The sequence below is a fragment of the Hippopotamus amphibius genome, chromosome 16, assembly GCF_030028045.1.
Source record: "Hippopotamus amphibius kiboko isolate mHipAmp2 chromosome 16, mHipAmp2.hap2, whole genome shotgun sequence".
Taxonomy (NCBI): domain Eukaryota; kingdom Metazoa; phylum Chordata; class Mammalia; order Artiodactyla; family Hippopotamidae; genus Hippopotamus; species Hippopotamus amphibius.
This window is the reverse complement of record NC_080201.1, coordinates 27,847,154-27,919,242: the sequence shown is the minus strand read 5'-3', so window position 1 is coordinate 27,919,242 and position 72,089 is coordinate 27,847,154. Positions and strand designations below refer to the sequence as shown.

At 44.3% G+C, this 72,089-nt stretch overlaps 1 protein-coding gene and 1 pseudogene across 1 annotated transcript; one reads left to right on the top strand and one right to left on the bottom strand.

Moving 5' to 3' along the window:
- Positions 1–15,389: 15,389 nt before the first annotated feature.
- Positions 15,390–41,389, top strand: CCDC113 (coiled-coil domain containing 113). The gene is given in 10 exon segments (XM_057713466.1): positions 15,390–15,490; positions 18,251–18,377; positions 19,363–19,524; positions 22,202–22,357; positions 23,335–23,415; positions 25,766–25,921; positions 30,580–30,687; positions 40,111–40,266; positions 41,229–41,289; positions 41,292–41,389. Coding segments are annotated over 10 exon segments (1,128 nt in total). The 3' UTR covers positions 41,312–41,389.
- A 365-nt stretch (positions 41,390–41,754) lies between these two features.
- Positions 41,755–54,754, bottom strand: LOC130838051 (inactive serine protease 54-like; annotated as a pseudogene).
- Between the last annotated feature and the right edge of the window lie 17,335 nt (positions 54,755–72,089).

Here is a 72,089-nt window from a genome sequence, read left to right as displayed (position 1 = left end):
CCATGTAAGCCCTGTGACCGTTCTGAGACCACCGTACTGTGAGGAAGCTCAAAGTTGCCCCCAAACCCCATGAAGTGGACCTGAGACTAAGGAGAGAGAGAGGAAAAGACAGACAGACAGAGACAGAGACAGACAGAGACAGAGAGATATGCCTGGCCTGCTATTCCAGCATCAATCACCTTCTGGTTGTAACCTCGTGAGAGAGCTCAAAGGCCAGAAGCACCCTGCTGAGCCTTTCCCAAATTCTTCAGCCACAGAAGCTATGACAGAGGTTAAAATGCATGTTGTTGCTTTGATTAGTTTTGGGTGACTTTTTACTTAGCCATTGTAACTGGAATAACAACCACCTAGGGCTCCTTTCAGATCTGATCCAGGCAGGAAACTGCCCCTTCCCATCCCTGACAGAAATTTGTTCTACAGAAAAATGGAACCAGGGAGCCTCCCTACCTAAGGACACCAGGAACAGTGGAAGGTAGGGAGAGTCATTATACTACAAACAGGCATATAATAGGAAAGTCCAGGTGCTGGCTAGGAAGAACCCTGGCCCCTCCTGCCACTTGGCTCTAAGGATGCTGCTAGCTGGGCTCACATCCTCATCACAGTGGGAGACTGGAGCGTTATCTCTGGAGAAACCCAAGAAAATCAACCAATAGATATTATGGGCCAAGCTAAGTCTCTATGCAGCAGCAAGAGTGAAATTTTTTAAACAAATGTTCGATCTCACTTATAATTAATATCCTCAGAGAGACAATAAGGTATGGCGTCCGTGAAACATGAATACAATTCTATCAAATTGAAAAGGAGTGTCTTGGTTGGATCTCCCCAGAAGCAGGATCTGAGACAATGATTCCAGTGCACGTGATTTTTGGCAGGTCATCCCAAAAAATACTGGTTGAGGAGTTGGGAAGTGAGACAGAAAGGGCAAGGAAGTCAATAAAAGGCATATTATTCCAGCCTGTTACTACCATGAGCATCTTGCTGGGGACCCCTTGGAGACAGCGTAGAACATCCCTCAGACGTATCCCAACCAGTGTATAAGGATTCACTGCTTCTGAGGGAAGTGACCTTCACTACTTCTAACTTGTCCTACACTCAGACTGAGGATGCTTCTTGGAAGAAAACAGCCCTTGGACAGAGCATCATAGATATTTGCAGTTAAGAGCCTTGGGCAGCACACAGGGGTGAATGCCAAGGGCGTATAGCAGCAGTGTCTGCTAACAAGAAGCAATCAGAAAACAAGAAAGAGTTCTTGCAAATGAAAAATGTGAGAGCAGCAATAAAGCATTCGTTGGAAGGTTGAGAAGGAAAAAGTTGAAGGTAGAGCCTGACTTAATTCATCTGGAGTACAGGCTGGGCTTCGGAATTATTTAAATCTCCCTGGGTGATTTTAAAGCTCCCTGGGTACAGTTAGCATTGAGAACCACAGCTTGGCAGGAAAAAAATACTTCCACAGTCACAATAATGTAAACAGAGAATACTGATTTAACCCGAAAGTTGTCATGTAACTATATAGGAAGGACAGAGAGAGGGGAGGCAAGCATAAAGCAAGGAATCTGCATCTCCCACAATAGGAAGGCAGCAGATCATGTCTCAGGTTGATACATCAAGAAATAGCACTTAAGCATCTTATTCAGAAATATGGAGGTAAATACCAGAAGGAACAGCTGAAAGAGTAGTAAGTCATTTTCTCAGAGGAGCAGGACTTCGGAGGGATGGATGTGTGTTTACATGTGTGTGGGGAAGTGGGGTGGGGGAAAGCATTACTGACTTCTGCTGTAAACGTTGTAATGTTATTTAATTTTTAATATCATTAACATGCATGAATTTAATCACAATTAAAAAACAATTTTTATGAAGGGACAAAAGAAAAAATTGGGAGCAACCCAAGTATCCATCACCAAGAAGAGGCTAAATGGGGACTTCTCTGGTGGTCCAGTGGCTAAGACTCTGCCCTACCAATGCAGGGGGCCTTGGTTGGATCCCTGGTTGGGGAGCTAGATCCCACGTGCCACAACTAAAGATCCTGCATGCCACAACTAAGACCCGGAGCAGCCATATAAATAAGTAATATTAAAAAAAGAGAAGAGGCAAAATGAATTGTGATATATCATTTAATGGAGTACAGTGCTATGCTTAGAACGAGATAGCTGTGTAGGTCCTAACATGACTGGATCTTCAAGACTCAGTATGACTGTGACTAGCAAAGAATAAGTATGATATGCCAGCATTTATGTAAAACACATGCACACAAAACAGAGCTGTATATTTCCCATAGGAATAGAAATATGAACAAATAAAAGCACAAAGAGAAAAGTGGGGAAGAATATACTTGGGAGAGGTAACGCATGGGCCATGGCAAGAATGGACTCAGATAGAGGGTAAAAGTCAAGGCAGATTTTGTTCTGTTTTTTTTTTTTTCCTTAAATTAAATTTTAAAAGTTGAATATACATCAGGAGAATGAGAAGACAAGCCACAGATTGGGAGAAAATCTTTACAAAAGACACATCTGACAAAGCATTGTTATCCAAAATCTACAAAAAACTCTTAAAACTCAACAATAAGAAAACAAACAATGCAATTGAAAAATGGGCCAAAGACCTTAACAGGCATCTCACCAAAGAAGACATACAGGTGACAAGCAAACATATGAAAAGATGCTCCACATCACGTCAGCAGGCAAATGCAAAGTAAAACAACCCTGAGATTCCATTACACATCTATTGGAATGGCCCACATCTAGAACACGGACAACACCGAATGCTGGAGACAATATGGGACAATGGGAAACGCTCATTCATTGCTGATGGGCTTGCAAAATGGTTCAGCCACTTTGGATTACAGCTTTGTGGTTTCTTACAAAACTAAACATACTCTTGCCGTATAATCCAGCAATCATACATTAAAACAAATCACACACAGATGTTTCTAGCAGTTTTATTCATAATTGCCAAAACTTGGAAGCAACCAAGATGTCCTTCAATGGGTGAATGGAGAAATAAACTACTGTGGTACATCTAGACAATGGAGTATTATTCAGCGTTAAAAAAGACATGAGTGATCAAAGAATGGCCATCATCACAAAATCTGGAAACAACAAATATTGAAGAGGGTGTGGAGAAAAGGGAACTCTCCTGCACTGTTGGTGGGAATGTAAGTTGGTACAGCCACTATGGAAAACAATTTGGAGGTTCCTTAAAAAACTACAAATAGAACTACCATATGATCCAGTCATCCCACTCCTGGGCATATACCCAAAGAAAACCATAATCCCAAAAGAAACATGTTCCATAATGTTTATTGCAGCACTATTTACAATAGCCAGGACATGGAAGCAACCTGAATGCCCACCAACAGATGAATGGATAAAGAAGATGTGACATGTATATACAATGGAATATTACTCAGCTATAAAAAGGGATGAGATGGAGCTATATGTAATGAGGTGGATAGACCTAGAGTCTGTCATACAGAGTGAAGTAAGTCAGAAAGAGAAAGACAAATATTGTATGCTAACTCACATATACGGAATCTAAAAATGGTACTGATGAACTCAGTGACAAGAACAAGGACGCAGATGCAGAGAATGGACTGGAGAACTCGAGGTTTGGGGGGGGGCGGGGGGTGAAGGGGAAGCTGAGACAAAGCGAGAGAGTAGCACAGACATATATATACTACCAACTGTTTAATAGATATCCAGTGGGAAGTTGTTGCATAACAAAGGGAGTCCAACTCGAGGATGGAAGATGCCTTAGAGGACTGGGACGGGGAGGGTGGGGGGGACTTGAGGGAGGGTGGGGGGGAGTCGAGGGAGGGAATATGGGGATATGTGTATAAAAACAGATGATTGAACTTGGTGTACCCCCAAAAATAATAAATTAATTTAAAAAAAAAAGAAAAGAAAACTAATAAAAAGACATGAGTGATCAAGCCATGAAAAGTTATGGAGGAACTTTAAATGCATATTACTAAGTGAAAGAAATCAATCTGAAAAAGCTCCATACTATAGGATTCCACCTATAAGACATTCTGGAAGGTGCAACACTATGGATACAGTAAAAGGGGTGGTTGCCAAGGGTTGGAGATGGAGGGAGGGGTGAATAGGCAGAGCACAGAGGCTTTTCAGGGTTGTGGAAACACTCTGTATGATACTATCATGATGGATACTTGTATATTTTGTTCAAATTCATAGGATACACAACACCAAAAGTAAACTATAATATAAACTACAGACTTATGTAGCTTCATCCATTGTAACAAATGCACCATCAGGTGGGGGACGTGGGTAGTGAGGGAGGCTGTGCAGGTGTAAGGGCAGGAAGTATATTGGAAATCTCTGTACTTTCCCCTCAGTTTTGCTGCAAACTAAAACTGCTCCAAAAAATAAATTCTTAATGACATAAAATAAACAACAAGGTCCTACTATAGAGCATAAGGAAGAATATTCAATATCTTGTCATAAACTATAACAGAAAAAATGTGAAAAAGAATATACATATGTATATGCACAACAGAATCACTTTGCTGGACATCAGTTACTAACAGGACATTGTAAATTAAAAAAAAAGTCCTAATGAATAAACTTGAATATGCATTATACAGCGTCTTGGATGTTCCACACCAAGCTGTTAATAGTGGTTTCCTTTGGGGCGTGGATTGAGATGGAGGGCAGGGGGGCAGAGAAAACGTTCTCTTTTTCCTCCATGTCATTCAGTAAGAATAGTTTGACTGTGATAGTCTGAAAGATTTTAGAGTAGAATGGGGTTCTGGGGTCTTGGTGGTTCTGGCTGGCATGCATCTCTGGCTGGCATGCGTCTCTGGCTTTTGACCCAGGAGGAGAGTGAGGGTTCTGGGTTGGCACAGGCGGGGCCCAGCTCCAGGGGCATCTGGTAGAACCAGCTATGACATCAGATGGGCATGCTGACAGAGTGACTCACTTTTCAGGAGGGGTGGAGATCGCTCCCTCCTCTTCTTCCCTGTGAGCTGCCCCTGGGGCTGGAGCCTACAGAGAGCCCTGTTTCAGCCGTCCTAAAGGAGGAATCCTTTCCAAATCAATAGAAACAAGGGACCATTTCAATCCGGGCCTTTGCACAGGGCGCTCTTAGAGCCAGCCTGGGGTTGGGGGGTGGGTAGGGGTTGTGCAAGGTTCATTGATTAGAGCAAAGGATGAAGAGGAGGGGATAGAGGGGAACTGAGAAAGAGCCTTAAAATGGAGGTCTGGGGACCCATTGGGCCTGTGGGGTGTGAGTTTGTGATAGTGAAAAGTTTTTGTCATCCACTGTGCTTCATTAGTGACTTTTCATTTAAAAGAGCTTTTAGGTATAGTCACTTTCTTATTTGGCCTTCGGGACCACTTGTGAGATAGAAGGAACTGGTGTAAATATGCGCATTTTCCAGATGAGGAGACTGAGGCCTGGAGAGATTAGACCACTTATCTGAGGGGCATGTTGGTAGCTGGGTGCAATGTCCTCTCAGCCTGGCCCATAGCCTCTCTTTGCCCCTTTATCTGCCACAGTGTCCCTCCTTGAGAAGGAAACAGAAAGACATCTCTGTCCCCAAGACAATGGTCCACCTCTTGAAATCCAATAATGCCAGGCTGGCAGGAACAGAAGGACCATCAGACAACGCTAATCTCTGAGCTTATGAATCCACCCAGCGTTGAGGGGGCATGTGCTCCTGGCCGCGCCCTGAGCCGAGTGCTTCATGTTCATGATCTCATGTCAGTCTCACAACAAGCCTGTAAAGTAGGAAATGTTATTCTCACCAGGCTGACCAAGTGGGCAATTTCGGTAAACTTGTGTTACAATTTTTTGTTTTGTTTTTTAACACATACAAGTAAAACAACGGCTGGTCTTCCTCAATTCCCGTTTGTTGAGCACTTGGTCTGTGCTGGTCTCTCGTAGACACGAGCGTACAACAGTGGACCAAACAGATGGTATCCCTGCCCTCAAGAAGCTATGGTCTTCTGTGGTGGGAGTGGCACAGAGAGACCATAAACAGATGTTATCACTTTGATCCTTATAGCATCCTGGCTATGGGATAGGGGAGGAGATGAGTGGTACAGGAGGTTACCTCTGAGGTTATGCAGAGAGTGGCTGGCAGAGGACTGAGATCCTCTGTGGCCAAAATGGAAACAAATAGAACCACAAGTGAGAAGGAAGGAGGTAGCTGTGGGTACCCCAGAAGTCCTGAGACCCCACAACACACAGAGTGGAGAACTCCAGACGTCAGCAATCCCTCCCACAGCCATCAGTTCTGTTAGCAACTGTTGGGGAAGGCGGGCAATGTCTCCTTACCTCAAGGGAGGCTCAGAGACACTGAGTAACTTGTTCAGGTCACACAGCTAGTGGGAGATTTAAGAGGAATGGGGGGCGGCTCGCTTTGGACTCCAAATCCAGTTCCCCTCCTCATCCCGTGGCTCAGTGGAAGTCAGAAGATGGAGGTTGAAAGCAAGACTAAGAGCATCCTTACTTACAGACTGACACCCCCAATGTGGTCTGAGGCTTTGAGGTTTACAAAGCTTTTTGACACCCACATCTTTGGCACACCATCTGTCCCTTTTGTGGTTGATTAGGACAGACCTCACGTGTGCATCAGCAGGGCACAGGTGACACATTCAGCTGGGTCACTGAGGAGAGTGTAAACAAAGTTCTTTTTATAAAGGTGAAGGCAGGATGTAGGGAAACCAGCAAGAACTGGTGCCGGACCTGTCTCAGCAGGGAACTGTCATCTCCCCTAGCGTGAGGGGCAAGGAGAGGGAGTGATTACTGGGCCCAGGACCAATGGTGCTGTATGAAGCAGACACCCTGGCAGAAGCTGGGACCTTCAGTGTAGACAGATAGATAGCCCATGCTGACCTGGAAGGGAGGGAGCTTGAAAATACACGCCCTGACTCTACCCTCTCCATGCCCTCCAGTCTCCTGCCTGTGCCTTCGATGTGTTGAACCCAACCCAAACCCAGAAGGCAGGAGAGCCTGATTTTATAGGCTACATGGGTCAGCCCCCCAAGGCACAGAAGGGGATGGAAAGGGTGGGGAGGGGCTATGGAGGGGCAAATAGAAAAGATCTAGCACAGCATGTGATGCAAGCAGATCAATAGTCATCAGCCCTGGAGCTTAGATGGAGCTACTGGGGAAAGGCTCTCTCTGCTGGGATTGCTCAGCTGGTAGGCTGTGAACTTGGTGCCATTGATCATCTTGCTGCCACAGAAGATGAGCGAAACTTCAGAACAAAGCCAACAAAGAGGAAAAGGGAGGCCAGAAGAGATGGAGGGGATTGGTATCCTGATGGCATAATTGTGTCCTTGGATCCAGCCATGCCTGAAAGTTCAGGAAGCACCCTTGCAGCGAATGCATTTTGTTTTGTGTAACCTGGTAGGAGTTGGGATTCTGTCACTTGCACTGGAAAGGGTCCTGACTGATGCACAACTGCCTGCAGGTACCCAGGGATGAAGAGAGATCAGAGTGGAGATCTTCCAGTCCTGGGCCATGAGGGATAGTTTGTGAGCACCAATCCTTGAGGGCAGAGAATATAAAAATGGGAAGGTGTCTCTAAAGGCAGCAGCCTCTGTGTGAAGTCATGGCAACCACCAGCATCATGTGTAATAATATTCTCCTTTGCCAGCTGCTGTTCCTCGTGCTTGACATACCTTCAATGGTGCCACCCTCTCCAAAATCCTCTGAGGGTGGTACATGCCCATTTTACAGATGAGGAAACGGAGGCATAGATAGTGTCACTTGCAGAGCCAGGATTTGAAATCAGGTAGTCTAACTCTTCTTCTTCTTCTTTTTTTTTCTGGCCGTGCCACGGGGCATGCCAGATCCTAGTTCCCTGATCAGGAACCCGTGCCCCCTGCAGTGGGAGGGCAGAGTCCTAACCATTGGACCAGTCTGGCTCTTCTTAACCACCTTCCCCACCCCACTGTCCTAAAACTTCCCCAAATAAAACCGAGTAAAACCCCAATATATCAAGATATAAAACGGATATTAACAAAGCTACTCTGAGGAGGGAGAGAGTCAAGGTCAGGGTTCAAAGAAGCCAGAGGTGAGCTCTCTGAGATTCACCATCACACTGTGGAATTCCCTCTTCCTCCTCACTTGAGCACCATAGTAGAGGGCTATTAGGGAGTGCACTGGGGAGGCAGAGAGGTAATTTGGACCCATATTCAGGAAGAACCACAAGTGTAGACTTTTGGTGTAACCGTCTTAAGTGAAGTACAATTATATTTGCAAGCTATTTTTTTTGAAACTATTGATCTGTTAAATGTAAACACAAACACAGACTACAATATGTGCAACCCCTCATCCCCTGCTTCTTGGACATTTCCCCTCCTCTTCCTTTTCCTTGTTCCTCTCCTTCCTCCTTTTAAAAATTGAAGTATCAATTCTCTTCTAAAGGCTGTTTGGAGAAATGGCTGATCCTAGATTTGGGTAAAGGCAATGTAGACGAACATCTAGTTTGCCAGAAACTAAGCAAGCACACACAAAAAATGGTGGGGACACATCAAAAGGGTGAAGGAACCAGCTTGAAGGGGCTCCCACTGGCCAAATTTGGGATAATTTGAGCATTAAATTAAATACTGATAGTAAGGGGTTACAAATCATGGAATAAAATAAGAATTCATGAGTCCACACAGATACAAATAAATAAAGCAGAATCTCGACTAATAAGTGTAAAAGGAATCCTGAAATTAGAAATATCACCATTTGGCAGCTGTCATTGTAATAATTTATTCAGGCAAGAATCACCAATGATGGTGGGTGAGAGTATGATGAGAAACAGAATATCTACAGACTAAAAGTATCTCTTCACAAGACACTTATAAAGGACAAAGAGAAAACCTTACAGTAACCTTACAGCAGAGAAACCTAACAGGCACCACCTTAGACAAGTGATCAAAGTTAAAATCACATGATACCAAATGCCTCCTGACACGTTGCACTGAGAATGACATATCATTTCAGTGATTTTCCTGCCCAATATCTAGAACCTAAATCTAATCATGGGGAAACACCAGACAAGCCCATATCGAGGAGCGCAGTTCAGAATAACTGGCCTTGACTCTTTACAAATGTCAAGGTCACAAAAGACAAAGATGAAGGAACTGTTCCAGATTAAAGGAAACTGAAAACACATGACCACTAAATGCAGTTCTGGACCAGAAGAATTCATGTTTTTATTTTACTAAAAAAGACATTAGTGGACTTCCCAGGTGGCGTAGTGGTTAAGAATTCACCTGCCAATGAAGGGGACATGGGTTCAAGCCCTGGTCCAGGAAGACTCCACATGCCGAGGAACAACTAAGTCTGTGTACCACAACTACTGAAGCCCACGTGCCTAGAGCCCGAGCTCTACCACAAGAGAAGCCACTGCCCTGAGAAGCCCGCACATCACAATGAAGAGTAGCCCCTGCTCTCCACAACTAGAAAAAACCCGCGCACAGCAATGAAGACCCAATGCAGCCAAAAATAAAAATAAATATAGATAAACATATACATAAATAAGCTAATTAATTTCTAAAAAGACGTTAGTGAGAAAACTGACAAAATTTAAATAAGATCTCTATATTAGATAGCAATATGAAATCAATGTTAATGTCTTAACATTATCTTATAAGATAATGACCCAGCTTTTAGGAAACACACACTGAAATATATAGGGATGAAGAGGGCATGAGTGCAGAGAATTAGATACACATGTGGTGGAAGAGTAACGAGGCACTGAGAGTTGGAAGTTACTGCCACCCCTCAGCTGGAGGGGCAAGGGGAGCAGGTGCTATCACTGGAGCCCGGGGCCAGGGTCACTTGCAGAAGCTGTAACCATGACTGGCCTGTCCTCTGGGAGCTGTGGAAGAGATGCGGTGGCCACAACCAGAGGGGTTGCCCTAGGCAGAGAGAGAGGAGAATCCCATCCTCCCACACCCATCCCCTCACCCCATACCCCAAGCTTCTTCCTTTCACCTGCCCACTGGGCTCCAGCCAGTGCCCTCCAGCTGACCCAGGAGCCTGGGAAATGCAGCCCAAAGGGCTCATTTCACCCCCCCACCCCCCCACACACACAGAAGAAGAAGGGGAAGGAATAGACCTCAGGGCACAGGGGCCAAGACTAGCCCATGGCCTTTCCACCCTGGCATTCCAATAGCTCATCCAGTGTCCGGCACAGACCCAGGCTTCATAACTGTGTGTGAACAAACGACTGACCACTGGGGCAGGAAGGCGCAGTGCCCTATGTCACTGATTGTTTTAAAAAGTGAACACCTGGTACAATCACTCTGGAAAACTGGCAATATTTACTAATGCTGAACACACTATGACCCAGCAGTTGCACTCCTGAGTGCGTACTTAACATAAATGCGTGCATATATTCTCCAGAAGACATTTACTAGAATGTTCTAGGGGTGCATATTACAACAGCCTCGTACTGGAACCTCCCCAAAAGCTCATCCACAGTGAAATGGATAAACACAATGGAATACTGCAGAGCCACAGTAATGAGTGATCTATAACTGCTCCCTTCAGTGTAGATGACTCTCGTCAACAGGATGGTGAGGGAAGGAAGCCAGACACAAAGGAGTATGGGCTGCCTGATTCCATTTGTGTAAATAGAAGAGCAGGCAATGCTGATGTCTGCTTCAGAAGTCAGAGTCATGGTTGCTCTTGGAGGTGATGGTGACAGAAGGGGAGTATTTGGCGGGGCTGGGGGTGCTTCTGGGTAATGTTCTGTTTCTTCAGCCATGTGCTGGTTACACGAGTATGCTCAGTCTTCGAAATTTTGTCAAGTTATATATTTATGATTTGTGCACATTTTCCTGTCATTCTTTAATTATGTTTGCTTAAAAAAAAAAAAAAGAATATCCTAAGAGAGGGCCTGTTTTCTTTTCCCGCTTCCTGCATCCCTCATCTCATCTCAGCCCAGAGAGCTTCTCTGGAAACTGGATGCAGGAGGAGGCTGGGCCTGGGTTCACAGCCAAATACGAGAAAGAAGCAGGCCCGGAGGCCTGGGGTCTTCTTGTGTGTCAAGCTGTGCGGTAAGCTCTTACGGGAGTGGTCTCATGGCCCCCTCAGTTGCACACGTGCACATGTGCACATGTACACACACACACACACACACACACACACACACACACACACACACACCCCTCAAGGGGGAAGCACTGTGGTTATGAGGAATGACGCTCAGTGAGGTGGCTTGCTCCAAGTCACACAACTCATAGGTGGTTGGGGTGGTTGGGATTTGAACTCAGGCTGTGTTGGTCCCACAGCCCAGGATCTTAACCCCTTTGCTCCTCTGTGATCCAGAGGAAGCAGGAGACACAAGTGATGTTGACTATGGCTCCTGGCCTTTAGCCCCACTCCTCTGATTCTGATTTTCTGGAGGAAAACCAGAGGGTTCATATTAGTAATGACCTTCCCTGCTTTCGTCTAAAGGGGTGAAATATAGATGACCATCCTTCAATTCCCCAAATGTGTTCGCCCTCCTCTTTGGGCCTTTGCATAAGCTCTCTCTTCTCCCAAACTACTCTTCTTCTGATCTTCACTTGGGGGGCTAATGTTGTACTTGAGTTTGGACTAATGAGTCTGACTCACCTGGATTTGAGTCCTACTCAGTCTTCAAGTCTCAGGTTAGGCCTCACTTGCTCCAGGAAGCCTTCCAGGACCCCTTGAAATTTGGGTACCTTGTACTTCCCTGTGATAGCACTCCTCCACTGGACTGTAATTGTTTACGTTAGACTGGCAGCTCCATCTGAGCAGACACACCAGCCTTACTGCTTGCTGCTGCATCCCCAGGGCCAAGCACATAGTAGGGCTCAGCAAATATTTGTTGAAAGAATGGAGGAAAGTGCTCTGGCAGCCATCAGACAGATGATGGTCTACCTTGAAGGGCTAGTCCCTTTCCCATAACATACAAATATCACTTGCCCATGAGCCCAAGTTCCTTTGTTTGATTTTTGAGCATCTTTCTTTTGGGGGAAGAAGAGGCCGACACTTCTCATTTATGGTTGAAGCTTAATACCTTGGGTGGATCTGATCATGCGATTCTAAAGTCATAGTGCAGAGTGCTACAAAAATGCCAGGCAGGGGGCAGCATCCACATGGAGATACTGGAGGCTATGGGAAGCAGCGGTCCCAGAAAAATGGAGGGCGAGGGTGGCCTCTGGACTTCAAGCCACTCTGAGACCCTTTTTGTTTGTAGCTGTCTGGATGAGCAGAGACACATCTTTCTTGCTTCCCAGAGAAGAAATGCCTCTCTCTGAAGCAGGGTTCCCCAACCTCAGCACTACTGATATTTTGATATACATATTTGTTGTGGGAGATTGTCCTGTGCCTTGAAGGTGTTTAACAGTGCAGTGGGTTGAAAAGCATCCCTGAAGATTCATGTCCATCTTGAACCTCAGAATGTGACCTTGTTTGAAATAAGGATCTTTGCAGATGGAAATAGTTAAGGGTTTTGAGATGAAATCACCTTGGTTTTAGGGTTGACCCTGAATCTAATGACTGGTATCCTTATGGAAAGAGGAGAGGCCACACCAGACCTAGGGAAGAAGGCCATGTAGAGATGGAGAAGGAGACTGGAGTGATAGAGCTACAGGGCAAGGAACGCCAAGGATTGCTGGGAGCCATCAGAGGCCAGGAAGGATTCTTCCCTAGAGCCTTCGGAGGGAGTATGGCCTTGACAACACCTTGATTTTGGACTTCTAGCCTCCAGAATTGTGAGACAACAAATTTCTGCTGTCTTAAGCCATTTGTTTGTGGAGATTTGTTATGGCAGCCTTGGGAAACTAATACAAGCACTGTCTCTGACTTCTACCTTCCAGAAGTCAAGAGTATCCTTCTCAGTTAGACAAAAATGTCTCCAGAAATTGCAGAATGTCGTCTGGTGGACGGTGGGGGGGTGGTGTGTGTGCAAAATAGATCCCTCTCCACTCCTTGTTGAGAACTGCTGCTCCAATGAGGCAAAAATGATGAGAGAACCGAGCAGAGGGGGATGAACCTGGGTTTAAATCTCAGCCCCACCCAGAAAAGCTACATGACCTTGGGCAAGTTGCTAAACATCTCTGAACCTCAGTCTCCACATCAGTAAAATGGGGGTTAAAAAGGTACTTGGGGGACTTCCCTGGCGGTCCAGTGGCAAGTTTTCACTCTGGTCATTTTTTAAAGCATTCTCTTCTTGCTTTATAATTGTGATATCTTCTTTATTACTGTTCAACAAACAGTAACTGAAACAGTAATTGTGTTTTTATTAAGCAATACTAATATGACCTAATTGGTAATAAACATATTAAGAAATAACAATGGCAATGATCATTATCATTATTATTTATAATTTGCAAGCAGAGTCAGTTTTTCTCATAGAAATCTACTATGGATTGCTTGCAAACCCAGGCAGTGGCTCTTAAAGACGGAGGAGGTGCGGGGTTCCCATCTTGGCATCTTGCTTTGCAAACTCCTGCTTTCTCTTCCTCCATCCCATTCGAACCCAAGAGGAAGCTTGTAAGATGTATAGGGTAGTCACTTAAAATGCGTCATCCTCATTTCACAGAGGTAGAAATTGAGGGACAAGAGCATTGAGTGAATGATCCCAGTCAAGTGGCCAGTTGCCAAGTCAGAGCTGGAACCCTGAGCCACTAAAACACTCTGCTCCTCACTCCCCCACCTCTAAGGAACCCCTTCCCCACGTCTTTTAGAGCCCTGGCACTACCTCCCCGGGCCTGTCGAACTTTATGGCTTGGTGGTTCCAACAGAACCCGGCTCAAGATGGGCAGGACTGGATGCATAGTCAAGTATTCTGTCCCTACCGGGGTCTAGTAACAGGCCAGGAGCTGTTTCTCAGAAGGCATGAAAATTCCTGCTGTAGATTGCCTGGTCAGTCTTGTTCCAAAAGCCCAGGTCCTGTAATTCCCCCACTGAATCTTGCTTTAAGCTTCATGCTTTCCCCACGACTAATACCTCCAATACCATAGGGCCTGCTGTTTCACATAGCCCAATTGACAGGGCTGTTTGCACCATAGCCTGACCTGCTGCAGAGCTCTCTCTTGCTTTGGGCCCCCTTAGGGCTGGCACCTGTTTGTCTCACGTGATATATGAGCGTATTAAGCATTGCTCCCAGAGCCCATCCCAAGAGGCCTGCCTGCAGAGAGAAGGTGGTGGCAGGGCTCAGTTCCTCTGCTATCATCTCTAGTAAGTCTCCTCTGGCCCTAAACTCCTGCATCCTAAGCAGCAAAACAAAAGTTCTTCTTTGGATTTCAGTGACTATGTGCTGATGCCAATACATGTCTCTTGGGGGGTGGGGGGGGTGGTGGGCAGGGAATGGCTGACGCTCATTCTAAGCAGTTTATCACAGTTTGCTTGCTGACTACGTCCAGGCCCACCCTCCCTCCAAGAAGTCTGCCCTCCCTGCTCGCTGTCCTCTTCCATCCTGATGGGAGCAGACAGACAGCAACCCTGCTGCCTCACCGATCATCCTACATTGGCGCAGAATTCGGCAGCACGGATTTGAGTTTAGCTGGAGCACGACTCCATTGCTGGGTGGCCGTGGGCAACTCATCTAAGCTACCATATTCCTCAGTCTCCTGATCTGTAAGAGGAAGACAATAATACCAATGTCATAAAACTGTTTTGAGGATTAAATGAGTTGATGACTGTAAAACGGGGTGAGGCACAACGCTGCCACCACCGTCACTCCAGGTTGCAACAGCTGGTTTAGGGGCTATCTCTTCATTTACCTAGAAGCTCCTTGAGGGCTGGAATGGTCTGCTCCATACATTCCCCCACGATACTCAGGGCATAATGCACGATCAATACCTATTTAGAAATGTTTCGAATTTATACCCATTTAATAGTCAGCCAAGTTTTTTCCTTCCAGGAATGCAGGTTATTAGTATTTGAGAGAAACTGCAGTGAGTATGTATGAAGTGCCAGGTGGTGAACAGAACAGAGGCCTCAGAGTGAGGTGGAAGAAGGAAGACACTCAGACAAATCGAATGAACTTCCTGGGTCTCAGTTTCCCAGCTTGGAAAAAGAGAATAGATACTATTACAAGGTTGTTGCAAGGATTTTCATAAACTATGCTTAACACGGTGCCAAGGGCATACTAAGTGCTGAGCAAACAGTAGCTGTTATTATCATCATTTTAAGAATTATTGTTGAGAAAGTAAACAGCGAACGCGCTTAGGTGTCTCATCAAGCCCAGTGACCTCGCTCCGGTCAGCGCGGGGCTGGGCGGGAGCGCTGGGCGGGGCCTCAGGAAGCCCCGCCCCTCCACGCAGGCGTCGGGTCGCCCTGGCAACGCACTGCTAGGCCGCAGCCCGAGGGACGCGTGGCCGCTAGCACCCGGCGCTCTTGGCCACACTCGGCACTGACAAGGGGCGTTGACCAGGGTAGCTTGGGCAGTGATGACGGACGAGGACTCTGAGACCTCTGCCTCCGAGGTGCAAGCCCAGGATGAGAGCGAGCTGCCTGTTATCCAGCTGTGCGGGCTGGTGGAAGAGCTCAGGTACCAGCCCGCCGCCTTCTGGGGGCGGTCCCTCCTCAGCGTGTGGGCTCCGATCTTGGTCCAGCACCGAGATGCTCCAGGTCCGCATGGAACACAGGAAACTGACACCCTCAAAGTGGGGAAGGCGCTTACCTTTGCTCTTTATTCCCGTGTTTCCACCGCCATGGCGCTAACAAGCCATTGATAGCGCCAAAGCAGAAGGTGGTGCGAAGCCCAGAGGATAATTGGTGAAGTCAGAGCTTCAGCCTGGTGGGTCTGTCTGGTGCCCCACTGTGTGCTTAGCCGCCGTTCCTCTACAGTGTGGCGGCAGCTTGGACCCGGTGACTTCTAAGCCCCTTTCCATTGCTAAGATTCTGTGATAAAATTAATGTGGCAGCAAATAGAGAGGAAGCTATTGGGATGTTTTTAGTATAAGGCAACTTATACCTGAACCAGAGCATGAGCATGGAGGTGGACGGCAAAGAAGGACTAGCTCAATATTCTGTATTTTTAGCAGTCTATTTTAATATCTACTATAGCAAGTAAATTGGATATCAAGATTCCATGTTATAGTTGAGGTTAATTGTACAATTTACTGGTCTCACACAGAATATCCTGGCCTGGCAGCTGAATGGGTGTTACTTCAATATATTTATAAATAGTTTAGGTCAGAACTGAGGTATTATTACTAAAAGAGCTACAGTCTTTTGCGTGCTTATTATGTGCCGAGTATTTTGCCTATATGACGTTATATAAAGGCACAATAATCATAGAACGTTGGTGAGGAAACAGACACAGAAATTAAGTCACTTTCCTATGGTCACACAGCTAGTCAGTGGTAGTGCCAAGATTAAGACTCAGGTGTAACTCCCCAGCCTGCACTGGGAACATGACATATACTGAAAAAGAAAGATGCTTTGCTATATTGTGCTTTTCTGGTGAGCCTTTTCCACTAATCTTAAAATTCAGCCAAACAGGATTTTCAGCTCAATAAACAGATATTCAACTCAATAATACATGAAAATATCAAAGCTGCTCTCTCTCATATATACATTTACATACGTATGTGTATTATACACACATATACAACATACATGTATGTTATATAAATTAAAAGGGTCATAATCTTGGCATATACAGGATAAACTAGGTTTATCATCGCTCGTTGTTTAAAAAACATCTATTCAAAGCTTGTCCACCATTTATAATAGAATTCTAGTGGATACTTCATCCATTGCATGCTGGAAATAAAAGAGCTAAGAAATATAAACCAAAGAAAACCTCTGAAGACTGTGGATGTGTGTAATTTCAAGAATTCAGTAGTAATTCAGAAGGAAACTCACAAATGGGTTAGAAGATACTTGAAGCAGAAACTTGTAGCAATTTAAAATATATAGGCATATCTCATTGTATTGCATTTTGCTTTATTGCACTTTGCAGATATTGTGTTTTTTACAGAATGAAGGTTTGTGGCATCCCTACATTGAGCAAGTCTCTTGGTGCCATTTTTTCCAAAAGCATTTGTTCACATCGTGTCTCTGTTGTATTTGGTAATTCTTGCAATATTTCAAACTTTTTCATTATTATTATGTTTGTTATGGTGATTTGTGATCAGTGATTTTTGATGTTACCATTGCAAAAATTAGGACTCGCTGAAGGCTCAGATGATGGTTAGCTTTTTAGCAATAAAGTATTTTTAAATTAAGGTATGAACTTTTTTTTTAGACATAATGCTATTGCACACTTAGACTGCACTATAATACAAACATAACTTTATATGCACTGGAAAACAAAACAGTTTATATGACTCACTTTATTGCAATATTTGTTGTGGTGGTCTGGAACTGAACCCGGAATATCCCCAAGGTATGCCTGTAATCCCAGTGCTCTGAATTTTGTGGCTCATTAGATGTATTTTAAAAATATATAGAATACTTAGCAGCACTCTTTACAATAGCCAGGACATGGAGGCAACCTAAATGCCCATCAACAAATGAATGGATACAGAAGATGTGGCATATATATACAATGGAATATTACTCAGCTCTAAAAAGGGATGAGATGGAGCTATATGTAATGAGGTGGATAGAATTACAATCTGTCATACAGAGTGAAGTAAGTCAGAAAGAGAAGGACAAATATTGTATGCTAACTCACATATACGGAATCTAAAAATGGTACTGATGAACTCAGTGACAAGAACAAGGAAGCAGATACAGAGAATGGACTGGAGAACTCGAGGTATGGGAGGGGGCGGGGGGTGAAGGGGAAACTGAGAAGAAGCGAGAGAGTAGCACAGACATATATATACTACCAACTGTAAAACAGTCAGTGGGAAGTTGTTGTATAACAAAGGGAGTCCAACTCGAGGATGGAAGATGCCTTAGAGGACTGGGGCAGGGAGGGTGGGGGGGACTCAAGGGGGGGGGCGTCAAGGAAGGGAGGGAATATGGGGATATGTGTATAAAAACAGTTGATTGAACCTGGTGTACCCCCAAAAAAATAAAATAAAATAAAATAAATAAAATAAAAAAAAATATATAGAATACTTAAATAGTATTTACTGTGGGCCAGGCACTTTCCCAAAGTCTTTGCATTTCTCATCACAACCCTCAAAGATAGGTGCTGTTATTATTTCCATTTTACAGATGAGGAAAGTGAGGCACCAAGAGGTTAAGTATCTTGCAGAAGGTTGTACAAAGCTAGTAAGTGTTAAATACTCGTTATTTGGGGTTTAAACTCCTACTGGTGGAACTAACTCAGGCATCCTCTGTCTTGCAGCTATGGGAACTCTGCTCTCAAAACTGAGACAGAGATGTTTGAAAAATATTACAATAAATTGGAGCCCAGGGACCAGCGACCTCCACGATTATCCGAAATTAAAATATCAGGAGCAGAAATTGCACAGGTACGCAAGGGAGATCTAAGAATTCTTTTATTCTGCTTGTCCCTTTAGATGCACATGGTGTTTGTTCTCTGTCTTTGGTGTTCCATCTTGGCCAAGTGGCATGTGACTTTCTCCCTGTTCTTCTTTTGATTCTTCCTTCCCCTCCAAGGTTTCTCTTTCCAATGAGTGTGAAGGGAATCAGGTCCAACTCCCAGTGGATTGACTCTCACAGAATATCTTAGTTTATTTGAAATAACTCCCTTCAATTGGGGGACCCAAATGTGTACAAGGCCTGGCCAGCCACATAAAGGAGTGAAGATGGGCCTGGTGTGGGTGCTGGAGAGTTCCTCCCTCATTTAAAAGGGCTAGCCAGATGACCTGGTGTTGCCAGAGCAGCTGATTTTTTTCAAGAGAAGCTGGAAATCTGGATTATTTTGGTGGAAGCCTTTGATTTTCAAATGTGGGTAATTAATTTTTTTTTTAATTTTAAACTGTGTACAGGTCTATTTTTTTGAGGACCAAACAATGTCATCTTCAGGTCCACACATTCCCTGGGCCACCTGCTTTTGACCTTTGGTTTCAATGCCTAGGAAATCCAAAATTCTTGTCTATTTGTTTTTTGCTGAACACCGTGGCCCCTGATGCAATTTCTCTTCTGTGTTCAGTTTGGGAAGCCCTGAGCACTGGGCTTTCCCTGACACGGACTTGAATGCTAGTCTATAGGAGGTTCACGGTTTTCCCACCGTCAAGACACTTTCCCTTATTTATTTTCAGTTCCCTGTCAAGCATAGGCCTTTGAAGTATTTGGCACAGTGCCTTAGGTTGACTTGCGAAATGAACATCACCTCAGGCCCAATATCCAGAATTCTTTCACATTGACTTGGTTCTCTCTGGCTGTCATTCAGAATGATTTCTAGCAGGTCTGAGTGGTCATTTTGATGACCACCTTAGGCTGCTTTATTACCAATTCCTCCTTGACAATGGCTTTGTTTTTCTTGTGTTATAGTTACGAGGCAGGCGTAAATCCAAATCCCGTGTAGGTCTGGAACGTGTGCCAGGCCTCAGCGTGGACCAAAAATGCGAGCTTGTGCAAAAAGAGCTGGAAGACACAAAGGATGAAATAAGACACATGAGGGCAAATGCTGAGAGAGACCTGCAGCATCACGAGGTATACCTTCCTGCAGGCCTCCTCCCTGGGCTCCCCGCCTCTGCCTCAGTGAGAAGTACCTGTAGTATGTTCATGTAATGGTTGGTGCTTTGAGAGAAACACAAGTAGGAAAAGATAAATTGAGGACCTGCCTTTAAGGAACTTACCATCCGCTTGAGGAGATATCAAATTTTAAACTCTTTAAGATGAAAAATTTCAAAATACACAAATGTGGGGAAGCTAGCACCGTGAACCCTCATGTATTCAACACCCACACGTAACAGTCGTCAACGCATGGCCACTCTTGTTCCCTGCGTATCCCTACCATCTTCCCCCCCGAACTACGCCACTGGGCTATTATGAAGTGAGTCTTAAACATATTGTTTATCTGTAAATATTTCAATCTATGTCTCTAAGATATGGATTCTTTTTAAAAAAACCCTATAACCATAATAACCATAAATGCCCTTTAAAATTTATAGTAATTCCTGGGCTTCCCTGGTAGCACAATGGTTAAGAATCTGCCTGCCAATGCAAGGGACAAGGGTTCAAACACTGGTCCGGGAAGATCCCACGTACTGTGGAGCAGCTAAGCCCGTGTGCCACAACTACTGAGCCTGCGCTCTAGAGCCCGCGAGCCACAACTAATGAGCCCACACTCCGCAACTACTGAAGCCCACCTGCCTAGAACCCATGCTCTGCAACAAGAGAAGCCACTGCAGTGAGAAGCCCATGCACCACAATGAAGAATAGCCCCTGCTCTCTGCAACTACAGAAGCCTGCGCCCAGCAATGAAGACCCAACACAGCCATAAATAAAAAGAAAGAAAGAAAAAGAAAGAAAGAAAGGAAGGAAGGAAGGAAGGAAGGAAGGAAGGAAGGAAGGAAGGAAGGAAGGAAGAAAGAAAGAAAAAGAAAGAAAAAGAGAAAGGAAGGAAAGAAAGAGAAATTTTAAAAAGTCCTTCTAAAAATTTGGAATAATTCCCTAATAATACAAGGGGCTTGAGGTTTAAGTCAGTGAGTTGGGTGAAAAATCCCTTGTCACCGTCCATGTGCAACATCCATGACTGTGCTTCATGTCTTGTTGGAGACCAGTGCAGTCAATTTTCCTCCAGAGAAGAAGCATAACTGTTGATTTGCCCATGGGAGGAAGTTGGTGGCTTGCATTTGGTAGCCATGTTGTATGAAAAATAGATGCTTCTGTTCTATTTCTAAATTTTTCCATTTCTAAATGGAGGCACACACAGAAGCACACTCATTTCCTCAAAAGAGACAGATCAGTGGACTCCCGTCTCCATTGACAGAACCATCTGTACTGTATAAACCTATCCCTCTCTTCCTCTCTCCCTCCCTCCCTCCCTCCTGCCCTTTCCCCCTCTCCTTCTTTCTCTTTCTAAACATGCATTGTTGAATTCTAACATGTTAAAGGAGCTCAGGATGTGGTAGACCTTGTGATTAAACATCACGGTGTGGGCTAGAGTGGTCAAAGAAGACAGTGTTGAGGAGATGGGGCTGGATGTAGGACTTGGCGTGGCCTTGAAGACTGATGGCATTTTTTTCAGATATAGGAACACAAGGGCACCCTAGCTAGGTAAGGTGAATGGCATGAACAAGGAAGTGGAGGTGGGAATGAACATGGCAAGTTCATGACCTTGAGGAGGCTGGTGTGATTAGAGAAGAGGGTGCTTTGGGGGATGTGGTAGGAAATTAGGTTGAGTAGGGCTGTGAGACCTTGAAAGCCAAGCATAGGGGCTTCTCTTTGGTGTCTTAGAAATCAGGACCCCAGTGAGGATAACTGAGCAGGAGAGTGATGAATAGAAAGTAGCATTTAAGGGGGGTGGATATTCTGGCCTGTGAAGATGATGTGGAGGGAGGAGGCTGGGGCCAGATGCTGGCTGATGAAGGAAGGTGCTTTTGCTCCTTGGTGCCCAGTGAAAAAGCCTGAACAAAGATGCTTTGCTCTGCAGCTACTCATTTTATTCTTTAAAATAATATGTGTGTTTGCATTTTCTTATTTAAAGACAATCTCTGTTGTAGCAAAATTTAAACATACAGGGAAGCTAAAAGAGGAACATTTGAAGACATCCACAGTCTTACCACAGTCTTACCACAGACTTGTATTTGGCTCTTGTATTTATCTCCTAGATTCATATTATTTTCTATGTGTGTATGAATTTCTTTATGAAAAGGTATCATATTATTTTGTAAACTATACTTTTCACTTAATAATGTCTTTCCATATCAGTACATAGATTCATTTATAACATCTTTTTTTACATTACAGAAGTATATAGTAAAAGTGCTTCTTTGCCTCCCTACTAATCCATCTTTCCAGATGTGACTGTGGTTAATGTTTTGGCATGTAGCCTTCCAGATATTTTTCATATATATGATATGATATGGATGTTATAATTTTTAATGATAATGTTTCAGATATGGAAATGCATATTTCTGGAGATACTCAAGGCCCTGTTCTTGTTTGTTCTTTGCCTTTATGTAGATACTATAACTTTTGTGAGGCATGGTTTTAAATAACAACATTCATATTGTCTAATTTGTATCTTAAGGATATCTTTCTGAGACTAAGAAGAAACGTTATGTATTGAGACACAAATAGGTCACCCAATACGTGTTTCCTTAGACAGCTGTATCCTTGAGAATTTTTGGCAACTGCTCTCTCTTTGTGCTGACTCCCCCAGGCTATCATTGAGGAAGCTGAAATTCGATGGACCGAAGTTCAGAGAGAAGTGCATGAGTTTGAAAAAGATATTCTAAAGACCATATCCAAGAAGAAAGGGAGTATTTTGGCCACTCAGAAAGTGATGAAATTCATTGAGGATATGAACCGCCGGAGGGTAAGTTGGCAGGCGGTTAGAGCTTAGAAGGAAAGATAGATTCATAGAGCAATGACCCAGAAGTGGTCCATGTGAAGCAGCCCCACTCCCTTTGATGCATCATAAATGTTACCCACATATGCAGATTTTTTGTGTCCCTCACAGTGTGTGTGTCTTAAAATGCGCGTTTATCGAGTCTAAAATCAACCAGGCAGGATGAATATTCATACTATCTCAGACTGTATATAAGTCCCCTACATACGAACCTTCAAGTTGCGAACTTTCAAAGATGCAAATGTGCATTATAAACCTATTACAGTACAGTGCTGCATAGTCGATTGTGTTAGTTGGGTACCCAGGCTAATTTTGTTGGACTTACGAACAAATTGGACTTACGAATGTGCTCTCAGAGTGGAACTCGTTCGTATGTAGGGAACTTACTGTATTTTGCAGTTTGTTTCAAGATCTGATGCTATCTTGAGAAAGGTGTGAGTCTATCTAGGGAGGTGACTATGTGGCGTGGGACAAGTAAATCTTAATTTCTTTGAGTTCCATTATTGTAAGAATGAAATATAAAATGCTCCTTCACTTCCAGAGATTTTGTAGCATATCAAACTTCGCTTCCTGGAGATAGGTAGAGTTACTAACCGCAACATGTTATAGGTAGTAAAAATTATATAAATTACCAAGAGAATAATAGACCAAGGAATTGTAAGATCATCTTATCAGGAAAGGCCTCTATAACCAAAGATATACCCAAGTTATCTTGAATTTAAAATCAATAGAAAAATTGTATGGAGCAGACCCAGTTTCCTCTGCTTCTGGGTCATGAGTAAAATACCATAGCAACACCAGCTTGAGTAGCCATAAAAGACTTAAAAATAGGCGACTGCATGGTAGCGCTCAAGGTTTAGTTCTGCAGCCCTAGACTTGCCAACTTTTCAAACCAAAAGGGAAGAAGAAAAACAATGGATTAAAATTTGGTTTTATTTTTTTAGGATAATATGAAGGATAAATTACGTTTGAAAAATGTTTCTCTCAAAGTCCAGAGGAAAAAGATGCTTTTACAGTTAAGGCAGGTATGTGGCTTTGTCTTTCTTTTTCTTAAGGTTACTGTGGTGGATAGAACAACGTCTTCCCAAAGATGTCCATGTCCTAATTCCTGGAGTCTGTGACTATGTTACCTTATGTGGCATAAAGATTGTGCAGATGTGATTAAGTCAAGGATCTTGAGATGGGAGATTATCTTGGATTATCTGAGTGGGTCCAGTGTAATCATAAGGGTCCTTATGAGAGGGAGGCAGGAGAGTGAGACTCAGAGAAGCTGTGGTAAAAGAAGCAGAGATCAGAGTGATGCTCTTTGACGTTAGAGGAAGGGATCATGAACAAAGGATGCAGGCCACCTGCAGAAGCTGGAAAGGGCAAAGAAACAGATTCTCCTCTAGAGCCTCCAGAAGGAATGCAGCCCTGCCGACACTTTGATTTTAATCCAAAGAACCATTTCAGACTTCTGACCTCATGAGCTATAAGATTATACATTTATGTTGTTTTAAAGCCTTGAATTTGTGGTCATTTGTCACAGCAGCAATAGGAAACGAACACAGTGGCTGTGCTAGTAGATGAAATTGGCTTGAATTTAAAAGACCCTCATGACATACTTATTGACCCTCTTGGGGAATGTGGCCTGGGTGGCACAGTTAGGAGTATGCCTTGGTAAGTCTTTGAACAGCTGACCTTAAAGGCTCCCGACTAAAGGCGGTAAGGCAGACATGGCACGGGGCTGCTAGAATGTGGTTACATAGCTCCATCCTCTTTTAGCTCAATATCTTTGTTATTAACTCATTAAATGGGCAGCGGTGGCGTGCGCATCAGAAGTGGCCACTGACAGTGACACCGAGTTGGGGAGGAGAATTAACATGTCGGGGGACCATTGCTTGATTGACTTGGGATCCCAAAGGCTCAACAGGCCGGGACAACTTTAACACACAAAGTGACTAAGGACAGATGTTAAGATCCTCCACTTTGATCGCCCCAAATATCTGCACAGGTCATGGGTGGCTCAGTCACGGAGCAGCTGGTAAAGTCCGCTCAGCTGGGGGTGGTGCTGTGGCCTAGGCTGCACTCCACAGGGCCCCCCAAAAGAGGTGCTCTTGCTGCACTCTGTTCTGAGGAGCCCACCTGGAGCACTGTGTCTTGGGGAGAGCTCCATGCTTGAAAGAATCGGTAAACTAGAGTCCACACAGTAGAGGAAACGGAGAGCAAGAGGGGAGAAAGCACGTGACTGATGCGGCCCACGAGAAGGGGTCCACAAGGGCCATGGATGCTGTCCCCAAGTGCTCTGGCCGCTGTGCGGAAGAGAACACATCCCTTGGGAGGTCCCCCAGGGTGGAGTTGGGCCGGGGGGTGGAGGTGTCAGCCAAGGAGGGTTGAGTTCAGTGTAAGAAAAAAGGTGGCCTCAGCAGAGCTGCCTCCTGATACCGAGTTCCTGGTTCTCTGGGCTTCATGCAAGCCCAGGCATCCTGAAGCGTGAGAGGGGAAGCAGATGGATGACCTTTAACCTAAAAGCCATTGCTACAGAGAGATGACACTGATGTGGTCATGCCCCCGCGGGCTCACAGGCTATCGGGGAGTGGTGATGGGAAGGAAGGGCGTGGGTGTGTAACTGTCGTGCAGAGGCAACAGCGACAGGGACCGGGTGTCACAGCCTCCAGAGGCTGCGTGGAGGGAGGAATGACCCTCTCGGGTGGAAGATGGGCTGGGAACCTTTGAGCTGGATTGTGGGTCAGTTGGGGCTTAAGGAAATTGCTGTGTTTTTCGGGGAAAGGGAAGAAGATGCCTTCTAGGAGGGAGTACGGCATGAGTAGCACGTGGGGGTAGGGAACAGTCCCGAGTCTGGCTCTTGTGTACCGCACATGTAAGATGGCATAGACCTGGTGGGGCAGGTAAGGTGGGGCCGGGGCCAGGGAGGGAACCCAATGCACTAATACATCCCCCATGCAGAAATGTCACGCGATCAAAGGAAGGGCATTTATGGGCTGCTCGTCCTGGGTTTTCCAGGTTCAAAACAGCGTTTAAATAGCCTTTCTTCCTTCACAGCCCTGTTTAGGCACCACGTCCTTGGGGAAGCCTCCCCTGACCCAGCCTTTCTCTCCTGGCCTGGCTGAGGGGCTTCTGTTGCCCTCTGTCCCTGTGTGTCCCACTATACCACGCTGTGACCTGTGAACTGTCATTGAGTGTGGAAGTATCATATTTACTCAGATCTCTATCCCTGGTGCCTAACACCATGCCTGGCACCAAGCAGATCCCCAGTCCAAGTGTGTTGAATGACTGAATGATGACTGACTTCCGAAACCTCCCCTGAAATTGCAAGGTGCGAGCCATACGTTCAGAAGTCGCAACCTCACATCGTTTCTTCTTTCTGAGCTGTAGAAGGAAGAGGTGGGCGAGGCCCTCCACGATGTTGACTTTCAGCAGCTGAAGATCGAGAATGCTCAGTTTTTAGAGATGATTGAAGCAAGGAATCGAGAACTGATCCAGCTGAAGCTGGCATCCGGAAACACCCTGCAGATCCTCAACGCGTACAAAGTAAGGTCCGCGCCGGTGCCCAGGTCCCCAGGGCTTTCTGTGCCCACCTTTCCGGCCACAGCGAGGTTCCAGGGCACCCCTGTGGTTTTGCTGAGAGCCTAGGCCTCCTTCACTCTTCTGCTGCTCTATGATTTTTCCCGACAAAGCCATGTCTCCTAAAATACTGCAGATGTCCCCACAATCCTGGCTGCGCAGTAGAACCATCCAAGGAGACTTTTGTGTTTTTAAAGATACACAGACACTCTAATCCACCCCTGACCAATTGAGTTAGGGGGTGAAGGCCGTGCATCTTTTTTTTTTTAACTCCCAAATGATTTTTATGTGCAGTGAGTTTTGAGAACCAGCCACATTCAGGGCCCTGTTTAATTTAATGTGTAATAAGTACTTCTCTGCTTAAAACCCTGCAAAGGAAATCATCTTAGCTATAAATCAGAAAACTACTAAATAATCCCTCATCCACACAGAATGTTTTTTGTAGAGAAAGAGACACTACTGATAATTAACCAGGGACTGTGGGCATGAACTTGGCCTGTCCCTGGTAGACCAGGCTGTCTGGTCACCCTGCTGGCAACTGTCTGAGGCAACCGTCAGCTAATTGTGGGCCTGTGTCTCCTGCCCACTGGTCTGGGAGCTAAGGATGGTTTTTACAGAATATTTGCACCTGATTTGATAGAGAACACTCCCTTTGAAACCCAATTAAGCAAAATTGATTTCTCCCCCAGAAATTCCATTCTTCTCATTAGTACACTTGTATTCCAAAATATACTTAATATTTTTTATTTTGAATTTTATCAATAAAACCTTTGTGGAATGTTGGGTTTTTTTCTTATTAATATAATTACACAATGTCCTCAATTTTGCCCCTTGGCCTGCAAAGCCTAAAATATTTACTACCTGGCCTTTTACAGAGCAAGGTTGCTGATCCCTGGCCTAGTGCCTAGGCGGCAACAGTGTCCACGGGCTTAGGTAGCTCACGGGTAAGCTTCATTTGGCCCACAAAGTGTCATTTCAAAATGTGAATTCCAATGTATTTAGACTAGGTTTATGTTTGTCCAACATTTTCCTTTTATAAATGAAAAACCTCCATGCCATATGTACTCAGTACATTAGGTAATAGAGGAAAATTATTCTGTATATTTTTCATGAGGTCTCACACGTGCGTGTTTGACATTTATATGAAAGTGATCCCTCCCTCCGCCCTTCCATCCCCTACACATACACCTGAATTTTCAGCAGTTTTAGACGATACTGGCTGAGCACCTGCTTTGGCCAGGCACTGTCCTCAGGGATGGGGACACATCACAGACCAGCTGGAGCTCTGTCCTGGTGGCGCGTCACAGAAACTGCTTCTGAGAGGTAAGGCGTCCGTCCATGGTCCCCAGTGGAGTCTGAAAGAGGCAGAGTCATGACCATATTCAAGCAACATGTGTGCGACAGAGCTGGGACTCCTAGTGCAGTGCGTGTCCCACCTCACCCAACGGCCTCCCCCTGGCGTACCGTGTGTAGACAAGGCTGTGCTCACATGCTGAAATTCTTGTGTTCGACTGAAGAGCCACGAGATAGGTGGTTACATCACATCGAACCTTGATCCTACCCTGAGGAATCAACTGGGCGGCACAGGGCCAGTTTGGTCCTGTGGGGAAAAGGCAGGGCTTTCGAGCGGAGCTACTGGTTTATAAAATGCAACCGCCAGGTCCAGGGCTCGAGCTCCTTAGGACATCTAAAGGCACCGTGCCTGTAGGTTGTGATCCCCAAACAGGGCAACACAGGCCATGGTGGGTGGAATGGGAGCCATTCTGGTCAGAATCCCAGGGGCCGGGGGGCCTGTAGGCCTGTTTAGAATAGCAGCAGGCAGGTGGTGGAGCTGGGAGGAGACACCTGCTGGAGTCCTAAGGGGACACAGTGAGGGACTGAGAGAGAGACAGGCTCACTTTTCCGTGTGTCAGTTCTCAGGTCTCCTGGGGAAACAAGGCCCAACAACTGTGGGTTGTCGCGTCAGGCCTCTCCTGGGGACCTGGATGGGGACTCCACGGGGGACCATGGGCGATGCGTCACCTCTCAGAAGCAGGTTTCTGTGACGCGCCACCAGGACAGAGCTCCAGCTGGTCTGGGACAGTGTCTGGCCGAAGCACGTGCTCAGCCAGTATCGTCTCAAACTGCTGAAAATTCAGGTGTATGTGTAGGGGATGGAGGGGCGGCGGGAGGGATCACTTTCATATAAATGTCAAACACGCACGTGTGAGACCTCATGAAAAATATATAGAATAATTTTCCTCTATTACCTAATGTACTGAGTACCTACAGCAACGCCAGGGACAGGGCTGAGTGTTGAGGGTACCGCTGTGAAGGAGACAGACACGGTCTCTTCTCTTCAGTGAGTTTTATGAGTGGGTCTCCGTCAAGGGGGCCCCTTTTTCTCTGCTGTGCCCTCAAGCCCTGCCTGATGGAAGCTGGTAGAATATAGGCATGTGACTACAGCTTTGAGGTGTCACTCTTAACTGACTGTAAACTAGTGATCCGTGTATAAACTAGAGGTGCCTGTGGCAGATAGAATTCCGGGATGTCCCCCAAGACTCCCCACCCCCTGGTTTATTCACCCTGCACGTTGCCCAGGGCTCTGACTGTGACGGGTTCTGTTAGTAGGCTCCGTTCTGTTCTATGATTAGGTTAGATTAGATGGCACAGTTGACCCTGAGATGAAGAGATTATTCCAGTGGGTCTGACCTAATCACATGAGCCCTTTGAAAGTGGAGTTTTCTCTGGATGAGAAGTTCTCCATGGCCACCTTGAAGATAGAGGGACCACATGCAAGGGGTCTGAGGGCGGCCTCCAGGAGCCGAGGACCACCCCCTGCTGACAGCCAGAAAGGACATGGAGAGCTCAGTCTTACAACTTCAAGGAAACGTTTTCCGCCAACAACCTGTGAGCTTGGCAAGGACCCTAAGTCCAGAGGAAAGCCCTGGCCGACACCGTGGGTCCCTCCCTGGGCAGAGAATCCAGCCACACTGTGCTTGGACTCCTGACCTATAGACACTGTGAGATAATAAATGTGTGTTGCTTTAAGACACAAATTTGTGACCGTTTGTTACAAAGCAGCAGGAAGCTAACATGCCTTTTTAGAAATAGCCGCCTCTGGTGACCGTCATCCTGCTCAGGGTCGCAGATTCTCTCATCACACCTCCTTGAAGGCCCCGCCCCGGCAGAGCCAAGGGCTGCCTCGCGGTTCTGTTCTTTCCTGCCCAGTCTCTCTGTCTCTCTTAGTTGTCGGATGAATGCCTGTCTTCCCTCTGCTTTCCTTTTCTCCCGCCCGACTGGCTGGTGTGCAACGAAGTCCTGTCTGCCTCCCCTTCCCCACAGCTGACCCCCTCAGTCTGGCCTCTTATCCACTTCTGCTTTCCTCAGCAGAGCAACTTCATGCAAGATGTGGACCAGGAAATGAGCCTTAAAGAAGGGATTGGAGACAAGAAGAACGGGGAGGGAGGTTGCCCCAGGTGCTCTAAGTTCCCCCAGGCAGGTGGCTCCAGGCTTTTCTGCCAGGTTGAAGATTTGATACCCTTGGGCATCGCGCCAGTACCTTCCTCTCCCCAGCCCCTTTTAGACTCTCCTCTCTCAAAGCTCTTTCCTTAGCTTGAAATGTTCCTCCCATCCCTCTTACCTAGACATACTTGACTTCACCTTTCAGCTCTTTTTCCAGCATCCCCTCCCCCAGGGAAACCTTCTGGATCACTGTCCGTGCATTCTTGGTGCTTGGCACAGTTACAGTTTGGCATTTCTTCTTGCACCTCCGTCAGGGCTGTGAGCAGGCCCCTTGGTGGCAGCCGTAGGTTGTTTCGCTGACCAGTGCCTGGGTGGGCTCTCAGGGTTTGTCGAGCCAGCCCACTGGAGTCACGGGCTTCTGTCCCTTGGCCCCTTCCTCCTCAGCCAAGCAGAGCACATCCCAGCCCCTCCAGGTTGACTCTTCCCCACTAGGAGATGGAGGTCCAAAGGGGGCAAATCTAAGAAGCAGGAGCTAGGGAGGAGCTGGTGAGGGGTGGCAGCAAATGATGCAGTGGGAGGCTGTGGGGCAGCTCCTGCAGGATTCCTCCAGCACCAGCAGGCTTTGGAGACAGTGGTGGCGTCCATGGCTGTGAGATCGTGCTGCCTAGGGTCAGCTCCTGGCTTCCCCTGGTCTCTGTGACCCTGGGGGAGTTGCTTCACCTCCCCAAGAGTCAGCTCCCTCACCTGTACTGTGGGCTCACAGTAGCATCCATCTCTTCATCCAGGTGAGGTAGGGATGGCAGCCTTGTGCCATGGGCTCTCCACGTGTCAGGCACCGTGCTCAACACTTTACCAGGTTTGTCTCCCTTAAGCCCTCACACAACCCTACAAGGCCACCAGCCCAAGTTTAGAGAGGTTCTCTTAGTAGGTGGTGGGGTGGGATTTGGATCCAGGTGTGTCTGACGACTTTGCCGGTGAGGACAAGCCTCCCGAGGTCCTCTCCTCCCCTGTCACGTAGACACTGGGATTCTGAAAATCTGGGCAACTGTGAGAAGGTCAGGCCCAAGTTCTTGGATGGTCCTGCTATTGTCCTGCTTACAGAGAGCTGTTTGTCTGTCTATCCTTCCTATAGTTCTGAGCAATCATCTTTGCTCAAGACTTGCTGTGCTATTATATTTCAGAGCAAGCTACACCGAGCCATGGAAACGTCCCTCAATCTGGACAAGGAGCTCTTGCTGAGAAAAGAGTTACTTGAAAAAATCGAAAAAGAAACCCTACAAGTAGAGGAGGTAGGAGAGGGTAAAACATGCTGTTTCTGGTGTTCTTCTCCTTCTGTCTACAAGGGCTTGAGTCAGCATTCACCAAGATCTAGGCCACCTTGGTTTTTGTCTAGAAAAACCTAGATCGTAAAAATCAAAATAGCTCTGGGCCCTCAAATGAGAAGGTGGGCCCTGGAGGCTCCCAGTCCATGGTGTTGCATTAGAATCTGGAGTCAGAAATCTCAAAGTCATCTAGAAATTACAGAGTCCAAATGATTCTCAAGAATTCCTTAAGTGACTCATAAGTTACCAAATTCAAAGTGTCGTGTGTTCAGTCTGGCAAAAAGTGTATGATGCATGTGAGAATGTAACTGGTATGAGAAAAAGAACACATGGCAAATATAATGTTCTATGTAAAGGAGAGAAAGCTCTTTAAACATGGCGTTCTCACTCAGTACAGCAGATGCTCGAATGGCAGACCTGTGACGTCTGTACCGGACACACTCCAGGGTGTGCGGTCACCCTGTGAAAATGTGTGGAGTCATCTGAGCTCCCTACATCTGCACTGGGATTGAGTGCTCTCATTATTTTGCTGAGCATGTAGAGTTGATTTCCACCAGTTAAATGCACCTAGGGTATGACTCAAAGGGGACTTTGGGGGGACGGTGGGGGAAAATGAGTCCTGGACTTGTATTCAGAAGGCCTGGCATCAGGTTTGCTGTTGCCAGTCTCTAGCCTTGAACAAGGCTTTGAATTAGAACTCAGTTTCCACATCTGTGAAAAAGATGTCACAGCCCTTGTTGTGGTAATCAGATAAGATGACGCTTTGTCAACCTCTTAAAGCCATTAGTTCAGTTATTACTGTCATTCTCTGGAATAAACCTGACGTGTCCCCAGCAGTGTGTATGACCCCAAACCCACCTACAATGGCCAAAAAGCCACAGGGTTACTACCTCCAACTCAGTTTTGCCATTGCATCCGTACCATATCCTTGAAGGAGAACCAGTACCCTTTGCAAAAAAGTTGGTCTCACTAGAGTGGCCTGTAACAAAGGTGAAGCAAAAGTCTGTGTGCTCTCTCTACGCAGGGTTCCTGTGGTCTTTCTCTGTTTGAGTTGATATCTATTAGATTACAAGTAAAACATGAAATCAATTTTTAAAAGCCTAGCATTCACGCCTTAGTATATTTTCATTTTTTTAACTTCTTAAAAAACAGCTCTATTGGGATATGATTCATATATTAAATAAATTACCAATTTAAAGTGTATATTTGAATGGTTTATGGTAGATTCACAGAATTGTGTAACCATCAACATAATGATTTTACAACATTTTCGTCACCTCAGAAAGAAAGCTCGGACCCATTAGAAATCCTCCATTTCACCTGACCGCATTCCTACCCTCCAGCCATGACTACTAATCAACCTTCTGTCTCTGTGAATTTGCCTTTCCTCAACCTTTCACATAAAAGGGACCATACAGTGTAATCCTTTAGCTTTAATAATATTTTCAAGATTCACGTAGTAGCACGTAGCAGTACTTATTTCTTTTCGTGGCTGAATAATACTCCCTTGTAGGTACCACATTCTGTTTATCCACTCATCAGTTTGATGGCTATTTGCATTGTCCTCATTTGGGGGCTATTATGAATAATGCTGCTGTGAACATTTATGTACAAGTTTTGGTGTGAATAGATGTTTTCTTTTCTCTTGGACATATAGCTGAAAGTGGAATTGTGGGTTATATATATGGTACCTCTAGGTTTAACATTTACAGAAACTGCCAAACTGTTTCACAAAGTGGCACCATTCTACATTCCCATCAGAAATGGGGATTTCTGTACATCTTCACCAACGCTTGTTATTTTCAGGTGTTTTTTTAATGCTGTCCTAGTGGATGGGAAGTGGTATCTCCTTGTGGTTTTGATTTGAATTTTCTTAATGACTAATGACAATGAGCACCTTTTCATATGCTTTTTGGCCACATGTCTATCTTTTTTTGGAGAAATGTCTATTCAAGGCCTTTGCCCAGTTTTAATTGAGTATTTTTTTTTATATCACTGAGTTATAAGAATTCTTTACATATTCTGGATTCAAATCCCTTATCAGGTATATGACTTGCAAATATTCTCTCTCAGTCTGTGGGTTTTCTTTTCACTTTCTTTTTTTTTTTTTTTTTTTGGCACATGGGCTTAGTTGCTCCGCGGCACATGGGATCTTCCTGGAGCTGGGATCAAACCCGTGACCTCTGCATTGGTAGGCGGATTCTTAACCACTGCGCCACCTAGGAAGCCCTCTTTTCACTTTCTTGATGGTATTGCTTGCAGCACAAAAGTTTTTCTCATTTTTAAAAAAATTGTGGCTTTTTTTTTTTTTGGCTGTGCTGCTTGCAGGATCTTAGTTTCCCAAGCAGGGATTGAACCCCTACCCTCAGCAGTGAAAGTTCGGAGTCCTAACCACTGGACCACAGGGAATTCCCACAAATTTTTTCATTTTGATGGACTCCAATTTATCTATTTTTTCTTTTGCACCTGTACTGTTGGTGTTGTAGCTAAGAAATCATTTTCTAACCCAATAGCATGAAAATTTACTCCTGCATCTTCTTTTAAGAGTCTTATATGTCTTAAATTTAGGTTATGATCCATTGTGAGTTACTTTGTAAATGGTGTGAGAAAGGGTTCCCAAAGCTAAAAGAAGAAAGGAGATGCAGTGTGTTCATAGAATTTATGTTAACCTTCCTATTTACCACTTGTGTGGTTCTCTTCCCTTCTTCCTGTAGCTTTGAGTTACCATCTGGTGTTATTTTCCTACTCAAATACAGCTTCATTTCAGCCTGCCTCCTTTGTGCTATAATTGTCAAATATATTACATTTTATATGTTATAGGTCCAATATAAAATTATATACATTATTTTATGAAAATGCTTTTTAAATCAATTAAGAGCAGGAAAATATGCAATTATACTGTTTTTTTATAATTACCTACATAATTACCTTTGCTTGTGCTATTTGTTTTCTTGGATGTAGTCTTCTTCTACAGAAGTAAAGTGCCATTTTCATCACATCATATCAAGGGAGCATCCTGTCAACATGTCTTTTCATTGCCGATGTTAAGCTTGATCACCTGGCTGAGATGGTGTTTCACAGCTTTTTCCACTGCAGAGGTACTCTTTCCCACTTTTCAGACTTTACTCTTTGGGAGGAAGGTCCTGTGTACAGCCCATGCTTAAGAAGTAGGGAGTTATAAATTTTTTTGGAAATCTTCCCCATTTGTTTCTTTTAAAAATTATTTATAGCAGCATTGGGGACTTCCTAGGTGGCACAGTGGTTAAGAATCCGCCTGCAAGTGCAGGGGACACAGGTTCAAGCCCTGCTCTGGGAAGATTCCCACATGCCACGGAGCAACGAAAGCCCGTGAGCACAACTGTTGAGCCTGAGTGCTAGAGCCCGTGAGCCACAACTACTGAGCCCATGTGCCACAACTGCTGAAGCCCACATGCCTAGAGCCCATGCTCCGCAACAAGAGAAGCCATTGCAATGAGAAGCCCGCACGCTGCAAGGAAAAGTAGCCTCTGCTTGCCGCAACTAGAGAAAAGCCCGTGTGCAGCAACAAAGACCCAACGCAGCCAATAAACAAATTAAATAAATAAACTTATTTTAAAAATTATTTATAGCAGCAACTCATGAATATTAATTTTATATATTGGGCTATAATCTGACATTATTTATTTTGTTGCTCCCGTTGTTCCAGTTTGGCCATTGGGAGCTCTTTCAGTCAGCTCCTGTGTCCCGTTAGCATATCCCTATTTTTGTCAGTTGTTGTCATCATATGTGTGTCTGTTTTGTTTTGAGCACCTCTTTCCTTTATGGAAATAGAAGATGCTCCAGGCTCTTCTTGTATATTTCCTACCCCAGTCCTAGAATTAGCCATTTCCCCAGGGAGTCCTGGGTCCTTTTATTTGGTTAATATTGGAAACCAAGATCTGGGTGTGCTCACTGCTTTCTTTCATTTTTGAAAGACAGTTTTGCTGGATGTAAGATTCTTGGTTGACGGTTTTTTGTTTTTTGTTTTTCCTTTCAGCACTTAGAATATATCATCCCACCACGTTTTTGGCCCCCATTTGGTTTCTGATGAAAAGTCAGTTATTAATCTTATTGGGCTTCCCTTGTATGTGATGAATTGTTTTCGCTTGCTGCTTTCAATATATTCTCTTTGCCTTGTCGGTCAACATTTTGAGTATGAAGTATCCGGGTATGGATTTCTTTGCACTAATCCTACTTGGAGTTTGTTGAAGTTCATGGATGTATAGCTTAATGTTTTTCATCAAATGTGGGAAGTTTTCACGTGTGTTGATGTACTTAGGGGTGTTCCACATTTCTCCAAGATTTTTCTTTCTTCTTTTTTCTCTGTATCCTTCATATTGCATAATCTCTATCAATTTACCTTAATTGATTATTTCTTCTGTTGGCTTAAATGTACTGTTGATCCCCTCTAGTGAATTTTTCATTCCGCTTGGAAAGACTTCAGATTTTCTATTTGGTTCTTCTTTTTTATTTTTTAAATAATTTCTACCTCTTTATTGGTATTCTCTGAGAAGACATTATCATCATATATTAATTCTTTAAACATGGTTTCCTTTCATTTTTTGAACATCTTTATAACAGCTGCTTTGAAGACTTCACTAAGTCCATCATCTGGACTCTCTGAAAGGCAGTTTATGTTGCCTGCTTTTTTCCCTGTGTGGGTCACACTTCCTTGTTTCTTTCCTATTTCATAATTTTTGTTGAAAACTGGACGTTTTAGATAGTACACTTTAGCATCACTGGATACTGATCTCGGTCTTGTCATTGGTTTTGCTTGTTGTTTAGTGATTTGGCTGGACTAGTTCAGTAAAGTCTATTTCTCCTGCTGTTAGTAGCCTCTGATGTGGCTCCCCAGAGGGTTCAGCCTTGATCATGGGTGCAATCTCCCTGACAACCAGGGTGATTTCAGCTTAGTTCTCTTTGACGCCTCCATCTTCCAGCTAAACTTCTGGCCAGTCTACCTCTATTGGTATCACACCCAGCTATCAGCCTCCATTAATTACTAGCTGATCACTCTATTGCTTTAACGCCCTGAGACGTTAATTGTTCTACATTCCGATCTAAAGTCAGGCCCCGTCACAGGGGCAAAGTGTTGCCAGTCATTGAGGCTCGCTCTAACCCCGTGAGGCTCTTCTTAATTGTCTCTTTCTCTGGTTAAGTTAAACATCTAGCTGACCTACTTCTTGCTTGTTGCTACTAATATGGAGCTATCAGATTGATCTTAATCGCTCACCCCAAAGATCTCCAATCTTTTCCACAAAGTCCTTAGGCATGAACTCCCCACACTCCGTTCCAAATAAAGCTCATCTTCTTAGGCAGCATTCCAGAGCTTTCTGTTTTACAGCCTCTCCCCTTGGGCAAAATTTCTACACTGTTGCCCTGGAGCTGGATGTGGGAACAGTGGCCTGCCTTTCCTGTAGTTTCACCCCTGTTCTACGAGTGGGGTGCTGGGTAGGGACTGCAGTCCCTGGTCTTCTCAGCATATCCCTCGTAGCTAGTACTTATTTTTTAATGCTTTAATTCTTGCTACTTCGTTATATTTTATCTTAGGTGTTCTCTAATCACCATTCTCACAAGAGTGTCCACTGATGGTTCTGGGTACTTTTTTAGGTCTCCCCACAGTTGTATGTCATGCTAGACAGCAGACATGCACTGAACGCTTCCTGACAAATTTTTGTTGCATTCTGAAAACAAGTTAATAAAAAAATAAATGTATAGGGTTGCTTCAAACTGAATTAAAGCAGCACTTCTCAAACCAGAAGGTGACAACCAGTCACCTGGGGATCTTCTTAAAAGCAGATTTTGATTGGATAGGTCTCAGGTGGCCTGAGACTCTACATTTTCACCCAGTTCCCAGGTGATGCCAGTGTCACAGATTGTACTTTGTGAATCAAGGAATCAAAATACAGTACTAGGGTAGGAAGATTCAACATCATAAAAATGTTAGCTCTGTTCAAGTTCATCTGTGAAATACTAGTATTCCAATTACAATAACAAGGAGATTTTTTTTAAAGGCTTAAATAAGCTGACTGAAAAATTCTTTTGGAAAAATAAATAAGAATATCCACAAAGTTCTTAATAAGGAAGAGACTAGCCCTACTAGATACTGAAACATGTCATGAAGTTACAGTATTTAAAACAAGTCCATGGGGACTTCCCTGGTGGTACAGTGGTTAAGAATCCATCTGCCATTTCAGGGGACATGGGTTTAATCCCTGATCCAGGAAGATCCCACGTGCTGTGGAGCAACTAAGCCCATGCACCACAACTACTGAAGCCCATGCACCTAGAGCTCGTGCTTCGTAACAAGAGAAGCCACCACACTGAGAAGCCTGCACACCGCAACAAAGAGTAGCCCTCTCAAGAGGAAGGGGATGTGGGGATATATGTATAAATACAGCTGATTCACTTTGTTGTACAGTGGAAACTAGCACAACAGTGTAAAGCAATTATACTCCAATAAACATGTGGGGAGAAAAAAAAGAATAGCCCCCACTTGCCACAACTAAAGAAAAGCCCATATGCAGCAACGAAGACCCAACACAGCCAAAAACAACAACAACAACAACAACAACAACAACAAAACAAGTCCATGAATAGACTGGAAGATCAAAGAAAAAAGTATAAGCCGTATGATGAACTCCAATACAGATCATATATGATATGTATATGATCAAGTATCTGATAGTTTTGATATTGATCCATTTAGTTTATGATAAAGATGGCATTGCAGTGAGAGACAGCAGATTATTCAGTAAGTGATTTGCAATGACTGGGTAGCCATTTAGGAAAAAATTAATTTGGAACTATATGTAATGGTGAAATTAATCCAGGCATATCAGAGATTTAAATGTTAACAATAAAAGCACTGAAGTCCTAAACTTATATAGTGGGAACGGTTTTACTGTAATCTTGGAATGCGGAAGACTTTTAAAATATAAAACCTATAAACCATGAAATCAATAAAGTCAGCTATATAAAAATAAAAAATTTGCTGCACGGCAAAAGCCATCATAAGCAAGCCAAAAGATAAGTAACTGGAAAAATATTGTATCTGATATCACAAGGAGCTAATTTTCTTAAAACATAAATGTCATAAATTTAACAAGAAAAGTCTAACAAAAAATAGGAAAAAAAACTGGGCCAAAGAATTAAAGTTACACACTGAAACACAGTACATTAAAATTTTAATTTATGCATTAAAAAAAATAAAGTTACAGAAAAGCTAAACAATCTCAAACATATGAAAAATATTCCTCTTCACCCATAAGGAGCAGAAAATAAAGCTATATAATGAGTTACCATTTTCCCTCTGTTAGATTGACAAAGATGGAAAAGTAAGATTGTGTCTAGAGAACTGGGGAAAACACAGTCTCAGACACTGCTGCAGAAGCATAACTGGCTTTATCATTATAATAGAGGGCAAGTTAACACAATTTACCCTACAAACACCTATGCTTAGGGCAGGGTTTCTCAACCAAGACCCTACTGACAGTTTAGATCAGATAATTCTTTGCTGTGAGGGCTGTCCTGTGCACTGTAGGGTGTTCAGTAGCATCCCTGGCCTCAACCTACGAGTCGCCAGAAGCACTCCCCTAATTGTGACAAACAAAAATGTCTCCAGACATTGCCAAATGTCTCCTGGGGGCAAAATAGCTTCTGATTGAGAACCACTGCCTTAGAATAAGCAATTTCACATTCAGTACCTTATCCTACTGATACACTTGCATTTTTACAAAATGTTATATACCCAGAAGATTTATAATCACAGAACTCTCTGTTGTAATTGCAAGAGATGGAGAAGCTAAGTGACTGCTGGGGACTTGTTAAAGTGTGGTACATCCATACAATGGGAAATTATGCAGCTGTTTAAAAGAATGAGTACATTCTTTATGTGTTGATACAGAAGAACCTTCAAGATTTATCGAGTGGAAAACAAAAGTTGGATGAATGAAAGTGAATAGAATTAGCTACTCTTTGGGTCAAAAAAGGTAAACACATGTGTTTGTATGGATATCGATTTCTAGAAGGATGCACAAAACCTAAAAATAGTGTATGCTTCTTGGAAGGGGGACCTGCGTGCCTGGGGACAAGGGTGGGTTGAGAGTTTGTCACTGTGTACTTTTATACCATTTGAATTGAATGTGTTGCCTATGCAAAACAATTGTTAAAAGGACAATGTTTCTTCGAAAAGCCACTTTTCAAAAGAAAAAGACTAGTTAATTTTACTGTATAATAGTTCTAAAAATAAAATTTAGAAAGACAGTTTCCTTAAAAAATTAAATAACCGGGCTTCCTAGGTGGCGCAGTGGTTAAGAATCCTCCTGCCAATGCAGAGAACACGGGTTCGATCCCCGCTCTAGGAAGATCCCACATGCCGCGGAGCAACTAAGCCCGTGTGCCCAAAAAAAAACAACAACAACAACAACAACAACAAAAAAAACAAAATTAAATAATCACATGATCCAACAAGTTGTCTTCCAGGCATATACCCAAGATAATGGAAAGCGTGAACTTGAACAACAGGTATTTGTACACCCATGTTTGTAGCAGCATTATTTACAGTAGCCAAAATGTAGAAGCAACTCAAGTGTCCATCAACAGATGAATGACTAACCAAAATGAGCTGTGTGGATATATAACAGAACATTATTCATCCTTAAAAAGGAAAGAAGTTTTGCCATGAAGACATTTATGCTAAGTGAAGTTAGCCAGTCACAAAAGGACAAATATTGTATGATTCTGCATATATGAGGTACCTAGAGTAGTCAAATTCACAGAGACAGAAAATAGAAGGGAGCTGCCAGGGCCTATGGGGAGGGGGTTTGGGGAGTTAGTGTTTAATGGGTATGGAGGTTCAGTTGGGGAGAATGAAAAAATTCTGGACATGGCTGGTGATGAAGGTTGCGAAACAGTGTGAGTGTACTGAACACCACAGAACTGTACACTTAAAAATGGTTAAAATGGGAAATTTTGTTATGTATATTTTGCCAAAAAAAAAAAAGACAGGAAAATGAATTGAAATTGATCTAGTCAAAGTATACTTAAATACATAATTTTTCCAAAGCAAAAAAAAAGCCCCTAAGCAATCAAAAGGAGAGCATATTGCTTAATAAAGGAAGGAAGGGAAGAAGGAAGAAAGGAAGGAAGGGAGAGAAAAAAGCCTGTTTTAGACTGTACTTAGTGCTTCTACACTGGATGAAAATGTCGCGATCTGCAAAGAATCAGAATCTCGTGACTTCACTCACTCCTTTGCAAATGTAGACGTTTTTAGAACTACATGGAAACTGGGGAGAGATGCCAGGGTCAGTAAGTCCCGGGAGGCTAGAACTGCCAGGGAGCCCCATGTGTACTTGGTCCTTCCCAACCCAGGACCGAGCCAAGGCCATGGCTCTGAACAAGCAGCTCCGGAAGCAGCTGTCTGAGTTCCGAGCGCCACAGGTGATGCTGTACGTCCAGGAGAAGATCCGAAACGGGGACCTGGAGAAGACCATCAGGATGTGGGAGAGGAAAGTGGAGATCGCAGAGGTGAGTCACAGGGCGTCGCGAGACCTGCAGTGTCTTATGCCCCTCACATTTGTGTTTAGGATTTTGTTTTCTGAGCTAAGAATACTGGCGTTTAGACTTGTAATATGTGTGAGAAATCCCAGCCATTGCTTCGACTCTTACAGCAAAATAAAGGATGGCTTTTTTTTTTTTCCTTAAAGCTCCTTGTTAGGGACAGGGTCTTTTCAGGTTATTGAATTCTGGGAGCCTCTGAATTCCTCCCCCCGCCATTGATAATTGATTGATGGCTATTTTATACATGGAGAAACCAAGTTTTTAAAAACTGAGATAATAATGGATTTTAATATCACTCAGAACCTGATTGCATGCATGTACATAGTTGCCATGGTCTTTGCAATGTTGACTCACCCACAGCCTTTTCATATGGTACAGAGTGTGCAGAAGCACCCTTGCCCCTCGTAAGCCGTGGAGGAGAAAAAAGCAAAGTGCAAACCATATGCTGGCATAAAAAGAAAAAAAAAAAAGGAAAGCACTGAGACTGCCACAGGCCAGCTTGCACACTGAGGGCACTTAAGACGTACTTAGAGTAGCTTAAAACCCCGGTCAGGTCAGTTGGGAAGCTTGGTGTTCTCACATCTAGACCCCAGCTCCATTTCCCACGGTCCTTTTTCCTGCCCTTCCGGGGGTCACTTGGCAGCAGGAAGGTAAGTTAGGATCCATACTCAGGCCCGACACATCTTGGGCTAGGAAGTAGTAGAGAATCACAGCAGAAACCTGCAACTCCTCCCTTCGTGGAACAGAAACAAGCTCTTTAGAAGATTCTTTCAGACGCCCCAAGGTGGCCCGTGTCTGCCGCATGCACGCAGACACTGCCCCACATACAAGGTCATCCACACCATCACAGGGCTGGATGCGGGTAGAATAGGCATAATCCGTTTGTCCCAAATGACCTTCTCCCTCCTCCCCCTTTCTCCTTTTTGCAGATGTCCTTAAAAGGCTACCGCAAGGCTTGGAATAAAATGAAAACCACCAATGAGCAGTTGCAATTTGCCCCCCTGGGAAATAGCCAGAGGGAGGCTACGGCTGCCGACCCAAAAGTGACCCATTAAAGTAACTGGCTCCTCTCCAGTCATGGGGTCCTCTCCCTGCTCCCTGTGATGGCTGGTGTCCCCAGTTCTCCAGCCAGGCTGCCGGTCACCTCCCAGGCCACCTCGGACCCTGGGGACTGTTTTCACAGCCTGGCTCTGGGAACCGTTAACACTGAAAGAACCACAGGGCACTCTCATGGTTTGACCCTTGTTAGCCCACCTTTAGTTCACAAGCACACATGACAGTGACCTTCCCGCATGTGGGAGTGGGACGGAAGAGGGAGAGCTGGCCCAGTGTGTACTGTGGGCCTTGTCCGCGGCAGCCCAGCTGTGCAACTCTCAGAAAGAGACACCAAAGCAGCGTGGTGAATGCCTGGCACTCAGCGTTCTGAGCTTACTCTTCAGTTTGGAGGGTTAGCTCCTAGACTAAGATACCGTTACCAAAGAAAACAAGCACAAAGAAAAAGAAGGTAATTGCTTGGGGCTGATGTAACCTGTTCTGGCCTGATAGAGACACACTGTCCCCAGCCTCCCTACCGTAGTAGTCATAGTACATGGGCTGGATGGCCATCTCAGACCGGTCTGACTCCGTCAGACCCTTTTCCCTAAAGTCTAGACTCACTTGAGCGCCATTTGCTGGCCGTGAATGCATGGTGGCCCTTTTCTGTCCTTGGAAGTGTGGTTGGGACCGTCCAACCTGGCTCAGCCTGGCATGTTTTTTCTGTGTCACAACATCACGTGATGAGTGGCTGGGGGAGGGAATCGGGTTCTCCCAGTGGTGGAAGGAAGACAGGGGCGGGCTGGTCTTCTTGGTCTTGGACGTGATCCAGTTGCTGTAGTCTTCCACCCTGATGTACAGGAAGACCCCGGGGCATTTCTCACCGCCGTGGGACAGGATTCCTCTCAGCACCCACAGATTCAGCTCCTGCAGCTGACACATCATTGGGTTCCCTGGGTCCCCCTGTGACAAAGGACAGAAGGCTTCAGGTCTTAGAACAAGTTTTCTTTTTTAATATGTCCCTGTGCAATTTACTATCTGTTCTAGAAAAGCTTTACACTGGTTCTCACTGGAAACGGGGTAAATTATAGGATAATATTTCCAATCCAGGCCACCGCACCACAAATTCCAACAAGATGACTTTTCCTTCTATTATACAAATTGTGTGTAGGCTCCTGCAGTTTGCCTGTCGCTTCCTGGATCCCGTTACATTTTCTTGCCCCTTTCCAGTACTTTGCATAAAGGCTCCCCCTCTTTTGGTTTCTCACTCCTCAAATGTTACTTTATTCCTTTCTGGCCTGGGATGCTCCCGTTTTCCGTTCTCTTCTCTCTTTTGTTTCCATCCTTCGTTTAAGCTGAGCACACCTGCTCACAGTCCTGCTTGGGTCAGAGTCAGACTTCTGGGGAACACACGCCCCTGGGCTGGGTTCCCAGCCTTTCCAGACGGGCAGCTGTCGGCCAGTGCACCCTGCGCCCCCGTCCCCTGGCCACGCTCTCGGGAGCCGTCCTCTGGGCCACGGGAGTTCTGCCACTCGGACCTTACCTCCCTGCAGGTGGGTGGGCAGAAGCCCAGCACACTTGGCTGGACACGTGACCCTGGCAGGTTACCTAATTCTCTGAGCTAACGTGGGGACAAGTGTAGTGCCTGTAACACCGGCAGAGCTCCTGGTACAGGGCCTGACATACTGCATGCACTCAGGAAACAGCTGCTATTACCCTGGTGTTGAGAAAAGGCCATCATTTTTATGTGAAAAACTGAGGAATGTGGGAAAAGCAACAAGACAGCTACTAGGTGTAATATAGCTCACCTGTCTCCCCCCACCCCCAGCACACCAAGGCCTCCTCTTAAAGGAATACCTGCACCCCAGCCCCACCTGTAGTCCATCTTGGTCCAAGAGGGGGTTTATCATCAAAGGCTGGCTAGCCACTTTGACCTCTGTGACCTGCCAGGCGAGAAGGGCTGGACGGTCACACGTTGCTCTTGTTGTTTGAACTGAGGCCTGGAGGGAGGGGCTTGCAGTTGACAATGGGAAACAATCTGAACAGACTCAACAATGAGAATTAGAGAGAGCAAAACAGTGCCTCTAGTGGTCACCTCAGCCCCTGCCCATTCCCAGGCTTGGGTGTCTGAGCGTTCTTGGGTTTCTACACACATGCAGCCTCTTTCACTAAACCCTCCTTTTTCTGGCGAAGTAAAACCAGAACAGAAATGCAGGTGAATGGGAGAGGAAAAGAGCAACTCTGCAAGCAGGGCCATGGCAGGCATGCTCTGCAAGGCTGCCCTAATTCCCCAGTTATCCCATGGCCACACACACACCAGGATGACATTCCAGACTTCACTCTGTGCTTCTCATTAGATGGAAGAAGGTGCTTGAGTGTGGAACTCTTCATCTTTCAGTTTTTCACATTCTACTGTTTGCATCCCATGCTGCCAAATGGCAGAGGGTCGAGATTTCATCCCTGAGCTCTGGCTGGTCCTCCTAGGACTGGTGAACAGGCTCTCATCTGCACCCCATTGTGTCCGCCTGGGGCACAGAGGCTCTCTGGCCAAGAATGGAGTGGCCTCCCCTCTGTTCACCAGTCCCACGCCCAGTTTGTTTTAACTGTGCTTTTACAGCTTGAGGAAGAAAAAGAATGCAATTCAGGACAAATAGTTTGACAAATGATTGTGGGGTCAACATCCCTGGCTATCGTGTGGTTTTGTAAGTTGCCGTTCCACTCGGGTGTAGAACATGCTACTTTTTCTCTTCCCCATAACGTGTAAGGCTGAGGCTTCTGAAGCTCAAGCAATGGAGGCCAAAAGTACCAGGTGCTCCTCTGGAGCAGTCCCACCTCATCTCTCAGGGGAGCAACCCCGGCATAGAGGGGCCCTTTCATTGCATGAACCTCAACCTTGACATTCAGCAAAAGCCCTAACAGTTGTGGGAAAAAAGGAGGGGTGAGTTCAAAGTGATTCTACTTTTGTTGGGTTTCTGAGCACCCATTAGGGCAGACACTGAACCTGGGTGGCTTATTTTACATGTTAGAAGTGTGGCTTTGAGAACCTCTGTACACTAGAACACATTTCCTAGGAAGGATCCGAGGTAGACAAGTCACCTTTTTTTTTTTTTTTTTTTTGGTCTGAGACAGTTTGCAAGCATAATTCTCTTAAAAAACAGGCTGTCTGCAGGTGTGCTACAGTTAAAAACCAATCTGAACTTTGTGGGTGGTTTAAAGAGGTGATCATTTAGCGTGTAAGCAGCGTACCATATTCCAGTGAATCTAAGATGCTCTTAAAAATTAACATCTTTGAAATGGGATGTGTCTTTTAATCAGCTGCTTCCAGAGTTTCAGTGGCAGCATTTTTTTTTTCTCAGTGTTACATAAAATAATAGTGCGTTCTACAACCGACAGCATCTTGGATTTGATGAAGTGTGGCACTAGATTGATGGAGTGACTGATGGCAGGATTTTGTTAAGTAGCTACATCTTCTACTGTATTTTAACACATTCTCTAATTTAAGAAGCTGCTACAATCCTCCACCTGGCAAAGAGCCCAGGACAACATAGGCACTCAATAAATGTTGAACCAGCTTTGGAAGGGCAAACTTATTGCCTGATGAAAGACAGTCCTTCATGCTTTTGCAATAAAATGACTTTAAGAAAGAACCGTCCACGTACACGTATTTTTCCCCTTTCTCTAAAAAGCTTTCTCTAGATCATCTGGAAAAAAAAATTCCCCATCAGGGAATCTTGAAGGTTCCTTCGAGAAAAGTGGATGATCAGTGTTTTGGACAATTTTAGAGGCGAGGAGGGAAACTGTCCGGAAATCTGGCAGACCTGGGTTCTCGTCTTTAACGGTTAGTAACCGTGTGGCCCGGATAAGCCACACTTTTTCCAGATGTGGATACGAGGGGCCCTGGACAGGTGTTTGTGAATTCTACGCATTTCCTGTGGCAGTAGGACAGCCACATCTGGACAGCCCACATCCAGGCAGAGGGCCGGGCTTCTTACGGAAAAAAGAAATCCCGTAACTGATGAGCAACGGCATCAGTCTAGGTTCCAAAGAAGCTGAACACAGCGAGCCCACGCTGTAGGCGTGCTCCACGTGCATCTGCATGTGTGGTTTGGACTCACTCTTGCAAACTTTTAGCGAATGAGAAAACACGTGACTTAGCCGCGCTTCGTCATATCCCAGTGAAATCGGTGACTGGTTAGTACATTCAGCAGGTTGTTATGCAGCACCTGCTACCTGCCAAGCGCTGTTCGCCCACGAGACGCCCGTGAATCCCAGGCGACGGTCCCTGCCCTCACGGAGCTCACAACACAACGAGGGCGAGTCCCCAGGCTCCCCGTGAAGCGACCACTGCTTACCCTCAGCATGTGGCTTCTACTCCACTGCGGTCTTACCAAGCAGACGGCATCGGTTTCCATCTCTATGTGATGGCCACATCCTGTTTTCTCAATTTTGTTTAAGGGACACAAGTCGATGTCTTTCACGGAGATTTTCCTCAGGATACTCATCGTCATGTGATTTCCCGTCTGGACAACAGAGAGCCCAAGAATTATTAACAAGAAGACATCCCCCAGGTCAACGCAACTACAACCCACATATCCAGATGGGAGTGAGTAGGAAATGTTCTGATAAATCCCCTTTTCCTCATAGAAATCAGAACCTGTGTCTGAGTTTTTATTGAAAACTACCTTTGCTTTGAACTTAAATGTGAAAATAGGCAGAGAACATGTTCACCCCTCCTTCACATCTACAGAGCATGAATGCATTTCCTTGTTTACTTCCCAAGAATAAAAGAAAACAAGGATGGCCCAGACAAGAGGGCTGTTAGCTCTGGTTCCAGGAATAATGTCCCTTGCCCCCTCGGTAACCTTGCACACATTTCAGGCTGTTTGCTTCCAATGTACTTCCAGTGTACTTCCAATATTGGTGTAGGAATAGAAGAAAAAGGACCAAATGTAAGAATGGTCTCAAAGAGGGCAAGCGCTGGGAATCTTGGCTGGTTAAGTAAAGGTTCCAGCCCAACTCTAGAACCTTGGGCCCCCTGAATTATTGAGCTAAGCCCTAGAAGAGTTCATCTCAGTCACCCCCACTGCTAGCACACACACAGCCTCCTCTAGGAGAAGAAGGGATTAACTGCAGTTGTGGGATTCCATCCTGCCACCCAGCAGTTCTGCAAGGCTGGTGGCAAGTGCAGCTTTCTGCCGAGGAAGCAGATAGGCCGGACCAGGTTGTTGAACCGCATCGCTGTGTCTGTCTTCAGGAGGGCTATGTTATTTTTCATTGTTTTATTATCGAAGTCCTCATGGATGATGATGGTGTTGACTGGATACTCTTCGTGAGCAATCAGTTTTGCATCCATCTCCGCTATACCAACTATAGCGACAGCATCCTTCCTGGGGAGAGAGCAAGGGAATCTTCAGAAGCCCAAACAGCGAGGAAGCCTCACACTTCCCTGTTTACACATTTATTATTGTTTCAGCCTGGAACACTCATCCAATTCATCTTCCTAGAGCTACTTTTTACTCACCCTTTTGAACCCAGTCCCCAGGAAATCTTTTTTTTTTCCCATTTTATTGAAGTATAGTTGATTCACAAATGGTATTAGTTTCTGGTGTACAGCAAAGTGATTCAAAGAATGTTAACATTCTTTTCCATTATGGTTTATTACAGGGTATTGAATATAGTTCCCTGTGCCATACAGTAAGACCTTGTCTTTTTATCTATTTTATATGTAGTCGTTTGTCAGGAAATCTTTTCTGAACCCCTAGACTTGTGTCCTCCTTTGTGAGCCCATAGGATCTTGAGGATTCTTCTGTCTTAATGGCATATGCCCTACCACCCAAAGATAATCTGTCATATTATGGCTGATAATCTTATATATACATATATATTTACATAGTTGTAGTCACAACCAAGATGTAATCTTGATTCTTGACTTTCACACTTGACATTTTAATTCAAGCATCTTTTCATATTATATACTCATATTATAGACACTTCAGAGAAATTTCGATTTTCATAGTGATCGAGTTCAATTGGATGTTTCCCATTCTCCTCTTTGGAATCACCCGAGGAATTACGATAATGAGAAACAATTGAAAACACCATAAAACTAAGAGACGCTAGAGCATCCAAACCCTGGAATCAGGGAAAGGGCTGACAGGAGAGTAGAAGGACTACACAAGGACAGGGAGTTACAGATGCTACTTACTGCCGCAGAGTCAGATAAAGCTGGTTGAACACACTTCTCAGCAAAGAAATGGAAAGTAGAGAAATGAAACCATGACCAGAATGAAAGCCAAGTTGGAAGCAGCATAAAGGAGAGTAGAGACCACAGAAAACACAATGAGGGACACAGAAGGTAGGACCAAGAAAGGACCAAAATGAAATGGTCATTAACAGAGATTTTTAAAAGGCTGGAGAGAAAATAACAGATATGGCGGTCCATGGAGAGTCAGCAGACTGCAGAGAAGGTAACCAAAATAATGAAACAGAAAAAAATATTTCAAGATCTAATTTAGGAAAGGTTTCCAGAAATAAGAATTGTGTCTACAGTGTGGAAGGGTACCCCATATCCTAGGGGAAAATCTATACAGAATGATTAACACTGAGACATACCCTTGTCAGCTCCCAGCAGGAAACAGATGACACACTCAAATAAGGTAAATTGAGGGAAGTTTAGTAAAGGGACTCTTTACAAAGGTCTTGCAGGATGTAGGGAAATCACAGAGAACAGTACAGTGTGCTGGGTTCCAGGTGGCATATACAGCTATCTGCTGAGGTAACAACAGTGTGCTGATGGGAGGACGTGGTCAGACAGAGCTGTGGGAGTGGGTCCCCCGGCTGGAGGAGGCAGCCAGTCTGCAGCATCTGTCAGGGGAATAAGGACCCTGACCTCACTTCCTCCCTCCCTCTGATCTCTTACCAGTGCTCCCTTTGGCCAAACCCAACTGGAACCCAGGAGGCAAGAACGCCCATTGGTGTAACCCACACAGGTCAGCCTCCTGGGACCCAGCAGAGTGGAAAAGAGTTGAGAGTGGGTCTGGAGGGGCAGGTGGGAGAGACTCAGCAAAGCTCGTAAAGTTGCTGGACTTCAGTGACAAAGAAGGAATCCTTGGGCAACCACACAAAACAGATTAAGTCATCCTAAGTTTGGCCTCTCATTTATGGTCTAACCGGGGAACTTGTGAGAGTGAAAGGGGTGCTAAGATAGGATAACAAGTGTAAAGCAGGCCCCCGCCCGGGGGAGTACTAGGATGTGTGGGCTCCCGCCTGCAGAGGAAGACATCAGAATGGCTTCAGACTCCTCCACAGCAAGATTTAATACCCGAAGCTAAGGGATAGTGGCAGGTGGGAGTGCCTATGAAGTCCTCAAATGGAAGCAGGCGTGATCTGTGAATTCTACACATACGTGGTCATTCAGGGCAGCACCACACTTCTGAATATGTAAAACCCGAGGAAACATGGTTCTTGGGAGCCCTTTAAGAAACTACTTGGAGGGACTTCCCCAGTGGTCCAGTAGTCAGGACTCTTATACTTCCACTGCAGCGGGCACAGGTTCCATCCCTGGTCAGGGGACTAAGATCCCATATGCTGTGCTGAGTGCCCCCCCCCCCCCAAAAAAAAGAAGAAAAAAAGAAACTACTTGATGACAAATTTTAGACAGTTCTAGTGTTGAATGGAAAAAATCCAGCAAAGGGACTATCAGTAAGTGCAGAATTCATTACAATATGGGTCTAAAATTAAAATGAAAGAAAAACTTTTAAAGTTATAGATTGGAGTAATGATGTAAACCCTGGCAATAATCAAATGGTGTAACTAAAGCTAAAATAAAAGCAGAGGAAGGTGTATACACCAATTTTCTCATCTTTTATGGGAGTCGAAACTATTATGTATTTACAGCTAATATATGAAATAACAAGGGTGTGCAAATATGTACATGAATCAAGGTAAAGATTAAAGTACATAAATAACCTACTAAAATCGGGAGATCAAGAAGAAGGAGGGAAGAAGCGAAAAGACAAGAATTCTGGCATCGGCCACAGAAGAGTCTAGAGAGGACCATCCAGAGAGAAACAGAAGATTTGGGTGTCTTCCGTGAAATTATAACTGTAAGATGAACACCAGAACAAATTCAAACTTTCCATATTTGTCAGAAGAGACATACAAAACAAAGCCATAGAATGAAAAGAAAAACAGGAAGCAATAAAAACAGAACAATCTAAAATAAAAAGCAGGAGTTTCATTCTGAACATCAGAGCAGAAGAGCATGCAATAAGACAAAGAAAGGCTTTTCATGACGGTAAGGAGTTCGGTCTACAGTGAAGACTTCAGTTATAAATATCTGCAGTGACACAATGTTCACAAATTAAATTCCAGAAAATAGGAGAAAAAGCCAGAAGCTTGTAATTCACCTTGGTCAGCCTAGCACAGATCAAGTGGACTCCCTGCCCCAATTTCATGTATTCAATTGTACTCCAAAGACAGAGAATGAGCTTTTTAATTTACCTGGGAAATTATTCATATGGACCACATAGTAGACTGCAAAGACAACATCAACAAAATACTGAGTAGATCATCATGCAGTCTAACTCAAAATTAAATTATGTTAGAAAACAAAACAAAATACCCTCTCACCTGGATATTTTTAAGTGATCTTTAATAAAACCTAGAGTCAAAGAGGAAATCAAAACCAAAACAGCAGACCAGATAGAAAACAGCAGTAAGGAAAACACTACATAGAAAACAGAACCTCTCTGGAGGCCTGGTTGGCAACAGCTATCAAAATTTCATCCAGTTGTTCCACTCCTATGTTATTCGTGCTGCAATATGCTTCCACATATATGAAATAATGTGTATACAAGTATATCTGCTGCAGCATTTTTTGCTACTAGTGAAAGACTGGAAACAACCCAAATTTCCATTATTAGAGGACTATGTAATTATGAAACATCCATGTGGGACACTGATGAAAATAATGAGGTAGCTTTCTATGTATTGATAAGAAAAGATCACCCAACATTCACGGCAGCGTGAAAAAAGCTGAGTGGAAAAACGTGTATGGTGTGCTACCAGTTGTATTGGCAGGTGTTATGGACTGAATTGTGTCCCCCTAGATTCATAGGTGAAGCCCTAACCCTCAAAGTGAATGTGTTTGGAGATAGGGTCCTTAAGGAGGTAATTAAGATTAAACGAGTCCGTTGGGTGGGGCCCTAATCCAATAGGACTAGTGTCCTTATAAGAAGAAGAGACAGCAAGAGTGTGTGCCCACAGAGGAAAGGAAAGTCCATGGGAGAACACAGAGAGAAGGTGGCAGTCTGTGAGCCAAGGAGTGAGTCCTTGGGAGAAACCAACCCTGCTGACACCTTGATCTTGGACTTCCAGCCTCTGGAACAGTGAGAAGTAAATGTTTATTGTCTAAGCCACCCTGTCTGTAGTATTTGCCCCAGCAAATTAATACAGAGGGGGAAAGAAAATTCTCTCTCTGTCAATAGATATAAAAGTCAATATAGATAGACCTATAGGTATATAGCTATCTATGAGTGCATGGAGTTTTTCAGGAAGAACGCCCAAGAAACTGGTGACAGAAATGGTTCAAGAGAGGGAAGCAGTGACTGAAGGGGGGGGAAGGGAGGAGCTGCTTTTCATTATATGCCCTTTGATTCCTCATGAACATCATAGTATCACATGTATTTTCAAATAAAAAATACAAATCACATGTTAAAAAATTCAGCAGCTGCACAATATTCCATCAAGGGTTTACACTTTAATGTATTTAGCCAGCTGCAGTAATTATACTCTCCCCCCATACTGTGTGTGTGTATATAATATATAATGTATAAATAGTATATAATATATAGTATGTATACTATACTATAATATAGAGTATACATCACATGTATCTAATATAGATAGATCTATATGTAATTGCATATAGTATTTATATACTACAATGTGTGTTATATATAACATATATTATAAACTATATATGAACGAGTAACTATATCATTATTTATGCATGATAATCAGACATTACATTTCCAGTGTTTTGTGTGTAAGTAACCATCCTAGGAAGAACTTTGTGCATAAAATTTTTCTAATAGTTAAAATTATTTCCTTAATTTTGATACCCAAAAGTGAACTCTAGGTCAGAAAGTGAGTTGTTTTACAAAAAAAAAGTTTTTCTTTTAATAGCACAGATAGGTTTTTTTTTTTGTATGGTTTAAAAGAATGCCCATTCGTTGTAAAAAATTTGGAGCATACAGATAAGTTCAAAGAAGAAAACAGAAACCGTGTGCGTTCTGAGCACCCAGAGATGGGCGCTCCTCAAGTGTTGGCGCATTTCCTTCAAGTCTTTCCTCTACGTGCGTGTGTTTGTGGCAGTCACATTGTGAAGGCCCCAGGTAAGTGTTTTAAGGTAAGGGGCTCCTGTCAACTCTCTTAACACGGTACGCGGTAGGGACTTCTAGTATCTGGAGTTTGTGCCTTTGTGACTGTAGTAGGATGGGAATGAATAGCCTTCCTGCGGTGGATGAAGAAGCCATCGTTTCACTTTGCAGTTGAGCAGCTGGCAGTCCTCCCAGCAGAAAGACACAGACTGCACCAACCTCGGCAACGGGTGATTTTAGGACCCCCCCAACTCACAGCAAGCGCTGAACTGGTAAAAAGCTCTGTTGTCCTGTGACCAGGAATCCACCTTCCAGGCCTCCCCACGCTGAGCAGGAAACAGAGCCCGCCCCCGCCCCGCCTCACTGGGCTGTGTGGGCTCCAGAGCAGGGGTACTGGCCTGTTCTGAAAGGGGGATGCAATGCTGAGGATCCAGAAGTCACTGAGGATGCTGCCGAAAGCCAGGTGGCTGTACTGGGAATCCTGCAGCGACACCACCCACGGGAACTCCTCGTCTTCCACCAGGCCCTCCTCGGAAGTTTCCACAATGTTGACTTTCTGGATGCTGCAACCTGCAGGGGGTGTGCGGGGGCCTCACTGCTGGGGCGAGGAGTCCAGGCCTGTGGCCGCCGCCACCGCACCAGAGCCCAGGGCCCGCTCGCTCTCCTGCTGGTCCCCCACTCTGGCTCTCTGTCTTGGTCACCACTAACTCTGCCACCCACGTTTATTTTCCTAGTGGGTCTCCTTCCGCATAAAAGACCCTTGGTGGGTCTCCCCTGCTCGTCCACGTGCCGCGTCCCGATGAGTCCCCATCCTCGGCCTCCTTAGCGGACTCAGGGGTGCCCATCTCATCCTCGCCTACGCAGAGTGGGGCACAGGGATTCTCAACCCGACGGAACACCTCCTCCGCCTGGTGCCCACCTCCTGCCAGACCCCTGGGGACAAGGCCTGGGCACTGGCATTTTTTAAAAAGCTCCCCTGGTAGATTCTAATGTGTGTTCAGAATTGAGAACCACTAGTGTTTTAGGAAGGCTCTGGGCACAGGGTCCCAAGTCTAGCTGGCCTTGGGGCAACTATGTGTTGAGCCTTGGGGCGAGCCACTCCCCTCTCTGGGCCTCAGTGTCCTTTTGTGAGAGCTGGGGTAGCACACGCCTCTCACAAGAGGAGAGGTGTGTCCCCGTGACTGGTAATGCCAAGCCCAACGGACAATCCCATTTTCCCCGCATGTAAACCACTGCTCTGGGTGCCACCGCATGAGTCCCCAGTGCTGGTTTCTAGATCGCTGGCCCTGGGTCCTGTGTGTCACATGGTGGGGTCGCACCAGCTGACGAAGTCAGGTCATGGGTGGCTTCTCTTTCAGCCATTCATCCAACCACACACACAGCCCTACTGAGTTAGAGGCTGGGCTGGCAGGGAAGGATGTCAGGATCCTGTCCCCACCCCAGGGGAGGTCGCAGTGCACAGGGGAGACAGACAGGCTGGAGAGTGACGGCATACAGAGAGACTTGTGACACAAGGGACTGTGCCCGGAGGATACACAGGAGGGGGATTCTGGATTCTGCCCAGAACATGAAGTCTGGGACGGCTTCCCCCAGGAGGTGACCTTTGAGGTGAGCACCAATGACAGAGAGTTGCCAAACCAAGATGCTGACGTTGACTGAACATTCAGTATAGTCATAAAGGACCACAGCAGACCTCTCCATGCTAGGGCATCATGTGATCAAACATCTCTACATCTCTATGAATGGACACTTGGAGACGTTGCTGGAACAGCGAGAGCTGGTTGTTAGCAAGATGATGTCTGTAAGGCCACCACGTACTTCAGGGTCACCAAAGACAAGAATTCTGTTTTTTCCCACAGGACATGGGCCATCTGTGGTGAACACGGTGCTAGCCAACCCTTCCTAACACAGCAAGAACCTACAGGTGTGTGATGAGTTTTGCTTTTTCAAAGCTCTAGCTGGCTGATTCATTTGACCTTATAAAGCCCTTGAAAGGCCAGGATATAATGAGGAAATCTGACCCAGAGATGAAATGTTTGCCCCGGGTCACTCGCATGAGGCTTTTTAAGAGGGAGGAGACGCCCTTTCTGTGTTTTGTCTCCTTGGGCTGGAAGGAAGTGGAGGAAGCTGGGAAAGTGGGGTGCTCCTCCTGAGCGCGCGCGCACACACACACGTGCGTGCGTGAGAGCTCGGGGAGCTCGCTCATCTCTCCCATCTAACTCCAGGAAACCAGGAGAGAGCAGCTGGGGTGGCAGAAGCTGAGGCAGAGACCGCTTTCATCAAGTGCCCCTCCTCCATCTGCCCCTTTCCAGGCTGGAATTTTAGTCCTGGACAAGCTGGGAGTCGGAGAGGACTGCAGCTGACACATCTGCCGACAGAGACCAGGGAGCCTCTAAGGCACCTCCCTGCTCCTGGGCCCAGTCCTGCAGCTGGGCGTCAGTTTAGAGGTAACGATCAAGGTCTAGGGATAAAGAGCTTCATCGGAACAGTGATGCTGAAATAGAACACAGGGAAGGCCTGGTTCCCAAGTGCATAAGACACATCTCAGGTCCCCACACAGGCTCAGGAAGGATGTCCCCCACCTGACAGAGGGAGATGTGCCCCAGGAAGAGTAGGGCAGGGCTGTGAGTGGGGAGGCAGGCCTCATGCCAACCCCCTCTACCCAGAGGGCCTCTCCGTATTCTGAGGCTTGTTTTCCTAACCATACTCTCACTGAGGACTAGGCCTGACATCAGGCTGCTGAGGCCATAGTTTCCTACATCCACGCCCCACGTCCCGCTTCTTTGCCTGGTTCCCACCACACACACGTGCTGCCCAGAGCAAAGCGCCGTGAGTCACCCACCCCCTGAGTCCCTCTCTGCACATTAAGGACCATTTCATTTTCCGAGACGATTCCCCCTGCCATGTCACACGATCGGCTAAAGTCATGAAGGAAGAGAGAAACACACTCACTGGCAGAAGTGCGGGAGATGTAGAACAGCACCAAGAGCATCCCTCTCATCGCTGCCATTCCCAAGGAGAGCCGCAGCAGGCACCATGGGCAGCTGTGAACACAGAACAGCCAGACGCACGGGCTTTTCCCCTCCTCCCCAAGGTGGTGGTTTCCCTCCCCCATCAGAGTTTCTGCCTCTTTCCTTTCCACTGACAAAACTCCCAAGACATGGGAAACAGACCTGTCACGTCTCTATTTTTTGGCTGCGTGCAGAGATGAGGCAGGGACCAGCTGCCTAGCCCCAATACTCAGCCGGCAGCTCGTAAGACGGCCCAGCAAGAGGAGGCAGCCACGCCGGCCAGTTTTCTCCACAATCCAGCCAGGGTCCCCGGGTTTTCCACAGAGCTGAGTCTCAGAAAAGGGTCAATTTTTTTTTTTTTTTTTTTGGCACACGTGCGTAGTCACTCCGTGGCATGTGGGATCCTCCTGGAGCAGGGATCGAACCCATGTCCTCTGCATTGGCAGGCGGATTCTTAACCACTGCGCCACCTAGGAAGCCCAAGGGGTCATTTTTTGACTCGTGGAATTCAACCCTTGCCTTAAGTCTGTAGCCGTAAAATGCTGCTGAAAGCAAAAAGCAGGGATTCCGTGAAAGGCCACCCTGGTTTTGTCCCTCCTATTAAACTCTATTGGAATTTCTCTTAACTGGTGACAGCTCTTACTTTTACATAGTAACTCCCCCGGTATGTCTCTCAGTTCATTCACACAGTAACCCTGTGACGTGGACACCAGCATCGTCCCCATCTTACGGATTCAGAAACTGACACTCAGAGATGTTGAGAATCCCACCCAAGGTCACACAGCTGCCAAGTGGTGGAGCTGGAATTCAAAGCCCAGGCGTGCTTCGCCATCCGCCGCACCCCCAGGCCTACCCTCGCCTCAAGCAATGCACAAGAACCCAAGGAAGCCCTGCCTGCCGTTTCCAGTCACCACGTTCCGCTCATGACACCAGAATGTTTCTTGTCATCAGGATGATTCTCAGAGTTCTTCCGTGAACTGCTCCTGCTAAAGGAGACGTGAACTCACTCTGACCTTACACTGCACAGCTCAACAGAGGGATTCCTTCTACCACCTCGGGAAGAATGTTCCATTGTGGCATCATGGTTACCATGGTGCCACCAAGCAAACGTCTGGACATGGGGATGCAGGAGGAGTCAGGATGAAAAGCCTGCCTGTTTTCTAAACTTGGCAGGGCTATTCTGGAAGCCTGGCTCTCCCGGAGTCTGGCTGAGACGATATCCCTTTCACTAGATCACAGACTCCTGTCCAGTCGTGGCCATGGTCTGTCTGCCTCCTCAGCACCCGCCCTGTGTCTACATGAGCCTGTCTGACTGGACGGAGGAAGCCCACGACTTGGGTGGGTTTGGTTTTTCCATCCCTGATGACATCCTTACACTCCCACTGTGGTTTCCTGGAAGCTCAGCCCAGTTTTCTTTAGCCCCCTGGCTTGTGTGTCCATGTGGAGCTACCAGAAGGGCCCTGCCAGACCACAGGGCCAGATGGATCTGCACTCTGGCCGCTACGAACTGCTCTGGCTTCAGCACAAGTGCCAGAAAAGTGTTGACAATGTTGGTGGTAAGATGTAACTCCACGGAACCAGAGGGCTCGCAGGCTACTGGCGCAGGCACGTAAATGGCATTTTATTGGACACACAGATGAATGGCTGATGGGGGGAAGGATGGCTGGCTAGAAAGCAAAGCCTGACTAGAGAGAAGCCGCTATCTGCTTCCACTCATGGTTTTCCTGATGCCCATCCCATGTGCCTCGCGAGCCTCTGTCACCTGGCAGGGCTTGGCTTCTGCTGGGAGAATAGAATGGGAAAGACTTCAGGCCGTGGGAGACATGGGAGCTGTTGATCCTTCACTCTGCCGCATGGCAGGTCTCAGCGCTTTCACATTTGCTGTCAGGATTCACAGCCTCCCTACCAGGATGAGGGAATTACCCACGCTTTCCAGATGGAAACACAGTGCCTCGGGGTGGGAAAGTCACTTCCCTAAAGCCGAACACCTGGAAAACGTGGCAGGACTCCAACCCAGATCCTTCCGGCTCCAGGGTGGTCAACGATCTCCAAGTCTGCCTGTCTCAGCCTGGACCACATGCTGCCTTTAGAGGGGATGGAAGTAGAAACAGTGACTGGCACGACGTCAGGGGCCGCCCTTTAAGAGTGGGGATGCTGAGGTTAGTGCCCAAGACCCTGACTCTCTCCAGACTCCTCTTTAAATTTCTGCATGAAAAGAAGCCACTTGCAAGCTGCCAGAAACTCTCTGTCTGCTCACAGGAAGAATCTAGCATAACCCACAATAAGAAAGGCTCAGAGTCCTGTAGGGGCCCAGCAGACCTTATAGACAGCGGGCCTTAAATTTTCATTCTCTCTGGGCCACTGAATACAGACTGTCAACTTTAGGTAAATTTTAGGTAAATCACAACGTTTTAAATAATTATTTGGTTATGAAGGTTAACAATAAATGTTTTTTACATCTTTGAGAGGAAATTCATTTGCAATCTTACGCCAAGAGCTCCATACCCAGGAAAGTGACAGCATGAAACATAGGTCGTTTTTTCAACATGTCGCTTTCTATTTTTACTCTTTATTTTCGTTAAGTTGGAAAATCCTAACTCTCAAAGGACATCTGAAATTGCAGCATGTCCTGGGGGCTCGGTCAGATACTCAGTTCCGTGTATTCAGATTGACCATGAACTCGAAAATCACGGAGAGATTTTTTTCACTGATGGCTGCTCTCTGGTGCTCAGGGGCCTGTCTGTCACGCTCAAAACCTGGGGAGCTGCAATTTTCTCCTGGAAAGTTGAAAGTTTCATTCTGAGAGAGAGCGATGGTTGGATTTCTAGTCCACCTGGTTGCTTTTCCCTCTGGAAAATATTTCTTCATGTCCCATTGCAGCTTTGGAAAATGTCCTTTAAACATGCCAATAAGCGCTTGACTACACTTCAAAAATCTCTTGTGAAAATAACAGCACAAAAAAATATCAGGCATTTCTTCATTTCTATACCACCTACCTTCCAAGCGTTGCTCCCTACTCATCACTGGTTTGTTGAATTGTTAAGCAAAATATCTGCTCACCCAAATATGTCATAGTCATTGCTCACCTGCCTGGGGTGACTTTTCTACTGTACTGAGACCACATCCTACAACGTCTTTTGAACAGGAATTTTATCGATAGCTTGGGAAAAAAAAAAAAGCAAAAAAATTTTAAATTCAAGAAAGCATTATAATGCCCTCATTCTGGGAAAAAAAAATCTATAGCTTATGTACCAAAGAGGTCATTGTGCTTGTTTGAAAATGACAAAAATATTTTAATGGTGTCATGCCATGATGTGGAAATTTTATTTTCAAATATCTGTGTTAGATTTGTGGGTTTTTCATGAAAGAGATCCATCCACAGAATGTTTTAAATCTTCCTAGAAAGGTTTAAAATAGAATATCAATTTACCATGTCCTGAGCCCCTAAAGAGAGAACGCGTGTGCCAGTTTTTCAATTTTTATCAAAATGAAATGCATTTCATTAGCCACTGGCCCGTGAAAGTCATATTACCCAATCAACAATCTTTGAGACTGGCTGATAACAAACACTCGTACCACATGCAGCTGTGTCACTTTCCCTAGTGAAAACTTTTGATTTTGGGTTATTTAATTTAAAAGGAACATTTAACAAATTTATTTCTTTTTGTCAAACTTACCACACAGCCCAAGAGCTAGGACCTTACCATTATCTTGTATTTGCCTACGTGTTCCACCCTCTCTCTCATTCTCTTGTTCTTTGCTTAACAATAAGTTTATCCGTGTGTAGATATGCTTAAACTATATATTGAGTACATGGGCAAGAGTTTCTTTAGGCTGTATATACTAGAAGCAGGGTTGCTGGGTCAGAGGACATATTAGGATATACCTATTTTTAGAAGATAATGCTAAATTGTTTTCCAGCGTGGTTGTACCAATGGATACTCATACAAGCAGTGTATGTGGGTTCTTGCCAATCTGTGTCCTTTTCAACACTTGCTACTGTCAGCCTTAATTTTTGGCCAATCCAATAGGTATAAATGATATCTCATTGCTAATTTGCACTTCCCCAGTTACTAATAAGGTTGAGGATATTTTCCCACATGTTTATTGCCTCTACGAGTTAATACTTGTGTCTTTTGCCCTTTTTTCTGGTTGGGTTGCTTTCTGTTGGGTTCTTTTTTTTTTTTAATTAATTAATTAATTTAGTGGTTGCATTGGGTCTTCGTTGCTGCATGAGGGCTTTCTCTAGTTGCAGAGAGTGGGGGCTACTCTTTGTTGTGATGTGCAGGCTTCTCATTGTGGTGGCTTCTCTTGTTGAAGGTCATAGGCTCTAGGCGCATGGGCCTCAGTAGCTGTGGCACATGGGCTCAATAGTTGTGGCTTGCAGGCTCTAGAGCGCAGGCTCAGTAGTTGTGGCTCACGGGTTTAGTTGCTCTGTGGCATGTGGGACCTTCCTGGTCCAGGGATCCAATCTGTGTCCTCTGCATTGGCAGGAGGATTCTTAACCACTGCACCACCAGGGAAGCCCTCTGTTGGGTTCTTATTGCTATGTAAGGATTCTTAATACCTTCTGAATATTGTTCACGGTATGTATCGTGAATATCTTCTACCAGTTGTGGCCTGTGTTTTCACTTTTGGTTTCTTTATGGTATTTTGAATAAACAGAGGTCTTAATTTTAGTTTTAATGAAGTCCAGTGTATGACTATTATATGGTTAGGGAGGGCGCTTTTGTCTTGTTTAAGAAACCCTTCTGTAGGTCAACATCAGAGATCTATTCTACTATATCATCGTCTCAAATCTTTAAAGTTTTGTTCTTCACATGTAAGTCCTCGATCTGTCTGTAATTTTTTGTGCATGGTGGAGATCCACTTGTTCTTACGGGGATACTCACTTTTGCCAGCATGATTTCTCCACAGGTCTCCAATGTGACCTCAGACATATATCAAAGTTTTGTTTGTGTCTGGGACTGTTTCTGAGATCTCTCTTCGGTTATACTGGTCGTTTTTGTCTATATCCCTGCGTCAGTTCCACACAATCTTACTATAGTATTATATCATATTATAGTGTTATAGTATTAAAATATTATAGGGAATCCCAGTGTTTGGGACTCTGAGCTCTCACTGCTGAGGGCCCGGGTTTGATCCCTGGTCAAGGAACTAAGATCCTGCAAGCTTCACGGGGCAGCCAAAAAAAAAAAAAAATTATACGTTTGTGCAAGTCCTATATCTAGTAAGGAAAGTGCTCTCACCTAATTCTTTTTCTTTAGGAATGTCCTGACTAGTCTTGGCTTTTTGTACTTTTTAGAATCAACTTGGCAACTTCCACACACACAAAAACAAAAACAAAAACCACCTGCTAAGATTTGGATTAGAATTGCACTGCATCAAAAGACTGATTTGTAGGTAATTTAACATCTTCACAACATCGAGCCTTCTTATCCATGAGCACAGTTTATCACTCGATTTAATTAGGTCTCCTTTAAGATTTTTAGATACAACTTTATGATTTTCTGCAAAAAGGTCTTGTACCTCTTTTGATAGAATTTATTCCTAGGTATCTTACATTTTTTGGTTGCAATTAAATGATGTCTTCTTTTATTATTCTTTTTAACCATTTCCTACTAAACCATCATTATTTTCAATAATTTATCTTTAGACTATTTGGGATTTTCCATGTAAAGAATTGTATCACCTGCAAATAATGACAGTTTTGTTTCTTCCTTGACGGTTGTTTCACCTTTCATTTCTTGTCTTATATCCTAAGACCTCCGGTACAAAGTTGAATAGAATCAGTAATAGCGGGCATCCTTGTCTTGGTCAGAGGGAAGGTTTCTAACACTTCCTCCTTTAGGATAATGTATCATAATAGATTGCTAAATAGATTTACTTAATTAGGTTAAAGAACTTCCCTTTTATTTACAGGTCTTATTTTGTTTTAATCAAAATCTGGGGTTGAATTTTGTCAAATAATTTTTTGGTGTCAAGGAAGGTGATCATATGGTTTTTCTTCTTGAATTTGTTAGTGTGATTGATAGAATGCACAGAATTTCTCAAATTAAACCACTCGAATTTCAGGGATTAATGTTTTATCTTTTTATACACTACTTTTCTCCAATGTTTTATATAGAATTTTTGGCATCTGTGTTTGGGAGTTAGATTGGCTTGTAATTTTCCTTTCTTGCTGTTGCATCAGTTTTGAGCCCCTGTGGAATTAGCTGGGAGATAGAAATGGTCTGTTCTCTGAAATTTTGCAGAACTCATTTGAGAACTATCTAGGTCTGGCATTTGCAGGGAAATTTCTAAACGCTGGTTAATTTTTTTAGTGCTTCTAGGACTATACAGACTGCTCATCTTGAGGTAGCTTTGGCAAGTTATGTTTTTGTAGGAACTTTTCCATTTTTTTAGTTTTCAAATTATCGGCATGAGGACTATAGTACTATTATTTAAACTCTCTATTGTAAAAGCTAACATTCTCTTTTCACTCCTAATATTGTTTATTCATGCCTCTGTCTATTCTTTGTCAGTTTCTCCAGGGTTCCAGTTTACCTGTGTTTTCAGACTACATTTCTGTCTTTGCTGATCTCTTTGTCTTTTTCTTTTTGGGGGTTTTTTAGGATTTTTTTTTTTTTTTTTTTGGTATCTTTGTATCTTTGGTTTTTTTAAAATTAATTAATTAATTTATTTATTTATTTTATTGGCTGTGTTGGGTCTTTGTTGCTGCACATGGACTTTCTCTAGTTGCGGCAAGTGGGGGCTACTCTTCGTTGTGGTGCACAGGATCCTCATTGTGGTGGCTTCTCTTGTTGCAGAGCATGGGCTCTAGGTGCGTGGGCTTCAGTAGTTTCGCCACATGGGCTCAATAGTTATGGTACATGGGCTTAGTTGCTCTGCAGCATGTGGTATCTTGCTGGGGCAGGGATCGAACCCATGTCCCCTGCATTGGCAGGAGGATTCTTAACCACTGCACCACCTAGGAAGTCCCTGTATCTTTGTTTTTTAGCTTATTGCTGATATCTTTTTTTTAGTATTAGTACTGGTTTATTGCTTTGTATCTTTGTTTTCTAGTTTATTATTTTCTGCCCTTATATTTATTATGCCTTCTTCTACCTTCTTTGGGTTTGTGTTCTTTTTCAAAAATTTCAGGCTGGACATTCAGCTCATGAGTTTTTTGCCCTGTTTCCTAAAATAAGCATTCAAGACTTTGTATTTCCCTTTAAGTTCTACTTTCTTGTCATCTCTTAAGTTTTGATACTTGTGCTTTTCTTATCATTCATCTCTTAAGTATTTTTATATTTCCATTATGATTCTTTTTTGACTCTTAAACTACTTAGAAGTGTGTTTTTAAGTTTCCCAATGTATGACTAGTTTTATTTAACTCTTACTATCCACTTCTAACCCAATTGGTTAGAGAATATCTGTATGATACTGGTTCTTCAAAATCTCTGCGGCTTGTTCTGGGGCCTAGTGTATAATAAGAAACTTTTTAACTGTTTCATGTTTGCTTGAGGAAAATGTAAACTGTCTATCCCCATCAGTTCACCTTCAGCTTGTTAATTGTCCTCTTCAAATCTTCTGTATCTCTAATTTTCTGTCTGCTTGACATGTCAATAATTAAGAAAGGTGCCTCCTATTATGGTAACTTTGTCAATTTCTTCCTCTGGTTATAGCAGTTTTTGCTTTATGTGTTTTGAGGCTATTTTATTAGATATATATATCTAGAATTGTCATATTTTCCTGGTGAATTGAACTACAGTTCTCTATCATTACTCTCTGTAGCTACATTCTGTAAAGTTGTGGTAACCACTGAATTAATGGATACTGAGCCATTGTTCCTAGGGGAAATATAAGGTTAGGTTCCTGCGAGCCACTCATTATAACATTTTCATCAACTAATCAATATGCAATCTTGTTTTATGTGTGCTTCTGTCTAAAGGCACCTTATTTAATATATATAGTGTGTTCATTAACACTGAACTTGTGGCCAGCAGCTCTGTAACTCATGCCTGAATGAAGCTTACCTAACCCATGCATTTTCTCAATAAGGCACATCACAGCCTTCTTGCACAGAGGAACACTAGATACCAGCTCGATGCTTGGGGACCATTTTCAACAGCAAAATCACCAACAAAAAGCACAAAAATACAAAAGCCACAGCACTAAATAGACAGCAAAAAGGATTACTTGTTTACAGTATGAACTAGAACAGGAAGGCAGAGCTTGACCTTGTTCAGCCTCAGCTGGGAATGTGCGTGTTGGGTGACTCAAATTTTTTGTCACTCTGTGCCTGCCTGAAAGTGACTGTGAAGCACTGCAAGTATTTATTTCAGGGTGAAAATAAAGTTCAATGAGTTGGCAAATCCGCAAATACAGAATTCATGAATAATATGTATTGACTATATTTAGGATCTCTATCCCTAAATAATTCCTTTAATCTTAAAGTTTATTTTATCTGACATGAGTATAACTATGCCTGCTTTTTATCTGTTGATGTTTCTTTTTCAGTGCTTTTACTGTTTTACTTTCAAACTTTCTGTAACCTTATGCTTCAGATATATCTCTTATAAATAGTACACTGTCAGATTTTTTTAAAAAAGAATCCAATCTGGCAATCTGTCTTTTTAACTGGCCTGTATACTCCTTTTATATTGATTGAGATTATTGATATATTTGGAATTTTTTTTACTATCCTCCTTTTAAAAAAAAATTGTTTGTTCTGCTTTTTCTGTGCTTTCCCCCCTTCTTTCTTGCCGTTTTGGCTTGTGTTTTGTTTTGCCTAGTCCACATTCTCTTGCTACTGGTTTGAAATTTTTACACTCTATTTCTATTCTTGTAGAGGGTACCACTCAAGTTATCCCACCATACACATTTACCTTCATCACCTCTCACATTAATTTTTATATAAGCTCCCCCAGGATAATACTACCACCTTAAAATGCTTGCATTTTAATCTCCTTCTTATGATTTACATGCTATTGTCATTCCATATTTTAGCCCTTTCTTTAACCCCATACATTATACTTTTTAAATTATTATGATGATTATGATGGTGATTTTATTCAGACGATTGTTTGCATTTAAATAATATTTATTATGTTATTTTCTCACTATTCCTTTTTGTATCTTAGACTTTATATCTACATCTTGTATCTCTTCCCAGAGAACATCTTTGAGAAATTTCTTTAGTACGGATTTCTTAATGACAAAAATTTATCAGGTTGTGCTAATCTGTAAATGTCTCTTTGTGTGCATTGCAAGAAAACATCTGCTTTCTCAGTCCTCAGAAGGTATTTTCCCCCTCTTTTCTAGATTCCATTGTTTAAAGAAGGGTCCCCTCAACCTGATTGTTGTTTCTTTATAAATTAGCTGTCCTTTCTCTCTTTTAAGACCTTCCTGTTTTGAATGCACTATGCTTTCACTAAGATGAGTTGAAGCATGAATTTCTTTTCATTTATGATTTTTGAAGTATGTTATACTTCCTGGCTTTGTGTTTTTATGTTTTCTTATAGATTCTGGAATGATCTCAGCTATTATCTTTTCAAGTATTGCCTCTTCTTCAGGATCCCTATTCTTTACTTCTGGGACTCCAAGTAGACATATGTTAGACTGTCTTATTCTATCCTTCACATCTCTTATTATCACTTCGTTTACATCTGTATCTTTTGGTCACTGTGCTGCATTCTGGGTGACTACTGTGGACACACATCCTAGTTTAGTAATTCCCTCTTCACCTGTGTCTAATTTGCTATTCAACCATCCTCTGGAGGTTTTTTCAGTTCAACAAAGAAACAGTTTTATTTTTTGAACACCCGTTTTTAAGGTCTCTCTGTTTGTCCCTCATTGTATCTGGTTGGTCCCCATCTTTGTCATGCGCATACTTTATTTCTTTCATCGTTTCATATATATCTGTTCTATATTTGGTATCTGGCAGTTCCAAGATCCGTTATGTGAGAGGTGGAGGAACTCTAAAGATGTTTTCTCTGTTATCTGCTAACTCTTAGACAAAGTGGCTTGCCTTCCCAGTGCCTTCCTGATGATGGGAGTTAGTTTCTTCCTTACCATCTCTGGGGGTCCTCTGGATCTAAACTGGGGACACTTTCTCCCAGAGAGTTTGTTTCTGCCTCTGGTCACCAGAGGGCGCCACTACCAGGGACTGTGGCTTGGCTTCCCACCCTCTCCACCAATGAAGTATTTTAACAGCTGTGCTGCTGAGAGCACCTGCCCCTAAAGCAACTGTGTTAACAGCTCACTTTTCTTGAACTCTTCTCCTGAAGCTTGTGGGAGCAGAGATCAGTCACAGGGTGTGTCCTCTGCACTGTTTTGCACTGAGAGGCTCCCCAGACCACCCAGTCTGCAGCGATGCTGGAAACCGAAAAGCCTGAGCTTTCCCGCAGACCACACGTTAGAAACTGGACCCGCAGACTCCCGAAGGAGCTCCGTGTAATTTCCAAGTAGCCGTGGTGGTACTTCCTATTTCACTTTTGGATTTCTTTGCTACTACTGTTTGGTTTTCTTCACCTAGATTTTTGGCTGCTTTCTCAAACACATCATACTCTCAGATTCATTTATCCCAGCAGAAGTCAATCACACTTCGATCCCAGCCACTCCTTTGCTGAATTACAGTATTTACGCTTCTATTTTTCATTACTATTTTTATACTTCATGGGACCTCTTTTGGCCATCCCCTCATTTTTGTGAATTGGGGCTATAGCACCGCACAGACCTGATATGAGAACGAGCCCAGGGGTGGACCTGTGACCCAAGGCAGACCCATCAGATCCTCCCCTCCCTGGAATTCGAGTCTTGAGCCAAAGGGCAGAAAGACCAAAACAGCTGGAGCCCCTGGGCCTAGCCAACAGCAGGCCCTGCTGGCTCTGCTACCACATTGAGGGTTCCTCCCTGACACCCGGATCTTCTATAAACTAACTCAGATCCCGCCAGCAAACGTGTTTATCGTGTAAGAGTCAGAGGCCGTTTCTGCTGCTTCTGACCAAAGAAAACTTGACTTATCCACTGGTCTTGTGCTCGGAGTATGTTTTATGCCTCAGAATTTTTATGACATGTCTGGTAAATGGCTATTGCCTAATAAGGTCTCTTCAACAATAAGAACAACAGGGGACTTCCCTGGTGGTCCAATGGTTAAGACTCCGCACTTCCAATGCAGGGCGCAGGTTCAGTCCCTGGTTGGGGAACTAAGATCTCATACACCGTGGGCACAGCCCCAAAAAAACCAAAAAAAACAAAAACAGAAAAAACAAACGAAAACAATAAGAGCAACAGCAGTCACTGACAAACAGTGATATTCTCCCACTTCAGTCTGTAACTGGGTGACACACATTATACAACAGCTGCACTGCAGCATCACTTCCATTCAACATGAAACCTTTTTGAAATTTTAATCCTTTTTATTTTCATAATTCTTCATCACTGATTTTCTATCAATGTCGATCGTAGTTCTTACTATGGCTTAGTTTGTAATGCAGTCATAAGTTGCATTTTTCTGATACAAACACATTTTATTTGCATATTAAACAGAAAGGAATATTTCGTCACCTCCTCAAAGAAATACGTCCTCACACTTTTCATGAAACATGCAACCTTGTCCATTGATCTTCCATTTCCTAATTTTTGATAGAGACTTAGGTTCAAACATTATTTCACATTCTTCTTCACGCAGCTATGAGAAAAAAGACAAGTGTGATGCTGAAACACGACTGATCCCTGTCAGCGTTGTTGTGGTGGAGTTGAATTGGGAGCAGTGGGAACTGCGGGGCTGGAGACCAGGGACCCTCCTTTAAGAGGGTAGCCACAGCCAGATTCCATCAGCAGCCACCAGCTTGCAGTCTGTGTGAGAAAGAAAATCTTGCCTACTATTTAGGAGGACAGAAAAGTCCAAGGCAGGCATGAGTTTATGTGCACACAGGCATTAACGGTTTGTAGGGCAGAGGGAACTAGGAGGTTTGGACTTTTTTTTTTCAAAGATTTATTTTATTATTTATTTATTTTTGCTGTGCTGGGTCTTCGTTGCTTCGCGCGGGCTTTTCTCTAGTTGTGGTGAGCGGGGGCTACTCTTTGTTGCGGTGCTCGGGTTTCTCACTGCGGTGGCTTCTCTTGTTGCAGAGCACGGGCTCTAGGTGTGCGGGCTTCAGTAGTTGTGGCCCATGGGCTCAGTAGTTGTGGCGCACGGGCTTAGTTGCTCTGCGGCATGTGGGATATTCCCGGGGCAGGGATCGATCCCATGTCCCCTGCATTGGCAGGTGGATTCTTAACTACTGAGCCATCAGGGAAGCCCCAAGCTTTGGACTTCATCTTCAAAATTTAGACCTACAGACCTCCCAGATCAGAGTCCCTGATGCAGCTTTGAGTGTCCAAAAGCAGAGGCAGTGACCCCATATGGCAGATCTTTAGTGGCCCAGGTCTTATACAACCACTGCCTCAGCAGCCACTGAGGACTGGAAGGATGAAAACCAAGTATTCCAGGGAAACCAAGTATTCTCTCATTGCTTAGGACTGGAGATGACCGTAAAATGCACATGCACGCACATACAGATGTGTGCAGATGTGCACATATACATGCAGGCCTGCACATGAAGAGCTCCCATTCCTACCCCTCTGCCCCCACCATGCACATGGCCCCTTAGTCACTCAGGTGACAGGCTGGCACTCTGCAGGTTGGAACTGGCCCATCTGAGAAGTCAGTTTGGACCCCATAGAAGTGAATAAAACTGGAATTATTTCCAATGATTCAAAAAATCCAACGATTTCCCATAAGATTATGGACTTCTGACTTCCCTTAAAAGAAAAAGAAAGAGAAAAGAAAACAACCTCAAAACATCTGGTAACATTGGGCCCACATTCCAGCATGGCAACTTAGAGCTCCGAGGTAGCTGCCCCCTCCATACCAGCTGTGCTCTCAGAGTGCCACAGGCCCCACCACTCCCTATTATCTTACACCAGCATGCCACGTTATGGTAGAGCTTCGAGTAAAGGGGACCATGAGGAGAAGATGGGGGCACAGGCTGGGAGCAGGAGAGGAGTAGGAGAAGAGAGAAGGGTAAGGTAGGATGGATGCTTCAATCTTACAGACGGGTACCAAGTGACTTAAGAAGACTTCCTCCGTCTGCCACCCATCATCATGATTGCCATGTATTGGACAGCAGGGCTATCATATTTTCTGGAGGTTACGTATATTATTTTAATTCTTGCAACACCCCTGCTAGATGAGTTTTATTACCTCCATTTTATAAATGAGGAAACAGATTCAGGACATAAGTACCTTGAGCCCAGATTTTAATCCAGACCTGTCTGACTTTCAAGCCTTCCCACCACCTTTTTTAATTTAAAAAAATATTGAAAATAAAAGCACAAAGGGTAATATAATGAGCACTCATGAGCAAAAGTTAATTTTTTTCATATTTTCTTTTTAAAAATTAACATGCAATCAACAAAGTGAAAATGCAACCTATGGAATGGGAGAAAATGTTAGCAAATCATATATCTGATGAGTTAATATCCAGAATATATAAAGAACTCCTACAACTCAACAACAAAAAACCAAGTAACCTTATTTAAAAATGGGCAAAGAACTGCATAGACACTTCTGCAAAGATGATATACAAATGGCCAACAAGCATACAAAACAATGCTCAACATCACTAATCATTAGAAAAAGGAAAATCAAAACCACAATGAGGTATCATGTTGCACCCATTAGGATGGCCACTATAAAAAATAGTAAAATAATAGAAAATAAGTGTTGGCTAAGATGTGGAAAAATTGGAACCTTTGTGCACTGTTGTTAGGAATGTAAAATGGTGTAGCTGCTATGCAAAACAGTCTAGATGTTCCTCAAAAAAAAAAAATAGAACTATGATCCAGTAATCCTATATCTGGGTAAATATCCAAAAGAATTGAAAACAAGATCTCAGAGATATTTGCACACCTGAGTTCATATAAGCACTGCTCACAATAGCCAAGAGGTAGAAGGAACCCAGATGTCCATCAACAGATGAATGGATAAAGAAAATGTGGTGTATATCCGGGATATACATCCAGAGTACACAATGGAATATTATTCAGCCTTAAAAAGAAATCCTGTCACATGCTACAACATGGACGAAACTTGAGTACATTATGTTAAGTGAAATAAGCCAGTGAGACACACATGCGTGCATGCGCACACACACACACAAATTACTATGTGATTCCACTTGTGTGAGGTGCCTAGGCTAGTCACACTAAGCAGAAAGTAGAATGTTGGCTGCCAGGAACTGGGAGAGAGGGATGGGGAGTTCCAGTTTTGCAAAATGAGAGAGTTCTGGAGGTCTATTTCACAACACTGTGAATATGTTAACACAGCACTACTGAGATGTACACTTAGAAATAGTTAAGATGGTAAACTTTGTTATGTGTTTTACAATAAAGAAAAGAAAGAAATTAATATTACAGGGGCCAGGGAAGTCCCTGATGTGGCCCAACTGGGCAGTCTCTTCCCCTCCCTCCCAAGGTCATCATTGACCTTGGGAGGACCTTCTTCCCAAGGTCATTACTACCATGTTACTACAAATCACACACGTATCCATAAACAAGACACGGCATTTTGTGTGTTTTTAAAACGGTCTCATACCACATATAATATCCTGCTGCTTGCTTTTTCACTCCACTTTAAGATCTACTCCGTTCAGTTTAATTGCTGTCAAGCAGTCCATCCTATGAATAGGCCTTGGTTAATTTACTCATTCTCATGCTGATGGGCATTTGAATTGTTTCCAATGTTTTAAATATTAACAAATAATCCTGCAGAAAGTGTTTTTGTACAGGTCTCCATATGGAAGCGTAAAGGATTTTTTTGTGTAATCCATGACACTCAAGAAACATCATTGCTTGACTGTGGTGAGTCAATGTAACAATTAGTTTTCCTGGGAGGAAATTTCTCTGAATATAAAATAAATCAACTTATTGTATTTCTTCATGTCGATGACCAAAGCCCTGAAGGAAATGGAAAATGTGACCTAAACATGTTTTGTTGGGGCTCTGGGATCCTTTACAGCAAGAATCTGATCTAGCAGCAAACCTGTATATCTTGCCTCCTCCTCCTGCTCTCCGTAGGGCTGGCCAATGCCCAGTTCCCCCAGGACCCTCTTGCTGTACGGGAGGCTTGGAGTTTCCGAGGCCACGGCATCCAGCCACAGGCTGGCACTATTCAAAGGACAAAAGCCACCCTTTTCCCAAGGATCCCCTTGCAGATTGCATTGAAGACTTCAAGGTCTGCTTTTTCTAGTAAAGATAGCTGTGCTCAAGGCTACCGATGCCTTTAAGAACAAATCCTGCGTGGCCAGTACTCTTCAGGCTGTACATGGCAGGGGGTGCACTCAGTGCCGGGACCTCCAAAAGGCCTTGTTCATCTATTATTGAAGGAGAAAAGCAAGCTATAAAACAGGCTGTGGACTGTGAGGTCATCTCTGGCTTTTTTTTTTTTTTAAGTACATTATGAAACAATAGACTTAGAAAGCTAGCCACACCCCTGAGGAACAGATTAAGAACGTGTGTGTGTCGGTGGCGGGGGTGGTGGCGAGGAGGTAGGGATCTTTTGCTTTGGGCTTCTGTATACCTCTCTTGAATAAGCACATGTTCCTCTTACATACTAAGGAACATTTACCAGATGCAGGCTGCAGTGCGCCTGTGGAGCTCAAATGAGCAGAGTTAATTTTTAAAACATTTTGTTATAAATAATTATTAACAAAGATTATCGTACTTCAAAAAAGACATCGTATCTTTAACATTTATTGGCCAATAAGCACTTGCTGAGCAAGAGTTAGAATGAGGAGATCTTTTTTCGGGATAAAATATGATGTGTCTAAATTAGGGAAGGACTTCCAGGTGTCCCTCACTATAAAATAGAACAATGGAAGAGACTGGTGACCCATCTGTCAGACTGGCAGTTAAGATATTCAGCCTCACTGCAGAAATAGATATCCTAGATTCATCCACATCAGCTTATTGAGACAAAGAGGAGGGACAGGAAATTTGGAGCAAAAAATACCTCAACTGACAATTGCGTGAGATGGGAAAAAAGCTAGAAGAGTGTCATGATTGTGGCCCAAGTCATCAGCATGGCCCCAGTGCAGGATTTTCCCCAGCTTGCTTCTCTGCACCTCACCCCTGGCCCACCCCCTCCACGGCCTCCTGTGAGTCCTGCCCCCTCACGACTCTCCCTGCCTCCTCCAGCCCACCCTCCATCCTGTTGCCAATCACCTTATTCCAGGTAGCTTTGCCTAGATCTCTTCTCCTGCAGACAAGAAGCCCCGGCATGGCCACGAACACCGCTGCCATCTGGCTCCTGCCAACCCCTGAGCCTCACCGCTTCAGCCCCCCTCTTCTTGAGCACCCAGCTCACCAAACCTCACCACATCAGCAGTGCCCCAGGCATGGTCCCGCCTACCCTCCTCCTGGAAAGTCTCTGTATCCCTGCCCCCACCGCCTGTCCCTGACTCTGATAAATCCTGCATTTTATGTATAGCGTCCTTAAGACTCAAGTCTACCTTCCCCACTTAAAACAGCTGCTATTAATAATAGGTAAGATGTGTTATTGTATTAGCTCATTTAATTCTCACACCAAACCTGAGTGGTAGATATTATTATTGCCATTGTACAGGTGAGGCAACTGAGGCTCAGAAAGCTTAAGACTGAGGCTGTGAACCCAGGTCTCTGTCACTCCAAGTGCTGGGCTCTTATCCGCGGAGAGACATGAGAATTGTTTGTGGGCATGTGCGTCATCTGCATGGAAACGTGAGATTTCCAAAAGGAGCGCGTGTGTGTCATTTGCCTTTATAGTCCTAGGAATGAACGTGACCTGGTTCCTCACTGTCACACACTCATGGGGGAAAAAACCATTTTCACTTAATAACATCTTTGATGAAGCCATTAAAGTCAGTAATTGTTTTAAACCTTGACCTTTGAGTACGTGCATTTTAAATATTCTGCATGATTAAATAGAAAATAAGCATAAAACATTTCTTCTGCAAACTGGAGAACAATGGTTGTCTCAAGGAAAAGCACTTCGTGATTGAGTTGCCAGCCAAACCAGCCCCCTTTATTGTGAAACATCATTTTTTACTTGACAGTATGACTTACAAACGATGGTCATTCAGACATGAGTATTTAGCAGGCATTTTCTTGAAAACAAATGAGGTGAAATTATCATTTCAGTGCAAACACTGAAATATTTGTTGACGATGAAATCTGAGCTTTCAAGTGAAAATCAGCATTTGGAAAAATTATATTGACTGCTGTGAACTTGACAGCTTTCCAGCACTTACACACTTTTCTGATGGAATTGGTGGTGATACTAACAAACATGATTTTAAGA